Source organism: Electrophorus electricus, chromosome 17 (assembly GCF_013358815.1).
Source record: "Electrophorus electricus isolate fEleEle1 chromosome 17, fEleEle1.pri, whole genome shotgun sequence".
NCBI lineage: Eukaryota > Metazoa > Chordata > Actinopteri > Gymnotiformes > Gymnotidae > Electrophorus > Electrophorus electricus.
Genome location: NC_049551.1, coordinates 4,742,153 through 4,803,100, shown reverse-complemented (window position 1 = coordinate 4,803,100; position 60,948 = coordinate 4,742,153). Strand labels below are relative to the sequence as shown.

General features: G+C 42.9%; 5 protein-coding genes and 1 long non-coding RNA gene across 22 annotated transcripts in view; 2 read left to right on the top strand and 4 right to left on the bottom strand.

Annotated features, from left to right (window-relative positions):
* Nucleotides 1-1,010: 1,010 nt before the first annotated feature.
* Nucleotides 1,011-7,647, bottom strand: tmem135 (transmembrane protein 135). Of its 2 annotated transcripts, none has more exons than XM_027017002.2 (15): nt 7,464-7,647; nt 6,156-6,283; nt 5,469-5,561; nt 5,107-5,140; nt 4,845-4,910; nt 4,504-4,550; nt 4,284-4,325; nt 3,944-4,111; nt 3,698-3,767; nt 3,188-3,355; nt 2,995-3,058; nt 2,810-2,886; nt 2,484-2,582; nt 1,641-1,708; nt 1,011-1,518 (listed from the first exon to the last, which is right to left on the bottom strand). In XM_027017002.2, the coding sequence occupies exons 1-15, from the start codon at nt 7,602-7,604 to the stop codon at nt 1,386-1,388; spliced, it is 1,398 nt and encodes a 465-aa protein (XP_026872803.2). In that variant the 5' UTR covers nt 7,605-7,647; the 3' UTR covers nt 1,011-1,385. The 2 variants fall into 2 exon arrangements, 1 of the variants encoding a protein (XP_026872803.2); XR_003411094.2 differs by having other exon boundaries at nt 1,502-1,518; nt 1,641-1,704.
* A 276-nt stretch (nt 7,648-7,923) lies between these two features.
* cct8 (chaperonin containing TCP1, subunit 8 (theta)) lies at nt 7,924-16,610 on the bottom strand. 2 transcript variants are annotated; one of them, XM_027016976.2, is made up of 16 exons: nt 16,459-16,610; nt 15,673-15,763; nt 15,473-15,552; nt 15,187-15,336; nt 14,617-14,797; nt 14,444-14,505; nt 14,176-14,313; nt 11,329-11,507; nt 10,814-10,880; nt 10,597-10,684; nt 10,215-10,330; nt 10,067-10,138; nt 9,611-9,775; nt 9,367-9,486; nt 9,096-9,228; nt 7,924-8,171 (listed from the first exon to the last, which is right to left on the bottom strand). In XM_027016976.2, the coding sequence occupies exons 1-15, from the start codon at nt 16,516-16,518 to the stop codon at nt 9,121-9,123; spliced, it is 1,677 nt and encodes a 558-aa protein (XP_026872777.1). In that variant the 5' UTR covers nt 16,519-16,610; the 3' UTR covers nt 7,924-8,171; nt 9,096-9,120. The 2 variants fall into 2 exon arrangements, with proteins under 2 accessions (XP_026872777.1, XP_026872778.1); XM_027016977.2 differs by lacking the exon at nt 9,096-9,228.
* Nucleotides 16,611-16,693: 83 nt separating this feature from the next.
* Nucleotides 16,694-24,978, top strand: map3k7cl (map3k7 C-terminal like). 4 transcript variants are annotated; one of them, XM_027016979.2, is made up of 5 exons: nt 16,694-17,226; nt 17,955-18,036; nt 19,468-19,526; nt 21,431-21,546; nt 23,381-24,978. In XM_027016979.2, the coding sequence occupies exons 2-5, from the start codon at nt 17,961-17,963 to the stop codon at nt 23,559-23,561; spliced, it is 432 nt and encodes a 143-aa protein (XP_026872780.1). In that variant the 5' UTR covers nt 16,694-17,226; nt 17,955-17,960; the 3' UTR covers nt 23,562-24,978. The 4 variants fall into 4 exon arrangements, with proteins under 4 accessions (XP_026872780.1, XP_026872782.1, XP_026872781.1 ...); XM_027016981.2 differs by having other exon boundaries at nt 17,939-18,036; XM_027016980.2 differs by having other exon boundaries at nt 17,890-18,036.
* On the bottom strand, nt 21,264-26,677 carry LOC113581668. 3 transcript variants are annotated; one of them, XR_003411089.2, is made up of 3 exons: nt 26,618-26,677; nt 22,654-22,765; nt 21,264-21,529 (listed from the first exon to the last, which is right to left on the bottom strand). It is a non-coding gene; the product is annotated as an uncharacterized LOC113581668 (long non-coding RNA). The 3 variants fall into 3 exon arrangements; XR_003411088.2 differs by having other exon boundaries at nt 21,264-21,483; nt 26,618-26,674; XR_003411090.2 differs by having other exon boundaries at nt 21,264-21,483; nt 22,654-22,768; nt 26,618-26,661.
* bach1b (BTB and CNC homology 1, basic leucine zipper transcription factor 1 b) lies at nt 25,807-31,617 on the top strand. Of its 5 annotated transcripts, none has more exons than XM_027016973.2 (5): nt 25,807-26,225; nt 27,473-27,724; nt 27,907-29,073; nt 30,065-30,271; nt 30,647-31,617. In XM_027016973.2, the coding sequence occupies exons 2-5, from the start codon at nt 27,485-27,487 to the stop codon at nt 31,130-31,132; spliced, it is 2,100 nt and encodes a 699-aa protein (XP_026872774.2). In that variant the 5' UTR covers nt 25,807-26,225; nt 27,473-27,484; the 3' UTR covers nt 31,133-31,617. The 5 variants fall into 5 exon arrangements, with proteins under 5 accessions (XP_026872774.2, XP_026872776.2, XP_026872775.2 ...); XM_027016975.2 differs by having other exon boundaries at nt 27,470-27,724; nt 30,125-30,271; XM_027016974.2 differs by having other exon boundaries at nt 27,470-27,724; nt 30,071-30,271.
* Nucleotides 31,618-33,966: 2,349 nt separating this feature from the next.
* grik1a (glutamate receptor, ionotropic, kainate 1a) overlaps nt 33,967-60,948 on the bottom strand; it is a 49,548-nt gene continuing 22,566 nt past the window's right edge. The window contains exons 4-17 of one of the 6 annotated variants that reach the window (XM_035535447.1): nt 59,644-59,825; nt 59,294-59,347; nt 58,702-58,875; nt 57,676-57,819; nt 54,248-54,355; nt 48,338-48,448; nt 47,945-48,148; nt 46,970-47,193; nt 45,698-45,816; nt 41,208-41,425; nt 39,831-40,056; nt 39,436-39,686; nt 36,956-37,130; nt 33,967-34,125 (exon numbers count right to left, since the gene is read on the bottom strand). In XM_035535447.1, the coding sequence (XP_035391340.1) occupies nt 36,978-37,130; nt 39,436-39,686; nt 39,831-40,056; nt 41,208-41,425; nt 45,698-45,816; nt 46,970-47,193; nt 47,945-48,148; nt 48,338-48,448; nt 54,248-54,355; nt 57,676-57,819; nt 58,702-58,875; nt 59,294-59,347; nt 59,644-59,825 (2,168 nt within the window). In that variant the 3' untranslated portion in view covers nt 33,967-34,125; nt 36,956-36,977. Of the gene's footprint in view, nt 34,126-36,496; nt 37,131-38,959; nt 39,130-39,435; nt 39,687-39,830; nt 40,057-41,207; nt 41,426-45,697; nt 45,817-46,969; nt 47,194-47,944; nt 48,149-48,337; nt 48,449-54,247; nt 54,356-57,675; nt 57,820-58,701; nt 58,876-59,293; nt 59,348-59,643; nt 59,826-60,948 lie in introns of those variants that run through there. The other 5 variants (XM_035535446.1, XM_035535448.1, XM_035535449.1 and 2 more) reach the window with 5 other exon arrangements.

Here is a 60,948-nt window from a genome sequence, read left to right as displayed (position 1 = left end):
TTGCTAATCAAAACAAATCTGACCAGTGGGTGCCTAAGTACTCCCCCCATCCACTTTTGTTCCAAAGTGATATTGCACAGCTGAGAATCTTGTGTACTACACTACATTTTTAATTTATTTATTTTTACCACTGCATCTTTAACTACAGAAAACTGCAGGTGTTCCCTGGAATCATCTCATATATATAGACAAATATATCTTGACTGTTATTAAGATACCATTTTAGATTAAAAGCACCCATATCTTCAATTCTTATGGAACATTTTTTGTGCACTTCAGAAAATGCCAGTAAGCTCACCAACTCAAAAATAATACACTACAAAGGAAACTCATGTAAGACTGAAGGTTCTACCACAATGCAAGCTCAGCATAGCCACGCTCCATCACGAAAGCTAGCTTTACAAACGCAAATGGGATTTGGGGAAGGAAACTTGGACATTAGTGCTCGTTTCACTCATTTCACTGGCTGCATTTGTTGCTTCACCTAGGGTTTTAAACTATGCTGTTATATCATACAATAGATTTTCTTGTTGAAAAATGTCTTTTTACTGGGAAGATTCAGGAAGAATAACATCCTACGACACATTGTGTCGTATGTGTTTAAGCACATATTGATGTGCTTAAAAAAAACCATTGTGAATTCTATGTAGTGCATGCACAGGAGAGTTACCTCTACAAAAGACACCTCTGCAACTTGTCAGAACTGCTCCAGTTCAAGCTGTTACTCATTTAAGAAAATTCAAGTAGAACGCCCTGTTATTTATCGGAATTACCGGAAGATGACCATTGCTCTTCCATAGCTAACTAAAAAAAGAAATACACATTCTATTAAGTATTGTTTCTTTGAGCAAAGTGGACCAACCCAAGAACTCTGCTTTGTGGTACACACCTCAGGTTTTATCCAGCCAGATGTCTCACACAGGCATCCTATTTTTGCTCCTGTACTGGACTGAGCATATAAAAGCTCAAAATAGTTCCAAAGAACAGTCAATGGAATAACTCTTACACAATGATCATATATTCTTGTATTTGAATATGAAGAGATTTTTTTTTTTTAAATCTCTCAACAGCCTAGTTTTAAATTCATGCTCTCAGTCCCAATTAAGGAATCAAGTCAGTTTTCTTTATGACTCACTTAATGAATGACGAGAGGTCTCACCCTCCACTGTAAAAGTAAACAAACAAGGCCTTAATCGGTGGCAATGATTCAATCATGATCCACTTAACAAAAAACTCCTTCTGATTAACTTCCATTGATTGTAAGTGGATACAGATGTAATACTGCTTCCGTGCAACACCAGGATGACATGCTCAACCAAGGCGTTGCCATTCACATTAAAACCAGGCTCTCCGAGTGGTCATCACACCGGCGGGCGGCTGGCCCATTAACTCAGCGGCATGCCTGCATCCGGCGGGACCAGCATGTACTTGGGGTCCAGCTTGGGAGTGAAGTCGCGAAACTTTCTAGAAGCTTCGGTCCCAAACACATCAAGCACTTTCCTGTTCATCAGAGCGAACCTGAAGATTCAGAAACATAGCAAGTGGGTTAGCTGACACACCCACAGTGCCTGCTTCAGAGAGCTGTCGAAACTTTCTCTTTGGCAAAAAAACAGTGCGAATTGAATGCATGCCGTACACACCTGCCCTTGGTCAATCGTAGTAAAAACTTCCAATATGATGGCCGTAGATTCTGCACTTCCATCACTGCCTACAGAGAAGGAGCTTTCAGTCAAAATGAAGGTCAAAATGACAAGTATAAATTACAGAACATACAATAAAATATAGGTTGATGCCTCCTTTTCAAAATACTTGGATGCAGACTTAATATTTAAGTGAAGGTTAAAAAAAACACAAAAAAACCCCACTATCATCGTATATATGTACTAGAGTGTTTCAGCTTGTTAGCCATAGAAGAGGTGAAATTTCTGCCTGAGGATTACTGCGCAAATAGTTATACTTCAGTTCTCATCCACTATAAATATGAATCAACTGATGATTACATACATTTATATATGCATTATTAATATATACCATGTTAATAGAACCACCTTATTATAACGGTCTTTATTATAAATCATATTATAGCCTTGTACAAGTCTATAATAACCAAACTGCTGACATGCAGTGCACTTTAGCCATCTTCTATTCAAAACCTCAGCAATATGATGAGTTTGAAACAGCTCAACATCCCCAGCGGTACCATGGTTTTTGAGAACGGGCCACCACACAAATATCATATGATCAGCAGTGCTACTGTGGTCAGAAATTAACCAGCAATGAACTGGATTGAGGATGGTGACAGTCTAACATGAAACCTAAAGATGCTCCGGCTTTTTCTGGAGAACCTTCATGAAAGTAGGCAACCATACAACAGCAAGCAGTACTACAGTGTTGGCACCCATTTCTGTGGTGCTAAACTTGCGACTGAAATGTTTGCTTGTTTTACATCTGTGTCCCCCAATACTGCTGCTGTAAAGACTCACCGCCTGGAAGCAGATAGCAGTGGAGATGGCGTATATTACTGTGTCAGCTTCAGGGAAGTAGGGGAAGTGACCTGCTTCAATACCTTTGAAGTACATCGTCTAAGCAGGGAAGATGATAATAGAACATTGTGTTCAGACATGGAGATTAGCAAGACCAACAGCACTGCTAATCATCAAGCAAGAAATGACATCCTATATATGTAACATATCTGATTGCGAAAAAGCATTTGTGATGTTCGCACATCAAAGCTTAGTGACAGCAAGGCCGCTTTGAAAGCAACACATGCAAGACAAACAGGTGATATGTACGTGAAGTACTCCATTACCTCCACCAACTTGGAGAAGAGGTACATTGAGATGGTGGTGCTCTTATAGAAGAACATGGAGGTGCCTGCGAGAAACCCTGAAACAACCGAGACGTGGTAGAAAAGGAAATGGATGAAGTGTGCCCGACAGTGAGAAGGCCAGAGAGAACGTGAACGAACACTGATGGAACGCCAACAAGGTTTACCTGCTATGAGAGCGTGAAGCTCGTCGTCAATGTTTCGGACCCACCTCAGGAGACAGCTGGTCCCCTTTAAAAGGAACATGTATGACAAAATAAAACAGAAGTTTTTCACAAAAATTCCATTTTTAAGGTGAACAACATACTCAGAGTTTACAGAGTCGAGGGGATACAACCTTTTGGCCACTTTACACTTTACCTTGTATATACTGACAAAGGAGCCGAGAAAGGCTCCAAGTTGGAAATTCTCCTTGTTGTAGAGCAGCGACAGAAGGCGAGAGGGTTTGGTGAAAACCTGCCTAAATGTAGACGGTACCTTCAAACAGCACTGGATGAGATAGCCCACGCTGAACATGCGGATGAAGCCCTTCCGGACACACAAGAGAACAGTGTCACTTGGCAAACTTCAGTTAAATTAATTGATTTGGAAAGCCTAAATTAATGCAGTCTGGAACTGCTGACATAAGATCTTGAAAATAACTATGTAGTGTTCATGAGCAATTTATGCGTGTGCTGTGAATGTGTAATACAATTCTTAAGGGAGAATTGTTCATTTTAATCTCACAGTCAATGAGTGGAAAGAATAAGCAAATTATTACAATTTAGGATTCCAGCCAAGTACAAAATCTGCTGATCCAACATAAAATAAGGGTGGGTTTTCCTGACCACATATATAGACGCACACCCCGAGCAAAGGGCAGACTCTTACTTTGACACAGTAGGATATGCAGTTGTCTTGATGGTGTTTGCAGCACCTATGTCTAGGTCCATGCTTGCAGCTGAAAAGGGACATGGCAAAATACGCGGACACACGGTGTAGAGAGAGCAACCACATCACAGTCTTTACACTAGTTTTCCACCACTGATGTTCCAGAGCTCCACTGTTTACATAAGGCCAACAGTACCCAAGACCCCATTAGTCTACACATGGCACACATGCTTCTCTTGTACTCACAGCGAGTCCAGAAGCCTGCGGGTCAGGGCAGCGATGGCCCTGCCCCGGGACGAAGCACACACCCCCTCTGGTGTGTGGCTGGCTGGCGGTGCTGCCCTCTCAGAGCAGGAAGTGCTGCCTAGCTCCTGATAGGAGTGTGTGGGGATCTCCTCCTTGCCAACGATAAACCTGCCCAAGACAGACACATAATCCTCGTTAACGAGCAAAGGAGAGGTATCCTAGCGTCAGGCGGTTTCCTTCTGTTTGGGTGTTAACGCATATTCTTTGTCAACTTATTGTGGGAGAGAAAGAAACAGTACCGTGCAAAGTCATATGACAAATTAATAAGACAGACACTTACTTTAATGCTGAAAAAGCAAAGCCCTCAAGTCCGTCTTTACACCTGAAGAAAAAAAAAAATGTACATCTACATATTATTGCTGTACTACTATAAAAACTAAAACTAATATATTAATTCAGAAGTCATCAATAACAAAAACACAGAAGTTGGCTAGTACAGATTTATCAAAATATTTATGAAACTCTCAAATAATTCCAAATATTCTTTAGACCCCACTTACCTGAAGAAAAACATGTAAAGCGATGCAGTCAGGCAGAAGAGCAGAACCTGAAAAACAAGATGCTCTATGAGATACAGGCAATCTGAACAGGAAATAAACATTTCAGAGATTGTTTGATACTTCCTTTTCAGAGTAAGAAAACAGGGAACTTGATCAAAATCACATTTTTCATGCTAGCACTCCAAACCTCCCAATGTGTGGAATGTAATGTGTTAGTCATGTTAGCATGCATTTTCATTGCCTAGTTCCAATGTTCTGAAGTCCACTGAAGAGATGTGTAGCATCATTTCACTGTAAAGAGTCCATTCCTTGGAATGGTGCATTAATATCTAGGAGTGTACCTCTCCATGTTTTAAAGGTTTAACAATGCCTCGCGTGACAGCCATCCGGAATATTGTCTCAGTCGCCTTGAAAATAAACAGAACATGTATAAAATTTAATTTCCTCTCACTTTAAAACAAATTATTTCAACAATCTATTAATGTGAAATCATACATGATACAGTGACAGTCACCAAGAAATATATAGTGACATTCATCATGAAGATGTGCAAAAACCCAAATCAACTTTGACATTTCTGATACGGTGCTTAAGGGTTTTTACCAGGTTTGCCATATATATTGTTAGAAGTCCTCTCCTGCAGAAAGACAGATGCATTACATCTATGCATTAGTCATAGCAAAAAAGCTTAAAACCAAGGGCTAGTAGCCTTGGATAAGATCGGTAACGAAAACACCTTGGATTTTATTCTAGCCTGGTCTTAAACTTACTTAACCATACTACTTATGAGAACTGGCTTGGATGTCCCACATGTATTTCAGCTCTAAAACGTACTCATGCTTTTTTGGTTATGTGAATTTCTCTGGGTGTTATACATGTTATGCAGAGTCTCACTCAATACAGCTGATCACTTTCCTCTAGAGAACAGTCAGTTAACGTCTAGAAAACACTAAGTCAAAGCCAACCTGCTTTTACGTTCTATCAGAATAGCAATGTACGAGGCAGGCAGTGCGGCTCCAAAGCCTGCAGACCAGGAGTAGAAACGACCCAGCAGCCTCCTGCATGACACACAGAGGGAAGGGGGAAGCACCCAAGAGGACCCCAACCAGACAATTCAAGAAGAAAAAAATTAAAATTAAAAAATACAAACTAATCAAAAACTAATCATAAGATTGTGGGTTCAAACCCTGGACTGCCATGCAGCCACTGCTGACCCATTGATCAAGGCCATTAACACACTCGGCTCCAGGGGTGCCATATGATGGCTGATCCTACACTCTGACCACAGCTCAAAGCAGCTGGGATATGTGAAGGGAAACATTTCGTTGTACTGTACACAGGTGTGTATGTCTGTGTGTCCAGATAAAGGCATTCAATCTGGCCTAGATCTTAATCTTACCACAAACACATTAAAAGAAATGGCATAACCAAATCATATTCACTGAAAGACCTAGAAACGATACACAGTTTCATTTTTTTAACTTGCCACCATAAAATCAGAGCAAAGCATAGTAAACTGCATCATCATTTAAGACTTGGTATATGGTCCTTGAACTTTAGCCAGCTGATAGAATCATATTCCTCATAGATAGATGGGCCAAGTGGCTGTGCTTTCATTGACAAGAATGGAGGCTTGGTTTCTGTGTGCTTACCTAAGTATGCAGAAAAAGGCAATGTACAAGCCCCCATTTGCAGTCAAAAAGGACGTGGACTGCAGGATCTCAGGAATGAGTCTCTTCTTGTAATAGTCTTTTTTTCGCCTCCTTAAGAGGGCCGCAATCTAGAGGGAGTACAGCATACAGTTTGAACACCAAATGTTTCAGGCAGGCTTTCCATACCTGAAGAATTGCTTAATTTAGAGCAGACGTGCCTCGAACATTCTGCAGGCAAGCCCATCTGATAGTGGCAAAAATGTTGACAGTGGTTGTAAATTAACACTACATTTGACAACTACTTCGTTACAGACAGCAGCCCCAAAACCACAACCAATCAGAAAAGCAGGGATTAAAGGTTGAACTATATTGTCCAGAATCAATGGAGTGGTGTGACAGTGTGTTGCAACTACGTCTAGCCACCAAACCCCGCACGAAAACATGAACTGCCGCTTAGCTATTGAGAAACAGCAGATGTTAAAGAGGCTAAGGAGACTTTTAGCTCGCTAACTGCTTAGTTCCCTTTGCACCTAATCCTCTGCGGTTAACAAACTAGAACCGTTCAGATGGTTACCACAATACGAGGCAATTCTATCAGGCTAGTTTGATCAAAGCTGCAGGTTAAACACGACTGACCTTACTGAAGCCACCGGCAACTGAAAAGATCCTGATCATCGAAACTTCGACCCCTATGCTGTTTAAATCAGAAACGGCCTTAACAACATGGATTGTAGCTATTGGAAGGTCACAATGTAAACTTTGGCGAAACGCAATCGGACAAAAAAAAAAAAAAAAAAAAAGTTACAAAAACAAATTAAGCCAAGGGGATTCTAATGTCTCGGTTGGTTAACACGGCTATTTACTGGCAGCTAGCTTGTAAATGTAAATGATTTAGTGCATGAACTAGCTCTGCAAGTTGGCCAATGTTATGCGTTTGAGCAGTTCCATAAATTGGCTAATACCTTAAAAAGCAATGTTAGATTTACTTGGTAGACTGTGGTTATCGTGCTGAGTCGTCTTAACCTAGGTTAGGCTAGCTAGCTAGCTTCGTCCCCTAAGGTTATAAATGGGTTAGCTAATTGGCCAACGTTAACGCTTAAATCAAACTTCTAGCCGCAGATTAACTCGTACGAGGTATCCAGAGCAGACCTTAGTTCAAACTTCTCTTGTGATCGAACCCAGCTATGCCATGCTAGCTATCGGCTAAGATAGAGACCTACTTCAGGGTTAATAATAGCCAGTGAGCTAGCTCTTAAAATCCCAAGCATCCTTACAGTAACTTACACACCGAATGCTCAGCATACTCACTAGATACAACGGTGCATAGATCTTGAAAGAGGCCTCCAGAGCACCGGCTGTCACCTGTAACGTTGAAAGTATGCACGACGGACTCCAGGTGTGTCCTATTTCATAGCAACTGTGCGGTATGGACTTGCTGAAAGCGGCCATGTTCCCCGAACAACGAGGGTACGCGCGCACGAGGGCTCAAGGCGCGCGCCCAGGAAAGCTCCCCCAGGCCCCAAGCGACTTATCTGGCCACAGCCCAGCTCTCAGGGAAAAAACATGCAAAAATATTCAACATAACATGTGGATAAGTTACATTATCCTTTTACAATGATCGATTCCAATTTTCATTGAATATGCGACTTTTTAAAAATTCGATTTTCCACTAGATGAAGTGTACTCAACTTTGTGCATCTGTCAGTCAAGTGCAAGGGGACATCTGGCAATGAATTTGGTTAAAAAAAGAAAAGCGAAAGAAACTGACTTCACAGCTCAAGTGCCTTTTATTGGGACAAACTATTGAGCTATCCATTTCTATTCACATGAATGAACTTGAAGCTTGTTCTAAAAAGAAAAGAAAACAATACAAAACATGGTGCTGATATTAAATAAACAGTTGAATCGCAAAGGAGAATATGCCATTTTGCAAACAAGGGTGCCTCAATCATCCTGATCCCAGTCTTTTTTCTCTTGTGGAGCTTTGGGTCCTCCTGCTGGCTTGGCCATGATGATCTGTGAGGACAAGAGGAAAACAAAAAACAAAAAACACAGGCTTGTCAAACGATGGCAAAAGAACCTAAACTTCCAGTGCAGTTAGTTCAGGCGTGTGAACACATCAGAAACAGGAGCCAAGATCTCTGAACACTAACGGAAGGGAAAAAGTGCTCAGTGCATGCAACACACAATCTATTGGCCAGGCCTTAGTTTTCCATTTTAAAATGTGACTGCAACAATGCTATGATGCAAAGTGACAGTTGTTAGCATGATTCTATTCACGTGTCAACAAAGCACACTGGTTAGAAGGGTTTTGAAATGAACACCCGTCAAAAAGGCCTATCGAAAACAAAACCTACCCCGGGGGTCAAATAACAATCGAGGTACATCTACAAATCTAGCATGTCAGAAAACTACTGTGCTTATACCTGGCCCCAAATCAAGCATTCATGACATCTACATAGATATGGCATAGACCTACACAAATATATACTACATACCAAATGTTAGAAGAACAAATTGACAGTAAGGAAAAAAAAAAAACAAGCTGAAGCATTCTGGTAAAACGGAGTAACTTGTCTCAATCAGTAATTTCTGAGATATCTTCTACGATTCTGGGGAACCATCTTCAACAGGTTGCCTTAGTTTATTTAACATGTACTAGAGAAACATTTCTAACAAACTATTTAGGCAGTTTACTGAGTGAAGCAGAAAATGGTTCATTACTGGAACTTGTTTTGTAGATCACATCTATTTACTGCATCAAAAAATGCAGTGTGTTCGCTAGAAACAATATTCAGTTCCAAAAGGGAGTTCATGCACTCCTCCAACATTTTATTAATAACAATCTTTTTCTTGTGATTACTTCGTTATAGGGGTGAGCGTGTTCATGCATTCCCCTTCACCCCAGTGGTTAAGCACACATAGAAAGTAGTAGGGCACCTGTCCCATTTCAGGGAGTTTCTTATCAATGGTGTGTGTCAAATTTATCAGGCTCCTCCTCCCATCCATCCTTGTCCCAATGGCCTTGCTGTTTGGGAGCTTTAGGCCCCCCTGCTGGCTTCGCCATAATGATCTGACACATACGCACACCACGTTACAATCGGGGGAAAAAAAAAAAAAACTTGGCTGTAGGCTCTTGCCAAAGGAAAAGGATTAAGAATGGACTGATCCATTACTGTTTGTGACTAATCAGTGTTACGAAGCAGCTGACCTGATCGACCCTGAGGACAGTGATGGCTGCATTGGTGGCCAGTTTGATGCCCCAGTGTTTGACCAGGTAAGGGTCCAAAATGGCAGCCTCAAGCATGTCTTTCACAGCAGGCCCTTCACCCTACCAAAGAAAGCAGAAGGAAACCAGTGAACTAGAACCATGGTAACGAAATTAAATCCAACACGACCTGCCTTCGGGCACATGCCACACCTGGACAGTCTGGGTTAATGAATGGCAAGCTCACCTCAATATCAAAGCCCATGCTTTTGTTGCCCTCGTGGTGAACTGCATACAGCTTGGAGATCAGTTCGTTGCCCTTCACACCAGAGTTCTCGGCCAAGGCACGCGGCACAGCCTCAAAAGCCTCAGCAAACTTCTTGATGGAGTACTGCTCCAGACCTGGGCACGACTGGAAAACCATAACAAGGTCTTCAGGAAAAATCTCCAGTTCAGCCCTTCAAGTCAGTTTTGAGGTATGTTGATCTGATATGCACAGATAGTGTGAACCTTTTTAAGGGTGGATTGTTTCACCGTAAACTGTACATTTTAACATGTACAGACATCCTCTTTGATTACAGGATGACAATCTATTCTGCCAAAGCAATGACACTGAAAAATATTTTTTGTACATAAACTTTCAAAACATTATGTTATGAATTCCTTCTTCACTGCAGTAAAGTGCAGTTCAGAAATGTCTTACCTCTCCATAGGACATAATCTGCTTAGCCAGCTCAATTTCAGTAGCGCCAGCGCCTGGGCACAATCTCTTGTCCTAAGAATAAAACAACATGAACAACTGCAGTAATAACAGCAAAACTGGCACTGAAGGTACAAAGTAAAAACCTTACCCTGACAAGGACCTTAAAGGTGTTCACCCCATCGTCAATAGCTCGTTCAATATCATCCATCAGGTTGTCTGTGGAACCTCGAATTACCAGTGTAGAGATGGCACCATCCTCTTTGTCTATAAATCAGAGTCATCATGTGATGTATCTGGATCGGAAATTGCTCAATAAGCTCTCAATGAGATTCATGTACTACTAATTATTATTTATTTGAAATTCTAGGGGGAACTTGAGTTACACTTTACAACAACAGTGGACAACCAGATAAGGTAGGGGCTGCACCTTAGGACATAATGGACAAAAAACACAAACCCCATCCATGAAGAAGTGAAGCATATGTGTAACAATGTAATGAACCAGTGGGCTGGACAGAAAATATTATTACCATGTTTGAACACCACAACCTGGGTGTCTCCGACCTCCGTCAGGTACACGCTGTCACAGTGACCCATCTCATCGGGGGTGGGGATGGTCTGTAGACACCGAAACACACACAAGCCTGAAGCACATAGCATGAGGCCAATCAACTGCATCAATCCTTCACGGTTTAACCCAATAACAGGAGGAACTTAATTCTAGGTGGAAATCATTTTAAGGCTCACCATTCTGGGCAAAGCTACAGCACCGACAGTTTTACATAACCTTCTAAGGTCCCATTTGGAGTTGAGGCTGTATGAAGAACACACAGGAAACAATATATCATGTCAAATCACCCCCACCACTGAAGGACATTCTGGTAATATCTCCTGTGATTGTCTTTTTATACATTACAGCTTGCGGTTCACAATACATCTTGTATTAATATCATATTTGCCTTTGCAGCACTAAAATCAGAGAATGCTGTCATACGCAGTTAAGGTCCAACATCATTCATGGGGAGCATCCTGATCAGTGAGCATTCTCTGGCTGGGATAATGAACCATAGCATTCTCATGATCCAGCAGGTGTGAATAATTTCAGTAAAAATAATGCCAAAATGTAATAATCTTAAACCAAGTGGGCACCACTTTTAAACACATCGCAAATCATAACATGTAGCAATATACCAATTTTCTGCATACCACTTAGGTTAACTAGTTCTTGAGGCAAGGCATGTATCAGTACAGAGCACTCTCACCGGACTACCATGAGCTGGTACTTGTTGGCGTAGTGCAAGGCCATGTCTGCCACCTTGCCCCCGGTCACCACCACGTTGGCGCCAGCTTCAGCGATGGCCTTCACCTGGGCCTCCATCAGGTCCTCCTCTCCTTTGCTGAAGGTCATCAGCTCCTCCGCATTCTTTATCAACACCGTGCCCTAAGCAAGAGGCAGAGACCAACATGGTCATTTCACCACCGTGTCAATGTTATTCAAGTTCAAGTTCGGTTTATTCGTCACATACGTAGTCATACACAGTATAACTCGCAGTGAAATGGTATTCAAGTGTTAAATAAAACTCCTCAGGGCTACCTTCAATTTACATTTATGGCATTTAGCTGATGCTTTTATGCAAAGACTCTTACAATTATGAGTGAGTACAACTTGAGCAATTGAGGATTAAAGTCCTTGCTCAGGGGCCCAGCAGTGGCAACATGGTTTGAACCAGCAACCTTCCGATTACAAGTCAAGCACCTTAACCACTGAGCTACCACTGCCCTTAATCATGCAACCATTTTCCTTTGAAGATTATGCTAGGTAAGGTTTAATCAAACATTAAGAACGGTTTTAAGACAATACTCCCACACTTAGACCATACAGATCACTGACCAATACTCACAGCCCCAAAACAGAAACCACTCAGGAGAAAGATCAACCCACCACAAAGACTTAAGTTATGGCCTGAAGGAGCTTCCCTGCATATGCAGGACTGCTTCGAAAGGACTAACTGGGACATTTTGAGGACCAGAACTGGAGGAGTTCATAACTGTACTTGGTTACATACAGAACTGTCTTGAAAACGTAACCACTGAAACATCTCAGTAGCTTTCAATTACACAGGAGGTCAGAACTCTCCTCAATGTCCAAAACTCTGCCTTCAGTTCTGGCAACAGAGCCTTATACAGTGCTGCTAGAGCCAATATGAAGAGAAGCATCAGCAAGACTAATGAGGCTTACAAGGCAAAGCTTGAGGACAACTTCACCAAACAACAACCACCACCCATGGTGCGCGTGAGAGGGCATTCAACACACAACCCCTTTGCTCGCTATGAGTTGGAAGCATCAAAGACACACGACACCCCAACCAGTAACATCCTCATGAGGAGCACGACGTGAGGCAGGTGCTCAGAGCAGTGCACCTGAGGAAAGCTGCCAGCCCTGATGGTGTGACAGGAAGGATGCTGAAAGAAAGTGCAGACCAGCTTACGAGAGACTTCACAAAGACCTTCAACCTGTCCCTGTCTAGATACATCACCCCACTGAATCTGAAGTCTGCCACAATCATGCCACTGCCAAAAAACAAAACAAAAAAAAGAAACCTGATGTCAGCAGTCTCAATGATTACCATCCAGTGGTATTCACACGGATCATTATGAAGAAGTGTTTAAAGTGGCATGCCCTGCACCATATTAAAGCTAGCCTTCCATATACTTTCAACCAACACCAGTTTGCCTACAGAGCAACTGGGTCTACAGATGTCAGTGTTCTACACACAGCACTGACCCAAATTGGACACCAGGGGAGCCAAGTAAGGATGTTTACTATAGACTTCTGCTCTGCCTTGAATACGGTGATGCCTGACAAACTGGTCACTAAAATTACCGACTTAGCAGTTTCCCAACCAACCTGCTACTTAATCAAAGACTTTCTGACTAACTGCCCTCAAACTACTATACTAGGGCCCCACTACTTCACCCTCACAACCAGCACTGGTGCCCCACAGGGCTATGTACTGAGCCCCCTTAAACATCAAGTTTGCAGATGACAACTATGGTTGGACCCATCTGAGGAGAAGATTCAGTATTCAGGGATGAAGTCCAAAGACTGTTTTCAGAGCACCATGCTGCCAATCTCATCCTGAACTCCTTAAAAACGTAGATTTCTGGAACAACAAGACAGACCCCGATCCACTATATGTCAACATGGCCTCTGTGGAAAGGGTTCCTACTTTCAGTGTCCTGAGCACACAAAACATTGAAGACCTTTCCTGGGCCTCCAACAAGCTGCAGTCAAGTTGGTGCAGCAGCAACTACACTTCCTGAGGGTTCTTAGGAAAAATAACCTGCAGCACACATTGCTGGTATTGTCCTTCTACTACTGGTCCATCCAGAGTGGGCCGACACACCATCTTTCTGTGTGGTGGCAGACAGATGAGCCCTTCAGAAGATCACTGGCTGGCTGCTCACTTCCATCTGTGGAGGACTTATTGAGTTTTTGCTGCCTCAGTAGCGCAGGCAACATACTAAAGACACATCCCACCCTGGACATCACGTCACAAACAGACAGACTTAACAGCTTTTATCTCAGGGCCATACGAGAACTGAACACTGCCAAATACTAACTATGACAGTACCTGTATGATGATCTGCATAAGAATACTATAGTCATATTTAGGAACAGATTCTAGAAGACATATATATTTATTCATTCTTAAATGGCACTTTTTGTTCATAGCACCACTGCACCGCACTACACCACAGGTCGGCGTTCGAGGACCTGAGATAGAAGTAAAGACTGTCCAAAAGAGGGGGAATGGGGAAATTTTGTATTTACATACAACTCCCCACTCGCCCTGCCCTGGGCAGATTTTTTACTTCAAGCTCTGGTCTTCTACCAGAGGCCTGGGAGCTTGAGGGTCCTGTGCTGTATCTTAGCTGTTCCCAAGACTGCATTCTTCTGGATTGAGATCTAGGATGTTGACTTAGTTGATTGCTATAATGTGAGTGTACAATCAAGACTGCTATTTCATTGTACTCTGCCACATAACTGTATTCACAGTAGTATCATTTCCTCTCATCATGATGAGACTTTTGAATGATATGCTCACCTTGGTCTCAGTAACCATGCAGTCAAATGGACAGGAAAATACAACGATCTTAGCGTCTTTAACTGTTGTGATGTCTCCTTCTGCCTCTTTCTTGAAAACCATTCCATGCAGCATTGATGAAGCATTCAGACCACAACCCTTTGTGTTGAAATAATCAGCATGAGAATACAAAAAAAGCAAGCACATACATACACTAGATTTCTTGAAGTAAATACAGCATTATATTCTTATCTACAGCTGGAGAGTAAAGTTTTAGGTGGAGACTCACCAAAATCTTACATACACGGACATTATCAACATTGAAGTTGCCAGACTCGGGGAAGATGGAAACTGCACAATAAACAAAAAATCAAGGCCACATTGAAATCTATGAGTCATATTTTGACTGCTGAGAGCTCAAACAATGGCCCTGGATGATGGGAGATCCAAGGCAGCCCTTACCACAAGCTTGTGCAATGAGGTCGGCAAGGAAGTCCTCATTTCCATACTGTTTGCTCATCACAGCCGTCCGGATCAAGGCCGTGACCTCGGTCAGGTCGTGCAGGTTCTTAGCGGAGGAGCAGACGAGCTCCGGCAGAATCTCCAGAGCCTTCCTGCAAGCCATCTCATAGCCCTCAATGACCTAAGTGGAGTGTATTATAATACCAATAAACAAAAATAAAAAATGTCAAGGAGTCCCCTTGCCCATGAAAGCAAAGCAAGTGAGTCACACACATTAACAGAATCATCATGAAGCCAATTTAGTAATAGCCACACAATTGCTCCTCAGGTGAGGTAACAAAGCATGCTAGTATTAAGGATGTTCAAGTTCACTGCAAGCAGCATTATAAAATAGCCTGTTCATGCAAACCTTTACATTTGCAGAGTAAGGCACTTATTCAGAGCAACTTGCATATTTCAGTATGGCACTGCATGCACTTCCTGAGAATGGAACCTGTGACCTTGGTGTTGCTAGAACCTAACTCTACATGTTCAACCAGCTGAGCTGAAGGAGCAAACAAAAATACCCACCTCTGATACAGAGAGCCCCATTCGGAGCAGCTCCTCTGCCAGCTCCAGAAGGGCGCCAGCAAACACCAGGACAAAGTTAGTGCCATCCCCAACCTCCTGTTCCTGCATATGGGATGCCATCACAATCATCTTAGCAGCTGGGTGCTGCACCTAAAGAAGTAAAGAAAGAAGAAAGACATTAATGTGTAATATGTAATGCAATGTGTAATGTGTAATGCACAAGGCCAAGCACAATTAGAGGGTGAAGGGCCCCTTGGTACTAAAAATTCCCAGCATCTAAATTCACCTCAAGCTCTCGCAGAATGGTAGCAGCATCATTGGTAACAAAGAGCTTCTCCACATGGTTGATGACCATTTTGTTCATGCCTGTATATAATAATACATATAATACATGATCTATAATATTAACATATAGTAATTAAGAAATAAATCAGAGATGCTTCCAAATAAACCATCTTGATAGAATATAAGGACAAAGTAACTTACCATTTGGACCATACGCAGTTCTTGTGGTCTGTGCCAGTTCTTTGCATGCCTGGATATTTCTAAAAACTGCTTCTTCTAGACCGGAATAATGCTGAATGAGAAAGTCACAGTGGATCACTTAAAGGCATATTACAAAAAAAGGTTACCAGAAGAGATATAATTCATGAGACCCTTATAAGAATGTACATGTAAAAGCTTTAGTGGTCAAAGCCGTTAGCGAACTAGGGAGGGACCGAGACTAGTACACAACCGCGTTTCCTATTACTACACTGTTCACCCTCTACTGAGATTATCCAACAGGATAAATTACAGTAGCTACTTGACAGGAATTCTACAAGGGCATATTGTCTACGATTAATGCACAACACTGCCATGACTAAATCCTCCACAGAAACGTTTAGGGTCAGATACCTGACACTGAAGAATGAGAGCTCTAGCTAAGGCTCAGCTTCGCCAGTCTGCCGGTGGGCGCACATGTCTAGCCAGCCGCTAGCTAAATATCTAGCTAGCAACGTTGACAAAAAGACGATATATCATTATCATTATGCTCCGAAGACTCAATATTAATCGTGAATGTGTTTAATTAAACTATCTAATGTCTCGGAAGTATTTTGCTAACTGGTGAAATCGTTTAGGTTGTACGATACCGGGGCCCACGTTCTAGAAACCTCCACGCACACGAGCCAGGCTAAGCTGCTAGCTAGCTAACAAAGTAGCTAGCGTTAGCTAACATCATAACATACTGCGGACTACACTTCTCATACACACGCAAACATTAAGCCTCACCTTCGCGCCGTCCTTTAACATTTGGGCAAAGCCCGGGGCCTTGGGGACGTGAAGGGCCATTTTCGACGTTAAAGCGGCCCGGAGAAACAAGACGCTGGACAGATGCTGCAGAGTAGCTGAGCCAAAGACAGGCCAACCGTAGACGACCGAAAGATCGCTACTCACGCCCAGAGGCTATTTAGTAGCTCGTCGACTGAATCGATTCGTTTAGCCTAGGTGACCATTTACTGTGCTATGGGCTGTTTGAACTTACGTATGCGTCAACCAGTTATTCTTTTTAATAAATCTCTACCAATACTTATGTGGACTAATGTTAACATATAATAAATGATACCTTGTCAGCGTAGACCGAAATATCTTCTTGATGTGCAATTCTACTCCTAGGACACTTTTACAGTGAACCAAACTTACGCGTCCCTCCAATAACGAAGCTTACGCGGCAAAATAACCCGATTTCATAAAGAACTGAAGCACCTGGCTGCTGTCTGTTACTCGACGCTGATTAGAACAATGGGCATTTCTCTTGCCTAAAGTCATGCGTCTGAACACTGAGCTGGCATCTGGGTGAAGTGTAGTGGGCAGCACTCAGCCGTGCCAGACTGTGGTGGTGCTGAAGAGCTGCTGTTACGGTGATCCCGTCGCCCAGTGCCGGGCTCTTCATGCTGCAGTAGCGGCCACACATGACTCACTAAGGGTCGCGTTTCGGAAAGCTCATCCTTGAATCTGGCTAAACTTTTCTTTTGAAGGAAATAATTTTTTTTTTGCTAGGTGAGTTTGCTTTCATCTGAGAACACTAATACGTAGCTAACACTTCGGATTACAAAATGTTTTAAAAGGTTGTGATTTGTTTTAGGCTAGTTTCAGTAACGCAATATTCTGCATGCGATGTCCTTTTTATTTAAACACAGCTTTAGGATACATCACCCAACAATAGGTTTTTTCACTCTTTTAAGATACAATAGAAAAAAAAATTTGAAACGCCGTTTTATTCAAAAGTATCAATGTGGATTTAAATAATATTCGACTACACCAAAAGGTATTTAGATGTTTTGTCGTCTAGCAATCAGTTCATCCTTCTGGACACATCTAAAATGCTATTTTCTAAAAATATTTTTTTTGCACATTATTGAACTTGCACATACCTAAAATCATATTAATTAAATATATTTAAATATGTATCTGCAAAAATAGCTTTTTGCAAACATTCCAAATGTTCAGAGTGTTATGAACACTGATTAATGCACTCGGCTGAAATTAAGCTGGATAAAATGCTTTGGTCAGTGCAAAGACACTATCCGATCACTGTGAAGTGTGACCTCACTCACTGGCTTGACGAGGCTCTGCCTCTAATTGTTTAATCCCTGATGCAGCTTTGGGCACATGATGAAATCCAGTCATGGCCCCTGAGAGGTGAATGATCTCACATTACAGCTGTGTATTAAAGGAAACAAGCTTTATACCCTCCATCTTTTCATCCGAGTCCTCCCTACTTCAAGGAATAAATGATCACCTCAACAAGACGAGTCACTGCAGACAAACCTGAAGTCAGAATCTGCTTCAGCCTTGATGATTCCTCAGGTGAGTTGCTTATTAAAATCGGCAGGTTTTTAAACTACTGTCCTATAGGCCCTAAAAGGGGTTTTGCGTGCCCTGCCCCCACCCAAGTAATGGCATACATTGCATGCCTCCTACCAAAACAGCAACCAGCAAAACCCACCACAAGCCCTTCTCATGCCGGATCGATTTTAACTTTTGTCATTCTTTTCTGTTAAACAGGTGCTATCTCTATTTCAGTAGATCTCTGGCATCTTAAAAACAAAATATCTACCTAGACACGCAGTCAACAGTGCTGTCAAAGTGTTTTACAGCTATTCAGGCGAATGTTTGGATAGCAGCTGCAGTGCAGCCGACCCAGCGTCAGGTTTCCTCTTTAATACCTCACTGCGGCGTGATTCACTCATTTGCTTTTAGAACACTAGCCTATATTTAAAAACTGTTTGGCTTTACACGCCAAGTCAGCTTTGGCCTCTCCTCACTGCCTCGCGGCCCAAAAGGGAGATGTTCTAGCACAGCAAGCCCACAAATGCATTCGACTACCCAGTCGCTGAGGTGCAATTAGCCAATCAGGTCAAGTGAGTTCTCATTGGTGTTCATTAGTCACACTGAGTGAATGTCTTCTTCCTGGTGGTTTTACCTAGTTTTGTATTTAAAGACAATGTACTAATATTTCACCTTGTCTTTCTGTTTCTGTTTCTCACTCACCTGCACACATGCTCAAGAGTTTGCACTTTTTTTTCCCAAGTCTTAACTTTTTTCTTTAATGTTTGTCTCTAATTAACATTACAGTACACTGACTACAAGAAGAGCAAAAGGACCTGCTGCTTTGGGAATTACATCATCTCTCCTTTATCAAGTTGACGGTTTATATCAGGATGAAGTCCCATATGGGCAAATTCTGTTCATGTATGTCTCACTTATAATTGGCCCTCAGGCTGATGCATGACCACACCCGTTTTTAGCTGATTGCATCAGAGGATTCCCAACATGTGTACACCAGCTCCAGAGGGACATAGCTGGCATAGAGACAGCCAGTGTATACAACTTGTCTGTCAGAGCTCTCATTAAAGACAAGTTCTTGTGAGGGCTCTAGGAGACTGTTATTCCCTATCTGTCTTCTCAAGCTTTAGTGCATATGGGTCAGGCTAACAGGTTTTGGTAGACACTTCCTTCTGCTGTGGTACACAGTCTTGAGGTTCTTTGAAGGTGGCGAAGGTTACAGACCTGACCATTAGCAACAGCTTATTACTATGATTTATGTATGCACAATGGACAGTTTTAAGGCTCACTCCTCTTTCTGAGGCTGCTGCATTTGTGTCAAGGGGAAGGGTCAAATGAAGCCACAGCCTTTCAGTACTAAGAAATTAAATATGCCAACATGTCCAAGCAGAACCTCCCCTCCCCCACCTCATTATACCAGTGACGCTGAACTGACTCTCATTTCTTGTTTAGAGTTGAAAGATGCAGTAGATCATTTCCCATCATTCCCTGACCTGGAGCAACGGCTGCAGGTAACACCGATATGTAGCTACAGTGGAATGTTGATGCGAGCAACGTTTTCATGTTTTGAAGCCATGGGTTTGTTTGATGATGGATTTGGGCTCATACAGTAACAGGTGCATGGAAACGTAGAAGAAAGGATAAATACATGGGGCTAAGGATAGAACTGGACTCCAGGAATAGCAATTGTGAGTCGCTGGCTTGTGCAACAGGATGCAATAACTGCTTCCCGGATAAACCAGCTAGTAAAATCAGAATGGAAAGGGAGTAATAAATGAATGATAAAAATGTCCCAGGCATGCAGTCTCATGGGACGAGTTGTGCAAAAATGACTGTAGTTTTTTGGGCGATTGTCCTTCTGTGACGTATAAATTAGTAAACCAGTACATCAGAAAAAGACTCAAAGGAATTACAAAGATAAACACACTAATATTATACCACAGTTCAAACTCAAGAGGGCAGTAGTGTAATCTTGGTGTGTCTGGAAACAGCTGGTAGCTCATTGTTTCCATTTAATAATAGTTTTGTGTTTTCTTTTAAAATGCTAAAAATCATGATTTATTATTATTATTATTATTATTGTTTAATAAAGGCCAATAGCTTTATGTAAGTGTATAATCAAGACTATTGTTAATTTGGTGTAAATAGACAAACATCACTGGGCGCTAATAGCAATTTTTCAATTTATAATGACAAATATTATATGCACTGATCACAAAGACATAAACAGCTTTTTTTCCATTAAATGTTTCTGTACTGGGGTAGAATAAGGTTAAGAAGTTAATATGTTTACACTGTAGGAAGGGGGAGTCATCTTAAAAAGGTCAATATCAAAATTTTAGGAGGAAGTCAAGAGCAGTAGCTATATTTAATACATTAATAAACACACTAGTGCCTTCTCTAAGAACTTCCTTTGAAATATCTAATCCACTATACAATATGAAAAACATCATGTCTACAGCAACTTCAAAAAAGTGCCTCTCTTGGTCTGAAATGATGAATGGGTTTTCATATTGGACAGTGGATGGACAGAGGGAGATCGTTAAAGCCACACTACTATACTCCCAAATCAAACCATGCCTCACACCCTCTTAACAAAACAAAACAAACCCAATCATTCATCATTTCAGTTGTCTAAATTTTAACAGTATATAATTTATTTATTCTTAGCATTTGAATGATGATCCCTTTAGGATTTATTTATGTTTTGCTGTACATGTACAGTATTGATGCTGCTAATGAAGTTATGTGGTAATGCAAGGGGAACAATGGCTCTCTGAAAGAAAGATAAAAAAGCAATATTTGTACAGTTACTGCACTGGTCAGTAATAATCAGAAAATAATCATAATTGTCATTGTCATAAGATCTGCAGTGACTCACATTTATGAAGCATATAAGGAATTGGACTAAACAATGGGAATAAGCAGAAGTTGTTATTAAAGCAATATTTCGGAGCAGTTTGAGTCATTCTGAAAGCAGAACTTCTGCTTCAGATGAAGCCAACCATTTCGCCAACAGCTTCCTAAATGTAAGCTATTGGTTGTTCTGTGTGCAGTCACACTAGTAATGGATTTTATGGAAAGGGGATTTTCCTTTCATTGGGAAATCCAGACTTACTAGACATGGTTTCGGCCCACGTTCTGTGGATAACCATACAAACAAGTGTGAACAAGTAGAAGATACAAAACCAGGAGATACAGATACAGAACCGGGAGGTAGTCAGAGAGCAGGATGTGTGCCAGTTAGGTTGAGGTATACAGTATAATTTAATTTGACGTCTGCCTCAGGTTGATGGCATGATGCATTGATTTCCAGGTTGATGGGATAATGCACAATTGCGTCATGGCAGATGTGAACGTTTTTCCCAGTCTCATGTATAGTTCTTTCTGTCTTCTCTTCCTTTTATTGCCACAGCCGGTGTTACCATGCCAGTCCCTGAAGGAGTCTGTCCAAGTCTACAGAGACCACTGCAAAATGGCCAAAGAGTTTCACCAGGTTAAAACAGAAATTGATCTGCTGGAAGACAGAAAGTGAGTGTGAAAGTAGCCAGCAAGCAGGGGAAAACCCTGTCACAGTGCTAGAGCTTTTGTTTGTGCAGACACACACACATACATACACACACACACACACACACACACACAGACACACACACACAGACACACACACACACACACACACACACATATTCCACACATACACAAACATATACCCACTCACACATGCCGACACATGCATAACAGTATAAAGCAATGAATGCATAACCTTTATACATTTCTTGATATGGATGCATAAAAGAACAAGGACATAAATCATGATTCGGCTTTACTTAAAATTAATTTCAGACATTTTTGGATGTAATGCAATACAGACACCTTTGTCTGGTGCTCTTACTTAGGACACATTCTTCTTTGACTGGCAAAGGGAATTTCCTTACAAGTCATGCTCTTCTGGTTAAAAATAGGCCTGTGTAATCATGACAACCTCTTACATACTGTATTGTGGCATGCAATGCTTGTGTTTTTCATCATGATTCAAAAAAAGTGCACTTAGAAAGCTGTGTCTAGTGTGTGTACTGGTCAGACAGCATTTTGGTACATTTGTATTAGTATTTCAAGTTAACATTATAGTACTTTGTGAATTGTGTTTACAAAACATAAGGCAAAGAAATTTTAGTTAGGTAAATGGGGGAATAATTCCTTGTATCTTCTGGCCATTTGCTTGAATGGTAGATTGATTGTGTTGAAGGTTAGTTTACAGTGAAGTCTCTGTTTTGCATACACACTTAACATTGCTATTGGTGAGAATTCCCCAAGTCCCTTTTCCCCTGTTCGTTTTGTGTGGAGAAAATGGAGCATACGAGAGTCCCAAGTGCCCTCCCCCACGTGCCTACTATGGAATATCCCGTGAAGTAGACGTGTGAGCTTTCAATGTACATGCAAGGTGTTAAATTACCTCTCATTTATAACCGATATTCATAGCTTTGTTGGTAAACAAAGTTACACTCCGTTCACACACTGGAAAGGGAATTGTTTTACTTTCACTCATTAAGAGTTTCCTTCAAAAAGAATTAACTCTTGTTCTAAACTCGTCACAATAAACCAGTCACTTCACTGGAAAGCCCGGTCTATTGTACTCACCCTTTATGTACTGCTCAAACAGTTGGTCCAAAGGCCATGGAACAGGAGCTTCATATGCTGGCTGTGTGCCATGTGGGATCACAGCACAGTGCTTTGTTTACATGAGCTGGAGCTGCTGGAACAGCAGACAGCACAACCATTTACACTACAGGACAGTTGTGTTTACAGTCAGCACACATCTAGTATATTTTAACGGGTAATGATTAGCATTGACTTTCATCATTAATGATAAACTGCATTTCTACTCTTGAGATCATTGTATCAGATTGGGTTCCACACTGCTATGGTTTACATAAGTAAGCAGAACATCATGTTTCCAGTGAGGTGTCTTCTGCAAATGCCAAAAGACACCTAACTGGAAGAAACCACTGATTAATATGTGGTGTTAATCAAATACCCCCTTTTTGATCATATAATTATACATACAACTAAGAACTAAGGTTTAATTGTTATTAGGCAACTAGGCTTAGTTCTTCCAAAATGATGCTAAAATGATCATAGCAGAGGAAAATTGTTTTGGCAAATACCTCAGTGATTCATATGCTACAAGCGGCATTACAAGGCAGCATTATTCTGCATTTGGGAAGCTAATCGCTGATGATTTAAAAAAAAAAAAAACAAAAAAAAAAACAAGAAGAAGAATTTCTTCCCTCATGGTGACAGGACACCATGCTGTGTGTGCGCGTATGTGTGTGTATGTGTGCGCGCATGTGCGTGCCCATGCCAGGAGGGAACTGATAGCGGAACTAGCGGAAGATGAGCGGGTGATGCTGGAGATGGCTCGACTGGAGGAAGAGTTTCGCCTGCTGACAGAAGAGAACCGAACCCTTGTCACAGTGTACACGGAACGCACTCAACAGCTTGCCACTTTGCGCGTGGCTAATCAGAAAAGGCAGGGCTCCTCATGACCCGTGACCTTTTCCAGAAAGGCGAGTAGGGTCGTAAGGCCAAGGATGTCATGTTGGTAATAATAAACAGTTGAGCTAGTTGTATCAGGCTATGTATTGAAGTTCCACCAGCTGAACATAGGGGTACAAGATGGATCACTAGCACTTACAGTTTCTTTGGTTCATCTGAAAAGACCCAGGAATTCTTTTGGTATTGATATGTTGCCCTCTGCACCATTTATAAACAATGTTCCATTTTTATTTTAGATGTCACCTTTGTTTAGTCTTTGTTTGTACTTCAGATAAGATATAGTACAATGACCTTGTCATAGAGCTTAGCTTTGGTACAGTTACACAGGCAGAACAGAAGCTTTAGTGAATGCTACAGAACCAATTAGAAAACCAAATGGTTTGATTCTCAGTATACATGTAAAATATAAACTCTACGCATTATTGACCCCTTTTACAGACATTCTTGGCTGAATGATGTTGCATAACATATGTGAACAAATTGGCATGGCTAAGGACAGACTGGGTAAGCTGCATTTTTAGTCAGATGAGGGTCAGTGGTTAAGAGGTCCACACTGAAGACCAGAGGCTGTCCAATCTGATCCTCATTTGAACTCTGAGTCAGGGCTTCTCTATTGTGTACACAGTATATGCAGTTGTACTGAATGACTAAAAATATACCATATAACATAAAGTAACTGATTGCATATTGCTGTAACAGTACTATACTGCAATTATGAATTGCAGCAAAGCTACACACACACAAAACCTCCACTGGGATGGTAAGCAAGACAGTTCACTATAAAAGCCACAATTGAATTCAATAAACACATATAGAGAAGAGTCTTAGACTGCAGTGGAGGCATGTTGATGTTGTGTTACCTTATGGTCTTACGGCTCTCCATGCACACCTGCACTATTACAGCAAGCACTCTGAACCTCCAGCAGAACAGGATGTTTATTGGACAAGTCCAATTAGAGAATTCTGGCCTGTGATGGTCATTACGCTCAGTTCCTGTATTCACAAAGTTTGTCAGAGCAGGAATTGAGCTCTAAAATCAAAATTCACACTTCCTCCATGACTACTATAAGTTGTGTGACTGCTCAAGGGGCAATTCTCCTGGAATACATTTTTTGAAAATGGGTCCTTGGCAGTGGTGGGGGACTAGGAGGGTTTTAGTGTAGACCAGTGTCTTCACATGTGTGGACCCAAGTCATTCTCTTTAACTAATGTTATCTTTTTTGTTTGTTTGTTTACTGAGAGTGTCTGAAAAGTGTGACTGATGTATTTTCCTTTTTACTCAAGATGTGTTCTAAGTTGTGTTTTCTCATTATATGTCTGGAGTTTGATATTGGGCAGTGTTAAACTGCAGTGTCTATACAGTGTTCCTACCTTTTGGAGAATAAAGATAAATGTATGGTTGTGTTATGGTAGGATTTTCTTAATATGTCCTTAAAAATTAAGGCAACGTGTGAACACGTTAATACCCTCCATTGTGCTCAGTTGGTAATAAGGAACTTAAGTTTCAAAATGTGATCAACACAATTTAGGATTGTGAAACATTTTATAATGTAATGTTCCATACTCCCTTATCCCACTCACTTTTTGTAGGCCACTAAAGCAGCACAAAGACAATTCTGTAGCTCATGGCCTGGCTTTTAACTTGGCTGCTCTGGTGAAATCTACCTGCTCAAGGACATGTTTCTTATCCACAACTCCATCTATACCATTTTGCAGCCTGTGGGACCCTGGTCATATTATTTCTGGCACATCAATCTGAAATGTGTGTGTTGAATTGTAGCAGACACTTCACAGATGAGTGTGGATTGTGGTTTTAGATATGCATACCAGTAACACTGGTTAACATTTTGTCCCATGCAAAAAGTACCTGATTCTTTTTGTATTTTTACACAATAATTCCAAATATGTTTTCAGAGTTCCTTCATATATTTTGTTCCAGTATACTTGCATATCATTATGTATAGTAAAGAGGTAGCAATGAAAGTGGACTCGCTCTATATTGGCACTGTTGCTGGATACTGAAGAGGGATGTTCCTGACACCAAATATAGGCAAAAATCACACAGCTGTAGATTTTACAAGTAAGTTTGTACATATTTTAAATGTAATGGTAGCTTGATTTATAAATAAGCAATGTATAATCAAAAAAATCTAAAAACATCGATTTTAGAATTTAGAAAAATTCAGAATTCAGGAAAAACTATAAGGTCTATTTGTTTTAGTTTGTGTGACAAAAAAGTAAAAAGTTCAAATGATTTGACCCAGTGTGAGCACTACACCAAACCAGTATCAGAGATTCCACAGACCCACAGACATTGGCGAGCAAACAGATATGCAACAGACATGTTTTGTTATAAAAACAAGGTATGGGCACAAGTGTTACGTTCGTACTGACACAAAAATTCCAGTGAATTTAAACAACAGCAAAGCAGACAAACCGGAAATATCGGTTATTGTGACTGGCAGAGCGACTGAACTATTAGAGCAGTGACCGTGTTTAAGTGGGCTGGACAATAACAGTTCTGGCTCGGGTCACGTGATGGAAACACAAGCACCTCCTTGTTCTGATATTATTCTGCGCTTTAAAGGCTACGTGTAGCTACATTGTAATAAACATAACGCTTGGCGTTTGGTTTTACTCAAGTGATATGATAGGTAAGTATTAACATTTGTCTGTAATTCATATTTACGCAGGTGAACGCAGACGTCTACGCACGAAGAGAATTAATAACATGGAAATGTTCTGTCTAACATGCTATCAAAGTTATGAAAGATTGTTGTCTACCCACGCCTAGATTGTTAAATGTATTAAATCTCATATTTACCGAAAAATTACCTTCATTAGTAATCTACAACACGATCTTGCATTGTCTTCCAAATGTATACCTTTTCCGACATTTTAAAACATTAGCTATGTGTAGTAAGGTTTCGTTACGGAATTTTGTTTTGCGCCCAATACGTCTTATTTTAACTTAATGCATTTTAGGGAAGTTGGTTAGTGCGTCTGCTTAACAAAAGAGAAATAGGTTAGTCCCCCAGCGACGTACTGTGCAGTGTCGTGGAACTTCGGTGAAAGAGCAGCTCGCAGGAACGGAGGATAAAGGAAAAGGCAAGAAAACGCTTGCTCATCCTTTATCAGCAATACCTCGTGAGTCAGCAGTACGCGCGCTTGCGCCACAGCCCCGCTGAGTTCTTTGCACGCCTGAGATAAAGTGCTGTCATGAGCAAGCACTTAAAACAATTATGCTTGAACAGTTTAACGCACTCTGACATCTATTTAATATTAGAAGCAAACGTTTCCTTAGACCGTGGTGTTTCGCGCCATTTGTGACTTAACTGCAGTCCGAGTGTAGTTGAAACATTTAGGTGTTGGCGCATACGTTTACGATCTTTATAGACAGTCCTTCAGAAATGTGCTCGCATCGTGCTTTTTGGCTTTCTTGCCTAGACAGAAGGCCCAGAGGAACGAACAGTTTTTGGCAGTGTCCTTTTGAACATGCTGCATCACACAATGATTTAGAACTTTGTTTTATTATTTTAAAAATTATTATTTAATAATAGTCATAAAAAGTCACTAAAAACAAAGCGAGTTTGGTTGAAGATGATTACATCACACATTTACAAAGTGGTTATAAACATTTTTCTTTATTTCCCTACTTTTGTATTGGAGTAGATGCTGAATTTGTATTTTGTATATAACTCAGTAGTAAGTCATGACTCAGTATGTGCCAAAGTCTCTTTATCTATGTAACACATTGTAAATTCTGTCAGTTGGATAATGAAGTTATACTTCATTATCCAACTGACAGAATTTACAGTACAATAAGATATATTGTCTTTGGTTTGTCCCAACGCTGTGAGCTTTTGTAATGTGCTGAGTTTCCTCTTTCATTATGAAGCAGATGTAATCCAGAATGTCACAGGAGAGCCACAGGACATCTGTGTTCACCTTCCAGTCATCCGTGCACAGTTCCCACGTGCTGCGCTGTCTGGATGAGCAGAGACAGAAAGACCTCCTGTGTGACCTGACGGTGGTGGTGGAGAACCGGAGGTTCCGGGCACACCGCTCGGTTCTGGTCTCCTGCAGTGATTACTTTGGTGCCCGCATGACCAATCATGCCAACCAGGGTCTTGTTATCGCCCTGCCAGATGAGGTGAATATATATGCAGTGGCCAATTCAAGAGGTCAAGATCACATACTATGTCTGTCCTCCAAAACTTTATGACATATCTGGGTGTGCTCTGTGCAAAGATAAAGTTTGCCCTAGAAGTAAGTACTGCGATCTATTGGTGTGCTAATCGTGTTAGTAACTGAAAGTGGTCTTGTCTTTCCAAGGTTAGCGCAGAAGGATTCGAGCCCTTGTTGCAGTTTGCATACACCTCAAAACTGCTCTTTACCAAAGAAAATGTGCTGGAGATCCGCAACTGTGCGAACGTTCTGGGCTTTAAGAACCTGGACAAGGCATGCTTCGACTTCATCCTGCCCAAGTTTTTTGACAGTAACAGAAACTCCTCAAAAGGCCCTAGAAAGCAGTGCTGTAAGACTAAATGCTGGAGATCAACCAAAGCCAAGTCAAGCTCAAACGACGATGGTGTCGATGATGGTGTCCACACCACTGTCAACGATGGCGTCAAAGACGGTGTCGACTATGGCATTAATGACAATGTCAACGATGGTGTCAACGCCAGAGAAGCACCTTCAGGGCCTCCACCCTTCCCTGCTGAGTGTGAGGAGATGGAGCCACATTGCCCTTATAAACCGGACAGGACCACTGCGAGAGGCTGCAGTCCATGTGGCTTTGAGACGGAGGCAGAGGTGGCATCGGACTACTCCCTGTTGTGTCCGAAGTACCGCAAGTTCCTTTTGGCATGCGGAAGGAGCCAGTCCAACGTAGATGCCAATGGGTCGGAAGCTGAGATCACCGACGGTTCCTGCCCCCTCCGGTGCCTGCCTTGCTCCAGCGCGGTCCTGCCGTCAGATGAGACCTCTCCACAAGTCGAGGAAGCGCTGCCTTCCCCTTGCTGCCTGCTCACCAAGCAGTCCCTACCACTGGCTCCATCCTTGCAGGAAGTGGTAGAGGGTCCTGCTGCAAGAATCCTGGATAAGGAGTCCAGAGCCTCAGACTGCATCGTGGGGACCAACTGCCCGAGCCTGAGTGGTGCCCCCGGGCCAGAGCCAAGGACCTGTGAGGAGATCGAGGTGGCCAACCAGCTCACCTTGTGGCACAAAGTATGCAACCTCAGCACAGTGACATCAGCACCAGATGTACTGGAGAGAGGCCTGGAGCAGCAGTGTCTGAGGCAGTCAGAGTCGGGGCCCAGGACTACAGAGTGCCCCTTCCTCAGGGACATGGCTGCAGTGAGTGCTCGGGAGGAGGGTAACGACAGGCCGGTGCACTCGGCTGAGAGCCCCTATGCCTCCTCCATGCAGTCGGGCGAGGATTCGGACAGCTTCGACACGGAGGGCGACAGCGAGTCCTACACTAGCATGCGAGCGAGTGAGGTGAGCAGCCTTTGGTCAGTTTGACTGACCATGCCTCTAAAAATAACAAACTGACAGGCTATTCGATTAATCTGACTAATCCTTATACCTGTATATACTTACCTGAAGAAAGTATGGATGATCTATATTATTTCACATATTGCATAATTTTTATTTGTATAACTTAAATTTTAAATGAAGCCAGTGCTTATATATAGTGAAATAATTAAAAATGGACATTTAAATCATTTAAATAATCTTAAAAATTAGATTAAAATAATTTAAATAATTATTTGAATTTAAGGTTGAAAAAGTGTCAAGGTTAACTCTTCGTGTTATTTGTCCTTGTTTATTCACACGCCTGACTTTGGAAACCTAACTGCCGACTAAAAAAAAGTAACCCTATTTGGAGTTTGGCATTTTGTTGAGGGCCATAAAACTGCTGGCAGTGTGCTTATGTTGTGTAATTAGTGATCCTTAAACAGTCTTCTGGCAAAGACCAAGAGTCCTTGTGTTCTGTGAATAACAGCTTCATATCTGACAGATGCAGTGCCACACTAATTATAAACCAGTTTCAGTATTACCCACCCATCGATGTAAACAAACTTACAGCACTCACAATGGATGAGGGCCAGGTTAGAGGTTTTCCTCCTCCCCTTTGCCTCTCTCTTAAGCTTGTTGATGGTTTATGAATTAAAGTAGTAATTTTCTAACCCCTTCTGAGAAGAGAAAAGCATAATTGTTTATGAATTAGGTCTATCTCTGTTTATAAGAAATAGGAAGACTCAGAGGTATCTGCAGACAGAAAATTTCTTCATGCAGAACTACTATTCAACTATTCATATTTCCAGGTTCATTTAGAACAATTTTTACAGCGCTTTCTGCACTTATCATTAACTAGCCTCAGGTAAGATCTGTACACACGCTGGACGCTTTAGGTGGCCATGTAAAGGAAAACGCGTCCGCATCCTTTTATGCGACAAGCTGGTGCAGTCACGCTCCTCTCCTGTAGATGCAGCTGCCATTCTCCGTGGAACAAATCGCATCCCTCAGCCGCAACGATTTCCAGCAGATGCTGAAGGTGCACTGCCTGACGCGTGAGCAGCTCGAATTTGTGCACGACGTGCGGCGGCGCAGCAAGAACCGCATCGCCGCCCGCCGCTGTCGCAAGAGGAAGCTGGACTGCATCTACAACCTGCAGTGTGAGATCGAGAGGCTGGTGAGTGCTCTCTGCCCGCGCTGAAGTACGAGATTAAGAGGACGGTAGGCGCTCTCTGCTACACGCTTCTCTCTGCCCATGTGCTGAATGGAAGTGCGATTCCTCATGGTTTGCTCATCATGGGGCGGAAGGGCCGGCGTTTTTATGTTGCCTTGTGTATCCTTGACTTGTCTGAGAGTAGTATGTCAATACGCATATATTGTTGGGGAGTCAAAGTTAATCACTAATCTTCTGTATCTGCAATCTCAAGCATGTCTTACATGTAACATGCTGTAAAGTCCTTAAAACCTTAGTTTGAATTGTAATATTATTTTAATTCTAACTCCAAATCTAAGCACTTAACTGGGTGCACGTGTGTGTGCATGTGTTCTGCAGCGGAGTGAAAAGGAGAAGCTGACCAATGAGAAGCAGCAGCTGGACCAGCTGAAGCTGAAGACATGGCATAGCTACACAGGTCTGTACGACAGGCTGTGTGCTGAGGCCAGGCTCCAGCCAGAGCAGGTTCAAGTACTCGCCAAGTACACCTCCGTGGGGAACTGTCCGCTCTCTGCCCACCTGTCTGCCGAAGCATGCTTCCACCACTGTCCTGAGGCCGAACTCCAGGCCAGGGCTGTGGGATGTGCTGCAGGCCTCGCTGCTGCCGCCAATAGGTGTGAGCCTGGGCCGTCCACCAGCTCAGCACTGGAGCCCCCTGCTGGCAGGGCCAGAGCCGCATTGCAGAGTCTCACTACTCCAGCGCCTCTAATGGCCTTGCCTGACCCCCGACCTACTGACCCTCTACACACAGAGCCATGTGAGGTGGCGTCCATCAGAGAAATCTGTCCAGACCAAATAAGCAAACTCGAAACAGAAAAATACTAAGGTGCTTCGTCGTTTTATATTTTCTTTTCAAACAAAGTTTTTGATTTAATGAGGGCAATTGAAATGTCCTTATTAAATTTCTTTGCTTACTGTATGATGCAGATTTTTTATTGTCAGTAGTACAATCAGTGTATCATAATTGAAACCACCTCTGTTTTGTGTCTCTGTGGTTGTATAGCGATTCATTTATGAGTGTCTGTATGATCCTAGACCTTTTCACTCATCCAGAAGTTAGTTCAGTGTTCTCAGAGTTATACAAATGACTCAGTGACCCGAAGGATACTTTTTACAGTCTTAAAGCAGGTTTCTCCTGATCAGATTCCCCTGGGTTTGTTCGAATGTCAGATTCATTTTTTTATTTTTTTTATTAGCATTTGTCCTCCGTCATGTCCCCATTATCATTTAAGCCTTGTCTGTATCCTCCCCAAAGCGCCTGGTAAAGACCCATTCTCAGGAGATCTAATGTGGCAGGTACAGGAATATAAGCAACAGTATGGAATGGCAGAGGGACAAGCGAAACTAAGACATTCCAGTAATATGGAATGGAAACTGGTACAGTGGTATTCATTTCTAAGGTAGAGCATTCAACATCCTGCCTGTATAGTTTAGGTAAGCTGGGACCACACTGATCGCTTCATGGCAGCAACACAATGAACCAAACTTCCCCAAACCTAGACCAAATTGATCTTAACTGGTTGTTACAGGGTGAAACATGCACCATATTTTTACTTTTTTGATTAATTTCATACGTAATGGTTTGGTTACCCTGTTGCCTCACTGCTATTGATGTGAATGGGCCCAAATTAGTGCAGCTGTCTTTCAAGGCATAGAGGCAAAATAAATAAATTGTTTGATATTGCGAATTCACAGTACCCATGGATTTATCTCTTTTGTGGTATATAGCGTTTAGTTAATACATGCCCTTCAAAGTTCCATTCGCAATGCACAGTAGACCACCATCTAAGACCCAGAACATAAAGCCTGTTCAGGTTCAGGTTGTTATTATCAGTGTGGGCTGCATCAAAATTAGGTTAATATAACAGCGTTGCACCAGCAGGTGGCATTACAGTCCTTGGATGCTATTCACTGGACCACCAGAGGTGAATACCAAGTCTTAGTAACTCTTGCTTCCAGACCCATTCTAAAGTATTAAAAATGTTTGCATTATACTAAATTAGAGGGTTATATTAAACATTCAGCAAAGTTTCAATGATAAAAAAAAAAAGAAATAATATAAAACACTACTGAAAATGAATTAAATTGGCTTAGTCTGCTGTGAGTAGTCTGGGTGTGGTCCTAATATTCTAATAAGCACACTTGATTGATAGCCTGATATCACAGAATTGTAGTCTGCTATGGTATTCAAGTGAAGTAAAATAAAACTAAATTAGTAATTTAATGGACTTTGGAGCAGTAGTCATATGACACACTTCGAATATGAACATTATGTGCAAGATTAATCTAACTAGAAAGTAAACACAGATTTAAGTTTATTGAGGTCATTAAGGATGTGACTAAATGATTCCAGAAGTTGGCAGATCTAATCAGAGTCTCAGTCACTACATAAAATCATTCTCCTTTCTCTTTATATTTGCAATGTAATTTTGCTGGTTTTCAAATACACTTAGAACATTCAGTCTTAGAAAAAGAGAACTCTTTAACCTCAGGGAACCCATAAAATTTTTATGTTAAGAGAAGAACATTTAAACCTGTAAGGTTAAGTCTAATAATTTTACCTGTAGTATATTTATTGGGTTTAGAATAACAGAACCTCTTAAATCAAGCTGAATTAACAATGGTGTAGTACTCATAGGAATACATGCAACCATGCCATAATTAGTTAAATAGGTCTCTGTCAGTTTTGTCCCTGTATATCGCCTCTGATGGAGAATGCCTAAAGCTTCTTTAAATTGAACTGAAGATGGAGGATTTCCAATATAAAACTAAATATCATGTCAGCCATGTGAAGCTATTTCTGTGAGCAGCTTCATCTTCTTTCCCTGCATCTTGATATATGAGATATATTCAGGTGTAAGACAGCTAAAAGAAAGTGCAGAGAATTGTCTCTCTCTCATATGAGGAATGTGACAAAATATGAAACTCTACTGTATTTTTAAGCCAGGGATACAGGCACAAGCCACCAAGCACAAAGTAGAAGACAACTTTTATCAAAGTGTGAGGTAACAAGCCTAAATATCCTCCCTGGTTGAACTGTAATGTGGGGCAAATTCAACAGAATTGCTGTTGTCCATGTTGACATTTGAGGTCTGGTTGAAATGACAGCACACCAGACCCAGAATTGGATTCCTTGCATTGTGGCAGATTGTTCTAGAAGAGTCATTTAGGTGAGCTCAGCTGACAAGAAACAGAAGGACAGAGACGCATAATCCATGTTGTCATTCATTCAAGATTGAAAAAAAGCGTAAACCTGGAGGTTTTTGATCAAGAGTTATGAGGCTGTGAGATTAAAGTCCATGCAGTCGGGGGCAAACAGCATTTCAGGTCTAAATGCAATCCTGGAATTAATCAAAATGCCAAAAAGAGTTTAAGTGCACCAAACATGCTGGGATGAATGAAAAGCCTCCTTAAATTCCCATTTGATTCATGCCTGGCTGTTATGGACTTCTGTTTCCTCCATCAGCACATGTGTGCTTTATTTAATAAAATCATGCCAAAAAAATTGGATGGGTTCAGAGAAGCAAGTAATCACAATATCTCTGCCTGTGGATATAAATGATGTATTTTTGTATTTATTTTGTAAAACAGGAATGTTAAAAAACATCTAGAATCAACAGTTAACTTCTGTAATTAGCCCAATGTTGGTAGTGGCTTCATCTCTCAAGGTCTCTGTTTAAGGGCCATCTGTCCTCATCGTGATCCTCCTGTCTGGACTGACCTTGGCCAGAAAACTTTATTGTTTAAGCCGACTCCACTTACAATCACACGGGAGGTCAGTAGACCATCCACCAGTCAGTCTCATATCTTTCAAGAACCTACAACAGGGAAGCAAAGTTTAATTAAACAAGTAAAAATTTGGACAAATTTAGAGCATTACAGCAGTTTTAGATCAGGATGATTACATTCCAATTCAATTTAGACTTTAGAGAAATAAAGACATCTGAATAAGGGACTCTCCGTGGTGATCCGCATTATCCAGATCACCATTTCCGCTGCTAGTCAACGGTGAGCGCGAGCTGTGCTCGCTCATAGAGGCAGCTGCTGTTCGACACAAGAAGTCATTAGTACTAATGGTGTGCTTGGTTTTATGTGCATGACCTCCCGAAAGATTAGTGTGCACTGCGAGTCTTCTGAGAGTGATAGAAACAGAGCCCACACATACTCCCTCTCTCAGCCCCACTCAGCTATTTGCCGGCAGCCATATGCCTTTGTTGTGTGCAGGTGTGATGGACGTCATTAAACCTGAAGTAGCCTAAATTTATCATTTACTGAACAGATGAGTAAACAGACCAACAAGGTCATTAATGTCAATAACAGAATTCTGCCTGAGGAACAGAAGCTGAAACGTATGTTAATAACATTGCACAGCCCTTTTAACCCCTAATTAACATTTCAGTCCAGGAGTTACATAATTCATATTGTTTTAACCACAAAACTGAAATCCTATGAAGTAATATATCTTTGACCTTTTTCCTTGCAGCTCCTTTAGTTTTCTGGTAATTCTGGAATGACTAATCATGGGAATCATTTTCTCCAGAAAAGAGGCAACTAGCACCAAGCTAGTGTCACGGTGACAGGGGTCTCGTATTGAGCCGTACCAAATACAAAATGAACCTCTCAACATTTGAAGTCCTGGGACAGATGTTAAAAGCTGATATCTTTACTTGTCATTTTATTCCTCACCGCACCAATATGCACACACACGCACATGTGCGGGCACACACACACACACACACACACACACACACACACACACACACACACACACACACACACACACACACACACACACACACACACACACACACACACATCTCCCACACTTAACTCTTATTCTAGATGTTCAGACACTCTGGTGGTCTGAGAGCCTCATCATCTATTCTGTAAATGACTTGGCTGGACTGACTGTGGGAAGCCACATGACTTACTGATGGACATTCTTTTTTTATCACAGTAACTGAGCGCTTTTAGTCCAACTCTAGCTGATATTCATGTCAGTGTATGCTGGGGTACAGCATACATTTTTTGCACAGAATCAGAATTGCTTCCTTTAAGTTATTCCTTCCTTTAAGAATTGCTTCCTTTAAGTATATAAAAATATATTCTTTTCTTGAGTGCTTACTTCAAAATAGTCAAAGCAGGGAAATATCGTTAATTTGAAAATTATTAAGTTAATTGTAATCTTTGGACATATATCAGCTGCTTATCAATGCTTATCATATATGTTATCAGAGAATATCCATTGACAAGGTTGTTAACAAAGTGATTAGAGGAAAGGAGGTAACTGCTGCCTTAGAGTTTGGGGGTCACTTCATATTTTATTTCCGTTGTTCATTCTTCTGAAGCGATGCTTCAGATACATCAGTTATCTGCCACAGAGCGAGAAACACATTTAAATACATGTAATAATTGTGCTTGTTTTCAGAGTAGACTCTACGAAGACTTTTCTCTATCTGCATTCACTTAAATCCGAGGGCTTTGAACCAGAATGCTGGTTATGAACAGCCCTAAGCCTTTTTATATGCTTATGGTTAAATGGCTTTCTCAGACTCCCTGAGGTTCTAAGTTTTCTATAGCAGGTGTCGGAAGCCGCCGAAGAACTTATGCATATGTGCGTGCACGTGCACACACACGCAGACACACACACACACACACACACACACACACACACACACACACACACACACACACACACACACACACACACACACACACACACACACACACACACACACACACACACACACACACACACACACACCCATAAATGACTCATTAAAAACCCTTCATGCTTAAAGTTCCCTAAAGATCTTCCATATGCGCAAGCTGCTTTTCCCTAATGGATTAAAGGACATGTGCAAGTCTTTTTAACCTCGCTTATATAAGAATAATTATTCCTATTCTTGCAAGTATAGATGCATAATTTAGTGTTAGGGCAAAAGCTGACTGACTTGGACTAAAGCAACAAGAACTGGACCATTTTTGTTATTTTATCAACATGCTACAATTTCAGATTGCATTTACTAGGGCAGGTAAAATGTGAGGGCATTTTTGATCACTGACCTTTTTTTTGATAGCACCTGAGCTTTCTGAAAAGCATTAATGTGATCAGGACCTGGCAGCACATGCTTTGTGAACAGTAGAAAGGATGGTTTGAATTGTCAGAGTCAGAATGAAAGTGTGGAATTGTCTGTCCTTAAATACCCTTTGAGGCAGTAAGAATAGCCCAAATCTCTTCAATAGTCTTCAATAGAAATTTGCAAACAATTACCATTACCATCAACAGCTGTATGACACGGTAACATTACATATTACATAAGTGCATATAGACTGACAGAAACTATTTAAAATATGTAAAACCTTTTTATTTTGAAAATTGAGGACAGCACAAGAAATGCCACTGTACCACATACAATGGAATGCTTCAGTGAGGCAACTGATATATTCCCAGATATGATTCCTTTCCATTTTCACTCTGTAATGCCATTCACAACACACTATTTCAACATGTGTGTCACTACCACAAAGTATAATCAATGCACACTGCTTCCTGTTGAAATGCCATATCCTGTTAATTGAAGAAAAAATATCCTTGAAGAATGAATAGTGAGAACTTCTTAATGAATCATTTTAAGTCAGAAATACCTCTGGATATTAAAAGGTCTCTCTAGGCCACGGTTTCTTTCCTCAGGATGCGCTTGGAGCTGCATAAGACTCCAGTAAGTGCTGCTCGGCCTTGGGCCCTTCCTCTCTTCTTCACGCCCTTGTGGCACCTGAAGGATACGCCCAGCTCCTCCATCACCTCACTGAATGAGACGCACTGGCAAAAAGAAGACAAAGCCAACAGTGAGCTTTCATCCCAAAAGAGCAGTCCTGCTCCTGCCTCAAAACCCTTCACCAACAACCAGCATTGGGGTATACTAACCAGGAGCATGGTAGGTGTGAAGTAGATGCTCTACTGTAGTTTTGTTGATTTCTCAAACCATTTGTGCACACTGGATTAGCAGTTGCAGTGATATATCAATCCTTTTATAAGATGTTTATATCTGGTAGACATTCTTTTTCAGATCGACTTGCAATTTTAATCACATTGGCGACGTAGGTGGATATTGTGTTAGAGGTCTTGCCCAATCCCAAGGACTCTTACTGGCATGGCATGGTGCACTTGCCCGAATAATGGATTGAACCACAGATCTCAGACTCAACAGCGTCTGCTCAAACACCTACACCAGTTCCATCACATTGTTCTCACCCTCCACCTTCTAATTCCCACTTCAAACAGATGGTAGCCAAAGGAATACAAACATAGCGTATGTAAACAAGCCTGTTGTTGTTGTTTTTTTTATTGTTCTAAATAACTCTGATGGGTTAGGAAGCTGTAATGTGTTTATGTGTTTTGGGCCTAATGAGGTGAAAACGCTCTGGAGAACCTGCCTGCCATGGAACATCAAACAAGGACTGCCAGTGCCGAGCTGCGGGAGAAAGACGCAATGAGAAACAGGTGCTTTTTCTGGATTAGCGTTTATGAAGCTCTTTGGGATGTCTGAGAGATAAATACATTTCAGGCAAGACAGGAGCTTGATGAAGCTTGATGACATGACCTTCTTAAAACTGGAACCAGGAACTTTTTTTCATAGACCCAAGTACTCTGCATCAAGTGAATATAAACTACCATGTATTATTTACCCAAAAGCAACATAAGATGAAAGTACTTAAACTCCGTACTTAACCTCCAACAGATGACTTCATGTTTAATTTGCATGCTGTCATAAGGCTATATGGGAGAGAAGGAGACGCTGAAAATGCAACACAAAGGGGACAGCTTTTGCCATTGGACCATCCTCAACACCACACCCTCTTTTTTTTGTTTAATGGCTTGGAACTTCCTGAATGGTACACTTGTGATTTTGTTCAATAAATGATTTATGTTATTGTCTCTGGGTATTCATAAAGCTCATGTGCTCATCTGTGCAATGGCCCAGTTCAACAGAAGAGGAAGAAGAAGAAAAACAGGAGGATTACTCTCCATGATTGACAGCCTAAGATGTGGCAGCACTTGGGCTGTGAGAGCCAGCGCACCTTCCGTGAGCCAAGCCATCACGATAAGGTTATTTAATACAGCTTAGGGCACAAAGGCCACAGCTGGAGAGCCTCAGCTGGGCTGCAGGTGTTGCAGACCAGCCTTTCTTAAGACCACATCACTTTCCTTTGGCCGTGAATTAGCTTTCTGGGCCTACCTTGGATTATCTTCAGTGCGATCTGGCCAAGTGAAGAATCATGGCCTTTTAGACTAAAAATGGCTGGAGCATGAAAATGGTGTGGGTAGAAGTCTGCTGCCAAACCATCATACTCGAGCCAAGAACACAGCCTTGGTCCCCAACAAAGCATGTCACACACATCAGAGCTCCAGAGTAAAAAGCATGCCATATTTGAAGCATTATAAGCACAGCCAGAAATCAATCAATATTTCATTTAGTACACCGTTTCTTATTTGGCAAGGGACAAGCCAAAGAATAAGACCTTAAACCTACTGTTTACTCTGTAGAAATTTTTGAAGGCACGTGTATGCTACACTGCAGCTGAGAATTATGCAGAGTGGTGATGTACGCATGGCAACAAGAAGGCGGTGATTAATGAGGTCACACGCACCCCTTCCAAAGCTAGTGGGGCGAGCATGAGGGCGTTTAACGTGAGGAGAATATGCCGTCCCTGAGAAGGCGTCCGCGCTCTAAATCTTTGGATAAGGAGGTGCTGACGGAAGAGGTGGAGTCACGTCGCTGCAGCTGCTGTGCCTGAGCGCCATAAAACAAACAGAAGGCCTGCGGCATGTGCACGAAAGACAAGGAACATAAAAAGGAAATGACAAATCAGCAGAGTAGATGTGGTCATGCGCGTGAAAAAAGTGCACACGGAGCAATATAATGAGACAGGTGTGTAACAGAGGGTCAAAACAAATATAATGCGAAAACACACACCAAAAAAAAAGCCAAGTTTTGACTCTAAGCAACCGTACATAATTCATGAGAATGAACTGAAAACCTGCACTAAATAATGAATGCCAACCAATTCCTGCCTCGTCCTGTTCTGCCTTACACCTGTAAGACACACGCCCAGCTTGGCGTTACCTCCTCGATGTCGCTGTTCTTGCGGGCCTTGTAGACGAACTCCCCTACGGCCACGAACACAGACAGGACGAGGCCGGCGGCGAGCACGATGAAGATGCCGCCGATGTTCTCCACGCCCAGCGCACTCGCCTCCCTGCCGTCCTCCTCGGGGCAGCCGTTGCCCCTCCACCACTTCTCCTTCATCATGTGCAGCTTGCCCTCCTCCTGCAGCTGCAGGATGGCGATGGTCACCTTGTCCCGGTAGGGCGAACCTGGGGACAGAGACAGCATGGAGGCTAGGGGACTCGCATGGATACAGGATGCATTCACAAAATAGGAAGCAGATGCAGGCAGCGTTACATATACATGGAAAATGTGTTTTGGTTCCAAAAATGGTATAAGTGGATCAGTGTTACCTATGGGGGTTCCCACTCCATAGCCTTTGGAGTCTATGAGTCCCCCAACCTGTGTGAGGTTGCAGTTTCTCTGGCTGATGTACTCGATGCTTGTGGACTCCATGAGGAGGGCGTAGTCAGTAGTGAGGACACGCGTGATGCCTTCCCGGTTGTTCTTCACCATTGCCGTGTTCTTCCTGCTGCTCATGAATGCCCACATCTTCTCATAGGTGGAGATCTTCGACTTCTAGCAACATACACAAGGAGGGAACATGAAAGGTCATGGCCAACCTTGAGCTTTCACAGATGTGGAGCCTTGATCCCTTTTTTTCAACCTGCAGACTTGATTCCATCTCTTTCACAGCCATCAGAAGCAGATTACTGAGGACTCCTAGCTGGGCAGGTTCCATACAGCTATGCTGTGTAATAATTTTGCCTCAGCCACCTCTCAGAATGAGTCAAAATGAGGCAAGTTGGCACAGATTTGCTGTTTGTGTATAGCGTGCTCAGCCAGGGAAAATTGAACAGCTGGGTACTAAATCTCTCTTGGCTGATTCAATTTGTATTGGCTGTCTACAAGTCCCTGTTTCACCAGCTACAGGAAGTAGTAATCATCTGCTGCAATCTTTGTGGATAAAACCCATCCCGGTCACTGTGTACGATCTCTTGCCCTCTCCATGTCTCTTCCATCTCTCTATCTATCTCTCACTCTCACTTTTTTTCCTTTCTGTGACTGGGCCTCTTTCTCCCTAACCCTTTTCAAGGCAGACAGGCTCTTGCTGGGCATATATAACCCATATATGTATAGCTTAGACACATAAATGGATTTGCAGAGTTAGATTACTGGTATTACTAAAATAGATTATTGGTAATACTGACACATAAAACAGGAGGATTGTAGGAAGTAAATTCTGCAATGATTTCTGGGTGATTGGAGCACACAGGGGCATTAGTGCAGATACTGAGATGAATCTATGCCAGAACAAAGCCACAAATGGACATGCAGCCATGGCCTGATGAGACATTTTCTTGTTTCATATGAGTGTGGGGTGATGAATTAACTGCACTAAAAACACCTACTGGCTTTGTTTGCATCCATCACTCAGTTTGCATTGTATTGAGAGGCAACTGTGAGCAATCGATAAGCTTTCCAAAAAACCCATCAATATACTGTTAGCAACTGCAGCCCCTTCTGGGCAGACAGGACTGGTCTAAGATTTATAGTGCTCTCAAGCACATCGTGATCATTCTGAATCTATATAGCTTTAACTCTGATATTAATAACTCATGGCTTTAATGAGTTTTTAATAAATCTTGCATGGTAGCACACATACTTCTGGGGCGTACGCATACATGTATGCCCATGTATGTGTGCATTTGTGTGTGTGTTTGCTTTACCTTAAAGAAAGTCGTGGTGGATCCGTCTCTCACCGCCCCGTATTCGATTCTAGTCTGCTTGGCCAGGTCGTCGGCTGATTCGATCGCCGTGTCCATCCTCTCCACAGTGAGGAAGGCAGCCAGGTTCGCGGTGTAGGATGAGATGATGATTAGTGTGAAGAACCACCAAATCCCTCCAATGATTCTTGTGGACAGAGCCTTGGGCATGAGGTCTGAGCCTTTGGAACAGCAGGGGACATGTTCAAAGCAAATGATAGGACAGCAGTAACAATCTCAGACACATGCACACAATCACCCAAACACCCCCAACCCACCCCTTTAATGTTTTATCCTTGCAAGCCACACAAGCTTGCAAAGATGACACATTAAAGGAACACTTAGAATAAAATGCTAGCATGGCTGGTGTTCACTGAAAGCTAATAGCCTCGAGTTTCATTTGCCACCATTATTTACAGATTGCTAATTGGTGGTTACTGCTGTTATCCATTATTAATAGCGCTACCATTTCCAGTCAAACTATTCCTTTAAGAAAAGAACTGTTATTAGGAAAGTGCAGTGACTATAAGTGCTGCCTTACAGTGTGGAGATGTTTTGTGCATCTGGGATTCAAGCTGGAGTAGACACACGGGCCTGGCTGCAGTCACTGTGTAAGACAAGCGCTACTCTGGCATCTGAATGGTTCAATGGCTGATTCGAGAACTTGCTTTCTCTTCCTATGACAGCAGGTTGGCTAACAATGCTGCGGAGCACCTTGCATATGTATCTAAAGAAGACTGCAGGTCTTGCTTCTGCCACTGCTGTATGATTAGGGGAGACAGCAACTACTCCACTTGAAACGGGCTAAAAGTGTGATGAGAAATTATGGAGAATATGTCAAATGGGGAATATTCAAAAATGGCGAGAGGAACAAAGAACGAGGGCACCATATATGGCAAACTGCATCGGTAATGTGCAGAGAATAGAGATATCTTTATCTTCTCATGCATGAGTGGACTCATAGCTTCTGTTCTCACAGCACTGAGTCAGGATTTTCATCCGGGAATCAATGATAAATCTGATGTGTATGTCCTCTAACTGGAATGATTCTGAACAGAAGGCCTTCAGATGTGTCATGGGATTGGGAGGACTATGAAGCTGTCAGAGAGTCTGCACTCTGGTGTTTACTAAGGTCTAAAATGGGTCTTCCTACATCAATATGACAAACGTCCTACAACACAGAGACTAATAACTCTCTCAGAGACCAGCAGCATGTCAAACAAGTGCATAAGTTTAGTAACACACCAAAGTGCATTCTTAGAGTATGAATCAGCACTGAGTATCCCTTTTTAATGTAGCATTGATCTTAAATCTTTGTCTGGGACTATGGTAAATGTGTTGGAGAGTGTTTTTGGCTAGCCGAGACTTAAGTAATGTCTTTCACGTGCAACTGCTCATGTGATTGACAATTCTGACTCATCTCATCTCATAAATGTTAAAGTAAATCTCATGGCCTTCATTTTGCACAGCAGCTTTGACTTCTTTGACTCGTCAGGTGTGTATATTGGCTTTGATCTGCAAAGTACATCAAATTGTCAAGCATACACATGCCCTGTGGCAGGTAAATACCACCTCTCGTACAGCAGCCTCACTGGCACTGTGGCCAGCATCGCACTGTGGCTGCCCTCACACTGCGGCCTCCCTGGCACTGTGGCCAGCATCGCACTGTGGCTGCCCTCACACTGCGGCCTCCCTGGCACTGTGGCCAGCATCGCACTGTGGCTGCCCTCACACTGCGGCCTCCCTGGCACTGTGGCCAGCATCGCACTGTGGCTGCCCTCACACTGCGGCCTCCCTGGCACTGTGGCCAGCATCGCACTGTGGCTGCCCTCACACTGCGGGCCTCCCTGGCACTGTGGCCAGCATCGCACTGTGGCTGCCCTCACACTGCGGCCTCCCTGGCACTGTGGCCAGCATCGCACTGTGGCTGCCCTCACACTGCGGCCTCCCTGGCACTGTGGCCAGCATCGCACTGTGGCTGCCCTCACACTGCGGCCTCCCTGGCACTGTGGCCAGCATCGCACTGTGGCTGCCCTCACACTGCGGCCTCCCTGGCACTGTGGCCAGCATCGCACTGTGGCTGCCCTCACACTGCGGCCTCCCTGGCACTGTGGCCAGCATCGCACTGTGGCTGCCCTCACACTGCGGCCTCCCTGGCACTGTGGCCAGCATCGCACTGTGGCTGCCCTCACACTGCGGCCTCCCTGGCACTGTGGCCAGCATCGCACTGTGGCTGCCCTCACACTGCGGCCTCCCTGGCACTGTGGCCAGCATCGCACTGTGGCTGCCCTCACACTGCGGCCTCCCTGGCACTGTGGCCAGCATCGCACTGTGGCTGCCCTCACACTGCGGCCTCCCTGGCACTGTGGCCAGCATCGCACTGTGGCTTGCCCTCACACTGCGGCCCTCCCTGGCACTGTGGCCAGCATCGCACTGTGGCGTGCCCTCACACTGCGGCCTCCCTGGCACTGTGGCCAGCATCGCACTGTGGCTGCCCTCACACTGCGGCCTCCCTGGCACTGTGGCCAGCATCGCACTGTGGCTGCCCTCACACTGCGGCCCTCCCTGGCACTGTGGCCAGCATCGCACTGTGGCTGCCCTCACACTGCGGCCTCCCTGGCACTGTGGCCAGCATCGCACTGTGGCTGCCCTCACACTGCGGCCTCCCTGGCACTGTGGCCAGCATCGCACTGTGGCTGCCCTCACACTGCGGCCCTCCCTGGCACTGTGGCCAGCATCGCACTGTGGCTGCCCTCACACTGCGGCCTCCCTGGCACTGTGGCCAGCATCGCACTGTGGCTGCCCTCACACTGCGGCCTCCCTGGCACTGTGGCCAGCATCGCACTGTGACTGCCCTCACACTGAGGCTGTTCTGGGGCGATAGTGAGTTGAGTGGAGCGCTACTCTAGAGCTAAGCAGGTCTGCATCAGGCCATGGCCAGAGTTGGGAAAGAGGTATTGCTGGCTTCACTATCTTGACTTTCCCCTTTTGGAAAGCAGAAGGAGAAACAGTTTCCTCTCAGACAGCTATCAGTGAATGTTCAAGTAGGATGTGTGTCCAGTGGGTGCCCTGAAGTCAGGTAGGAAATGTTCTGCCTCTCCATTCATGTCATTCTGTCTGTAACGGGCGAACTGAGAATGACACCTACTCAACATAAATCCCTGAGAGCATTTGTCACTTTTAACATCCCTCACATTAAAAGCACATCACTAAGACGAAAAGCACAGCTCCTTTGGCTAATTCCTCTAAATGCCTTTTCAGCCATTTACAGAAATAAGGAAAGGAAAAAGGAAAGAGACAAACAAATGTACAAAACGTAATAGTACGGGTGGCAGGGCATTTGCCTTCTGCCGATTCAGTGGTAAGAAGCATGTTGAAATTTGAATTTGGCAAAACTGAGTTAAAAAGCATGGCTTTTTGTTTGAGGTTTCCTGTTAGTTGTTAATTACAAATACACACACACACACGCACACATAGGCACATGCATACAAACATGCAGACATGCACACACATGTACACAAACATGTATGCACACATGTACATGCAGACATGTACGCATGCACACACACAGATTTGGACATGCTGAATGCTGACCAGCCTTGTTTGAGTTATGATGTATTGGTCCTGTGTGTCAATGCTCAATGGAGCTCATAAAACACAATGTAAGGTTAAATTACTGGCTCAAATGTTTAACCCCCCCCCCCAAACGAACTATTAGATCACTTTAAAAACTTTCTATAGCACATCAGCTTCCACAACAAACCCATTCTCTCTAATATTTGAGCCAAAAAGTCTGCAGAATATGCTGCTCAATGATTTTTTCACATCTCCTGCTCTCATTAAAGCCAAACTTTCTGCTTTACACTCTCCTGCACACTTGAGACACCATCCATTTATTTGCATGCCCTGCGTTGTGGAACCAGCAAGCTTGTCTGTCAGGCCAGAACTGCCTCATTACAGAGCAAGCAGACTGAGACCAGAAAGGCTGGGATAAAAGCTACACTATCATAATTAGAGTGTCACTTTAAATCAAGTATTTCTAATAACGATGAACCTTCCCTGGGGCTGCTCTGGGAAAGAGAACAGCTTGGATTCGGTAACCTCTCTGTTCCATTCATGGCCGTGTCATGCTACCATGTTGTTATCATGAATCTTAGTAAAATATGTACTGGCACGGATTTTGCAATTCAAAAGTGCCTGAAGAACTGAAAAAAGTCTGAAATACAAAAAGTACTTATTATCTTACTCAACAGAGCCTGGCTTAAAACATGTGTGTACAACTGTGAACAAACTAAAATAACTTATTTATTTATTTGACAATGTATACATTATATCGAGAAGAATGAAACTGCTTAAAATGGAGAAAAAACCCTGCAACTTTCTAAGTTGGATATAAACTGAAAAAGAAGATATCAGCGTTGAAAGTGAGACGCCGAACATCTTTACATCCTTACCTTGCCTCATAAGTGCCGCAACTCCAAACCATAAGCTGTTCAATAATGTGAAGTTGTTTTCCATCACATCTGATGCAGGGTTGCAGGGGTGAGGGTTGTACCATTCATATGGTGTAAATCTGGGGTTTAAAAAAAGAGAATCAGGTACAAGTAATCCAAAACCCCAAGATGCCTCTAGACAGAGTGCTCACTGTTTTCAACAACAACATCCCCAAATATCAAATTCATTGCTTTTTTGTTTCTAAATGGACAAGCCACCCACTTTATCATTATTGAATCTAATTTTTGCTTCTGCCAAGTGCTAATTGAGGGTCATGAAGAAGTCAAGGTTAGAGTGAATTTCACAGAATGATTCATTCACAAGTCTTATGATGAAATGAAGCATTGATTTAGTGAAACAAAGACACTACAATTATAAACGCTTTTCAAATTCACAAGTCCTGTAATTTGACCTTACAAAACAGGTCATTTTAAAAAATCCTATAATAATTAATAAATAATTTGTTTTGCATGTACACAGCAAAGAGATTCCCAAATAAAACATACACTCAAAATGCATATTTCTTCATAATTTTATGCAAACAAAGAACCAAACTTGCAATATAACCACACTGACTGATGACCACACCAGAGTTTCAGAGAGATTTAAAAAGATTCGATAGGACAGTGTTTGGGTCTGGATTTGCATTTTAATAGACTCGAACAATCTTGCTGTTTCTATGTTCCCAGGCATGTGATGACCTGGGCCTTTGAAACTGGACTTGTGCTAGAACATGGACTCCCTAGTGACATAAGTGAAAATATGTTTTATTATGAAGTAGTTATGTTTCATTTTTTAGTAGTTGAAGATTATTGCGAGCATTTCATCTTATAAATATATGAAAGTTGTACATCTCAGAAAAATTATTACAAATGTGCAATTATAAAATCAGTCAAAGAGGACACTGATATCCAGCAAAACTGCATGCACTGTGAAATCTGTTTGCTTTGCACAGCTCATCTGTCTACCAGATCTTTATACATTAGGGTGAACTCAACTCGCAACAACATTAGCCTTAAAACAATACAAAAACATATCAAATCAAACCTCTCTCTTAATATGAAAGACGTGGCTCATACGGAATGTCTATAATATTGTAACACGCTTAGACGAATGTTTAGAATTGGTTTCTCAGATCATGCCTGCAAAACCAGTTAAAAGATGATTGCTTATTCTAAATCCCCACAGTTAAATGGCAAAGCCTGGGAAAGAGTGAAGGTCTCTGACTGTACCTCGCAATAACAAAGAGCACACAGCTGACCCCCAGGCAGGCCAGCAGCATAAACAGCCAGATGTCTGGCGTGAGGGGGTTGAGGAAGGAGAACACCCCTGGGTTGGTACCATTGGGCTTGCGGTACAGGATACTGATTCCCAAGGTCATGAAAGGCTTCGAGAAGTCGATGACTTTCTCCCGCACGTAGGTAATGGTCAGAGGGGCCACTGCCAGATCAGCTATCTGGAGAAGCAGAAGACGATGCGCACTGATGAAGAAGATTTAAGGAGCACTCAACTTGAAAGTTCAGTCCAGTAAACATGTCATAGTGGGTGAGTAAACAGGGCTACCTGGACTACTGTGCATATGCCTTACCTCTCAACTCAGAGGTAAACCTAGGTCTTATTTAAACTGATGAGAAATACTCTGGACCTTTATGTTTCTACACTAAACTGATGCCTTCACAGTTCACTAATATTTATTCCAGAGAACTTTTGTGAAGTTTTGTGAAGCATAACTGAATAGTTTGGTATTATAGACTTTCTTCGTATTGCCAAAAATACCTTTCTATTTGAACTCTACTTCAATCAAATCAAACAAATGGAACCATACGGCATTAATCAATACCAAGCAAATCAGCAGGTGAACTGCACACTGATACTGAAATCAAGGTTTAAAACTATATGACATAGTCTGTTCTACACAACAGCATTCTAAATGATAGCATATAATAGCGAAAAAGTAGTAGGAGTTGTAGTAGTAACTGAAAAATAATAATGTTGGGAATGTTTATTTAAACTAGTTATCACTGTTTTAGTTGTTTGCTTATTCAACTTCTGACATACAGCGATTAAATGACAAGTGTCCTAAGCAAGCATAGGTTTGCTGAGTCATTTTGCAATAACCAAAAAAATCACTGGATCAGTAAAAAAATCCTTTGATTAAACGATTTTTTAAAGCTGTCCATGTGTGTGTGTATGTGTATGTGACTCACATGGTCAATAAGCTCCCTGACCATTCCGTTCCATTCTCCCTTGTCGTTCTGGGCACCATACTTCCCATCTGACACCAGCTTGACCTCGTAGCTAAAGCCAAGAATGTTGGAGAGCTCCTTCAGCAGGTCCAGACAGTAGCCTTCAAAGCGATCATTTCCATACAGCACCTTATCAGACTTCTTATACATTACATACGGGTTCTCCTGTGAACACGCACCAAATTCACTTTAGGCACTTTATAAAAATTTCAATTATTAGCTCAGCACAGTGTTAAAAGTTAAAATGAATCAATAATTAATTACATACTTGACTGCATAAATTAGACAAAACCTAATGGGAGGAAAGTTGTGTGTTCTGATGAAAAATCATGATTAATGCAACAGCTTTCTTACCAGGATTGTGGTAACAATTAGTGTTTTGTTGGCCAGTGAATCGGTCACATTTTTGGAGGTGTCCTGTTTTTCAATCAGGTTCAGACCCGTGTATGTGTTCCAGACCCCAATCTAGGATCAATGCAAAATAAATCCACCACAGAACACAGCTACCACAGCTAACACAGAAATAATATAAGGGTGGCAGAAATGATGGGAATCTGCTTCCAAATATATTGCAAAGATAATAACACTATCTTTGTGAGATCACAGGGTAAATAACATCATGGCAACAGAGGAATGTAAATTTTATAAACACCAATAAGGACTGTGCAGTGAGGTTCAAGGACAGTCCCAGAAGATCTGCTTTGTTTCTCTCTCTCTCTCTCTCTCTCTCTCTCTCTCTCTCTCTCTCTCTCTCTCTCTCTCTCTCTCTCTCTCTCTCTCTCTATATATATATATATATATGTATGTATGAGTACAAGCACTTTTGTCTTTAAATGAGATGCAGTGTGGCAGTACCTGAAAGCCATCAAGTCGCTTCTCACCTTAAGCATCTTATTTCAACCCTATAAAAACCTCTTAGAATCAGTAAGAGCACTCTTGGCTTTTTGAAGTCATTAAACAGAATAAGAGAGTGAATTACTCCAGACAGCAGTATGCTATCAAACAACAGGCGTGTGAATCATAAGCCTTCGATTACGATTTTGTTTACCAAACACGTGATGACTGCATACAGTGATTATACTATAGACGTTGGTTGTTTAAAATCATGCCAGTGGGTTTAGCTGGTTCAAACTGCTAAAGAGTTCAGTACCGCCATGGAGGCTTGGTGGATCCACAACTCGGTCTTTCATCAACCACTCTAGCTCTGGACATCATGCCCTACTGCATGTCTGACGATGCCATTTCAGCCTCCCCAGGTAATACGTGCAAGTGTTTACAGCGCGAGGGAGCAGTCAACATCTGTTATGTCAGCATTGACCATGTGGATGTAGATCAAAATAAGAGAGGCTGGCCCGATTTAAGAGAGAGAGCCCCCCGCCCCCGGTCCTGCCTGCCCCATACAAGGGCATTCTGCACTGAGAGGAAACACAGCCTGGAGACTAAAGCTGTAAGAAGTGAAGCAGAAGAACACAGCTCATTTCTGCATCTATGGGGATTACAGAGGACTAATCTGAATCAAAGATTTTTTTTTTTCTGATAAAGAATGAGTCATAACATGGTAACTACATTATCTGAGATTCAGGGATACTTAGAAATACTTTAAAATGTCTCATCTCTTTCTCCAATGATATCTTTCTGCCTCTCATCAAAAAACACAACCCACTGCAGTGATTGTTTAAGCCCTCAAAACCCCAATAAATTACTGTCAAAAACCCCAAGTAACGCTATAAATCCTAGTGAAAACGCAACTCATGCCTTCTTTGAGCTTTTATGGACTTTACTTGTGCAGACATTTACAAATAGTTTAGGTGTATTATTCAAAATGCAAGTTTCAAAAATCCAAAATGTGATATTAAGGCTTACCATTATACAGAACATGCTCAGAATTAAAAATAGCATTCATATATTGAACGTCCTGTTTCTGAAGGCTTAGGAAAGTGAGTGGTGGGATTCTCAGCACAATGGGAAGGTAATGTTATGCCCAGTTAGAAATGATGGGCAGCATTTATTTTAATCAGGTAAGAGGTGGAAAAGAGCGAATGCGTTTTATGGTTTCATCTAAGGGACTATAAATGAACAAATGTATTCCACTAACGCAAACTGCAAAGTTGAACAGAACCACGTCACTGCTGTACCAACCAGCAAAAAAAACAAAAACAAAACAAAACTGAGGAACAACGCAGATCGTTCTCCGAGACCCTCTCTCGTGGTTTAACAAGCACCGTCAGCGGAAAGAGAATAAGAAGCATCGTTGCCTGAAGACTGCACGCCTGCCTGTGATAATGCTTTCATTAACAGCGCTATAACCCACACGCTCTTTCTGCGCGGTGCCTGGCACACAGCATGCTACCTTCCAGAAGCTTCTGAAAGCAGCGGCATGCTTAAATGAATTAACTCCAGAAAATAAATTAGTGTCGCTCCCCGAACATGTGCAGCTGGATTAACGTGTTTGTGTAAGAAAGCACTCGATGAGACACTTTCAGATATGTTCCTGATTCAGAAGTCAAAGAAACTACAGGGGAACATGAAAGCTTTTCCCTGTGTTTAATATTAAGTGCAGTACACTAAATTTAACCAGTGCTATTATTCTTAATATATGCATGGCAAGAATTGAGGGCTGGTCAGGGGAAGGGAACTATAAAGGACGTGTTGTATACGGAGGTGACCTAAAAGGAGGACGTGTTGGCTGAGCACAAGTCCACAAGGTAGTAACTACACGCTTTTCAAAATAATTTAGAGTGGAATAGTTAGTCATTTCCTTTTTGTATTCAGTTAATTTCAGATTATTTAATCAAGTAGAATATATCATATACAAAAATATCACAATATATAAGTTACAACAGCTGACTTGTCACAACATGTTAGCACAACATTTAAAAACAAATAGCATTGTTGTTTCATCATTTAAAAAGCAAGAAAATAATTGGTGGATTTAACAAGTGGTCTTAAAGCACATAGGCAAGCTCTTCTGCCAGCAGCACCTTCATGAGACCTACTTAGGCTACATTGCCTTTATGAGCCCTACTTAGGCTACAATGCCTTCATGAGCCCTACTTAGGCTGCCTTGCCTTCATGAGCCCTACTTAGGCTACACTGCCTTCATGAGCCCTACTTAGGCTGCCTTGCTTTCATGATCCCCTACTTAGGCTGCCTTGCCTTCATGAGCCCTACTTAGGCTGCCTTGCCTTCATGAGCCCTACTTAGGCTACAATGCCTTCATGAGCCCTACTTAGGCTACAATGCCTTCATGAGCCCTACTTAGGCTGCCTTGCCTTCATGAGCCCTACTTAGGCTACACTGCCTTAATGAGCCCTACTTAGGCTACACTGCCTTCATGAGCCCTACTTAGGCTGCCTTGCCTTCATGAGCCCTACTTAGGCTGCCTTGCCTTCATGAGCCCTACTTAGGCTACACTGCCTTCATGAGCCCTACTTAGGCTACACTGCCTTCATGAGCCCTACTTAGGCTACATTGCCTTCATGATCCCTACTTAGGCTACATTGCCTTCATGATCCCTACTTAGGCTACATTGCCTTCATGATCCCTACTTAGGCTACATTGCCTTCATGAGCCCTACTTAGGCTACACTGCCTTCATGAGCCCTACTTAGGCTACATTGCCTTCATGATCCCTACTTAGGCTACAATGCCTTCATGAGCCCTACTTAGGCTACAATGCCTTCATGAGCCCTACTTAGGCTACATTGCCTTCATGATCCCTACTTAGGCTGCCTTGCCTTCATGATCCCTACTTAGGCTGCCTTGCCTTCATGAGCCCTACTTAGGCTACACTGCCTTAATGAGCCCTACTTTGGCTGCCTTGCCTTCATGAGCCCTACTTAGGCTGCCTTGCCTTCATGAGCCCTACTTAGGCTGCCTTGCCTTCATGAGCCCTACTTAGGCTACACTGCCTTCATGAGCCCTACTTAGGCTACACTGCCTTAATGAGCCCTACTTTGGCTACACTGCCTTAATGAGCCCTACTTTGGCTGCCTTGCCTTCATGAGCCCTACTTAGGCTGCCTTGCCTTCATGAGCCCTACTTAGGCTACACTGCCTTCATGAGCCCTACTTAGGCTGCCTTGCCTTCATGAGCCCTACTTAGGCTACAATGCCTTCATGAGCCCTACTTAGGCTACAATGCCTTCATGAGCCCTACTTAGGCTGCCTTGCCTTCATGAGCCCTACTTAGGCTACACTGCCTTAATGAGCCCTACTTAGGCTACACTGCCTTCAAGAGCCCTACTTAGGCTACACTGCCTTCATGAGCCCTACTTAGGCTACACTGCCTTCATGAGCCCTACTTAGGCTACATTGCCTTCATGATCCCTACTTAGGCTACATTGCCTTCATGATCCCTACTTAGGCTACATTGCCTTCATGAGCCCTACTTAGGCTACACTGCCTTCATGAGCCCTACTTAGGCTACATTGCCTTCATGATCCCTACTTAGGCTACAATGCCTTCATGAGCCCTACTTAGGCTACAATGCCTTCATGAGCCCTACTTAGGCTACATTGCCTTCATGAGCCCTACTTAGGCTGCCTTGCCTTCATGATCCCTACTTTGGCTGCCTTGCCTTCATGAGCCCTACTTAGGCTGCCTTGCCTTCATGAGCCCTACTTAGGCTGCCTTGCCTTCATGAGCCCTACTTAGGCTACACTGCCTTCATGAGCCCTACTTAGGCTACACTGCCTTAATGAGCCCTACTTTGGCTACACTGCCTTAATGAGCCCTACTTTGGCTGCCTTGCCTTCATGAGCCCTACTTAGGCTGCCTTGCCTTCATGAGCCCTACTTAGGCTGCCTTGCCTTCATGATCCCTACTTAGGCTACATTGCCTTCATGAGCCCTACTTAGGCTACACTGCCTTCATGAGCCCTACTTAGGCTACATTGCCTTCATGATCCCTACTTAGGCTACAATGCCTTCATGAGCCCTACTTAGGCTACAATGCCTTCATGAGCCCTACTTAGGCTACATTGCCTTCATGAGCCCTACTTAGGCTGCCTTGCCTTCATGAGCCCTACTTAGGCTGCCTTGCCTTCATGAGCCCTACTTAGGCTACACTGCCTTCATGAGCCCTACTTAGGCTACACTGCCTTAATGAGCCCTACTTTGGCTACACTGCCTTAATGAGCCTACTTTGGCTGCCTTGCCTTCATGAGCCCTACTTAGGCTGCCTTGCCTTCATGAGCCCTACTTAGGCTACACTGCCTTCATGAGCCCTACTTAGGCTGCCTTGCCTTCATGAGCCCTACTTAGGCTACAATGCCTTCATGAGCCCTACTTAGGCTACAATGCCTTCATGAGCCCTACTTAGGCTGCCTTGCCTTCATGAGCCCTACTTAGGCTGCCTTGCCTTCATGAGCCCTACTTAGGCTGCCTTGCCTTCATGAGCCCTACTTAGGCTACACTGCCTTCATGAGCCCTACTTAGGCTACACTGCCTTCATGAGCCCTACTTAGGCTACACTGCCTTCATGAGCCCTACTTAGGCTACATTGCCTTCATGATCCCTACTTAGGCTACATTGCCTTCATGATCCCTACTTAGGCTACATTGCCTTCATGAGCCCTACTTAGGCTACATTGCCTTCATGAGCCCTACTTAGGCTACACTGCCTTCATGAGCCCTACTTAGGCTACACTGCCTTCATGAGCCCTACTTAGGCTACATTGCCTTCATGAGCCCTTACTTACGGCTACAATGCCTTCATGAGCCCTACTTAGGCTACAATGCCTTCATGAGCCCTACTTAGGCTACAATGCCTTCATGAGCCCTACTTAGGCTACATTGCCTTCATGAGCCCTACTTAGGCTGCCTTGCCTTCATGATCCCTACTTAGGCTGCCTTGCCTTCATGAGCCCTACTTAGGCTACACTGCCTTAATGAGCCCTACTTAGGCTACACTGCCTTAATGAGCCCTACTTTGGCTGCCTTGCCTTCATGAGCCCTACTTAGGCTGCCTTGCCTTCATGAGCCCTACTTAGGCTACACTGCCTTCATGAAGCCCTACTTAGGCTACACTGCCTTAATGAGCCCTACTTTGGCTACACTGCCTTAATGAGCCCTACTTTGGCTACACTGCCTTAATGAGCCCTACTTTGGCTGCCTTGCCTTCATGAGCCCTACTTAGGCTGCCTTGCCTTCATGAGCCCTACTTAGGCTACACTGCCTTCAATGAGCCCTACTTAGGCTACACTGCCTTCATGAGCCCTACTTAGGCTAGCCCTTGCCTTCATGAGCCTACTTAGGGCTGCCTCACCTTTGCTGTCCCATCCTCTTTCAGGCTGATGAGGTCTAAGTCAAAGTCCTTCCTTAGTCGTCTGTCCTTGTTAAGAACGATGCGTCCTGTCAGGCCATCCCACTGGGCCTAGAGTATCGGGTGTGGAGAGGAGGACACAGACACAGGAGAGAAACCCAGCTAGTCATTAGGCCACATTCCAGGTAGCTCTGTAGGGTAACAGGAAGAGGCAGGATTTCTTAGCAGGATCAAAAGAAAACCACTTCCCTCTCTGTAGTTGGTAACTGACCAGGTCATTCAACTTTTCAGGTGAAAAAAAAAACCCAGGTTTTTGAAACAACATAAGGACTCCCCATTGGCAAAGCCAATGTAAGAGACTTCCATGAATAATTCAATATTATTCAAAAACTTAATCTTTCTTTTAGTGCTCTCTGAAAACGGACCATTTTAGTCAATTTAGAATATTCACCTGTCCCCCATGGCAAGAGCAACAAGTTAAAGTGAGGTCATTTCCTCGATTATATTTCTCCATTCACTTTGTTAATTTTCATTCACTTGATTCAGCTCATTAATTTTGACAAAGGAAGACCGCTCGCACAGATATAGTCACTGTAAGCCTCTCTCCACATGGTGAAGGCAGGGTCGTTGCAAAGCTCCCTCACATGTCATAGGTAAAGAGAGGTGCACACCGACATGGCTATGGGGAGACCACAGAGCAGAAACCTGGGGCTGGCCTTCACGGGAGCAGGGTCCACAGCTGTCCAACCACTCGGGCTTGTGTTCCAACACCACTACTCCACCACCACTACTCCAGCACTACTCCCCATCCCACAATCCCACAATCATTCAGAGCCATGGCCAAATAGGGGGCCTAAATTCTTTCCTGAAGGGCCCAAAGACTCAGATTGAGTCCCCTCTGCTTGTGCTTAGAGACCTCAGATTTAGTTTATGAAGGGTTTGGTAATTAGCTGTAGAGTCACTTGGGTTAAAAATGCTAAAACAATCAACTGGGAAGTGCTCTGGACATCCAGGGTGGGACTCAAGCACCCCCACTCGGGACAGTAATGAGGCAAGCAATGATGCTGTGATCCAGCCACGGATGATTGGACAAAATGTGTCACAGCTCGGTAGTGTAACAGAAAGTGATCGAGAGGGCCAGGATGCATCTGGCAAACACTTGACAGCTACTGTTGACATGTGGTCGAGAATCGCAATTACACAGGGTAGTGAATCACAGTATCTTTGGCAACTCATGTGCAAGACTGCCTGGCATAATATAGAAACTCCAAATGACCTGTGAAATGAATTTCTTCAGAAACGCATTGCTGGTATATTTGCAGTAGACATATGGAGGGTGCTGAGTGATGCCGAGTGCAATTCATGCCTTTACTCTTTGCAGGATATTTTCCATGAGAAATAGACGCCCTGGCAGAAGCAGGTACATTCAGTATCTCCTGACCTGGAACCAAGCTGATGTAAGCTCCACTTCAGTGGAATATAGCAGCGTTCCAAGGCAAAGTGGACGCCCTTCATCTGCACGTCATCTGCACAGTGGTGGGCGCACTCTGCAGTCCTCAGTGCCAGAAGTCCAGTACAGTACATCAATCAGTATTAGAACTTAGCGGGAGGGTCCCATCAGAGCTCATGACCTTTCAATGTCCTTAATGGTGCCGTAATTGAGCCTTCATGGGCCATTTATATGCGCCACCTGGAGTCAGTCGAGTCTCAGCTGAGCTGAAGCTGTCTCTCACTCTGTGCCTATCTCCCGTTCTTATTCCGTATGTTACTGCCCAGAGCGCTGTTGCAATCTGCCTGTCAGCACTCTGCTCCTCCTGTTCTAACAACCTCCACTGAAGTGGAGTGATAAGACCAATTAGGCTCTAATTCTCCTCTACTGTTGTCTCCAATTCATTTTTAATTGCGTTTAAGATCGGTACATAGTTTTGGCAGCCTGGGGTCCCAGAGAGAGGCACGATCAGCACCATTAAGTTCAATTAATAAAGTGAAGTGCCCTCTGCACTCCCAGAGCTGTGCCTCTCCCGTTCTGATGTGCCATATTACTGCTTCTACACACACTGTGTCGCATGGACAAAACGTATTGGCATTATACTGCTCCATGTTGTAATTGTAGCTACATTAAAAACACACGAGTGAAAACACACCGATGAGGAAAAAGGATAAAGACCTGCTGGCATTATTTAAAGCAATCATTTGTTAAATCACAGGAAATGCAACCCCCCCCCCCCAAAAAAAAAGAAAAACAGGGGGACCTAAGGAAGATGGTCACAGCACACACTCAAACACAATAAACAATGGGATTCAACACAGAGCACAAACACATGCTGTGGTCTGTGCGGTGTCCGCGCTGCGAAGGCCTGTATTGAAGTGACAGTTAAACGCTGACCCAGTACCGACCAGGCCAGGGCCTAAAGCATGCAGTCCATAAGCCGGCGGTTGTGTTGCACTCCTGCACGAGCCACAGATGTGGGCCTCAGCAGCAGCACTGATACGGACCCGGGAAGGAGTTCACGCCAGTGCACAATGAACAGTCTAAGCCTGAAATGCCCCGAAGAGCCACTCTGTCTGGAGGGTGCCAGGGCCCGATGCAAAAGAAAAGCCAGCTTTGAGTCGTTGTTCATGTGACGAATTCCCTGAACGGAGAGAAAGCAGACGGGGCTCAAACGAACACAAGGACAGTGAGTTTTGCTGCTCCTGCTGCAGTCTGGAGACTCCCAAGCACATGGGGCTTATAAAGATGAAACCACATGTGTATCAAGGCTCATTTCCTGCTCAATACACTCCTTAAATATAGCCCTGGCCTTATAAATATTTACCTGTAGCAGCTTCCTCGCAAAGGAAATAACACAACGTATAATTTATCACATGAACAAGGTTAGTGACAAAAAGTACTACTGACAAGATATGAAAAGTGATATAATGGAACTAAAATGCAACTCTTTGTGGAAATATGATAATATTTTATCATTTGAAGTCTCTACATTTCACTTGCTAAGCAGAATGAGGAATAAACATGACAGGCTAAATTTATACCATCCATTTAATGAAAGGAAGTCAAAGTATTGTCAAACCTTGAAAGAGGAGTGTTTATTTGGACCTAGTGACATGATGTGAACTGTTGCCTTTTGATTCATTACAAACAGTGCCAGGGAGAAGGAGAGCATGTGTGTGTGCATATGTGTGTGTGTGTGTGTGTGTGTGTGTGTGTGTGCGCGTGTATGTGAAACATGACCTTGCCACATCAAAGACCACCTTTTACAGTTTTTTTGCCTTTTTTCCTTTATTAATTTACTCTATTAAGAGATTACAATTTATTAAAGTTTATTTGAAATAGTAGTTAACTGTGTGCACATGTGTGTTTGATAATGTTGAGCTAGTGTGCGTGTGTGTGTGTGTGCGTGCGTGTGTGTGTGTGTGTGTGGCCAGCTCACCTCTTTGAACAGGTTCATGAATCGGTGTCCGTACCTCCACGGCTTGTGGCGATGGCACTGCAGAGAGCTCACCGTCATCTGGCTGGCCCGCTGGGACGCCAAGGCGACCAGAAACACAGCGTCGTACATAAGAGCGGCAGCCGTCTGCAGAGAGCGGAAAGGAATGTGCATCCAAATTAGATACAGGGCTTCAAAAATTACACATCTACCATAAATGTCCTCACAACACCTCAGTATCTCAGCAATCCAATGATATGGTCCTCCTCGTTGCAGTAGGTAGGAGTTTTGAAGTCTTTAAGTTTAATGTGTAAGCACTCCATTTTTGCAGCCTATTACAGGGATTGGATTGGGAAGCGCAATATCCACAGGGCCTTTGGGCTTGGCAAAAAAAGCGCAATGTGACTTAATCCTACAGACTCATTTAAAATTTGAGGAAAAGAGCCCAAGGGAAGGGCTGAGGGTATGGGTTTGGATTGACCAAAATGGAACCATGGATCAAGCCAATATTTCTTTGATATTTGGGATGGACTTTGGATTTGGCTGTGTGGTTTTTTGATGATGATTTACAATTTGGGCAACAATGGATTCCAATTTGACCAAGGTTGATGGGTTTTTAATATACTGCATGTAAATCTATTGACAGGAGTTCGATTCATTTATAAATCAAGCACTCAAATAACTGGAATGCAATTCAGAATCCTTACAGAGATTTAATCCAATTTAAAATTCAAACATCTGTGATATTTCTGAGCTTTTTGTATGTGCATATCAACATGTGTTATCTAAACAATGTCCCTTGAAAACCCAATTAGCCATATGACATCCTGCCTATCGTACACCATTCATCTTTCTCAAATTAAAATTTTATTCTCATCTTTGACCTTGGAACGATTAAAATGAATGATTAAACATCACTGCCCGCGAGGACTGAAAGAAATAAATTCTAAACGAAACAATGAACTGCTACATCCCTAACACTTTAATGACCTAATAAATGACTGACAGGGTTAATGAACCAATCCTTACTGTCATAATGCCGCTCATCATGCCGCTCTCAAATCTGGGCGGGGCTAGCTGCCGATCGGCGGTCCATTTCTGGGTGACAGACACCACGTAGGGGTTGTCCAAGTTCAGCAGACGGAAGGCAGTCATGTTCACGCCGCTGTAACGGTACGGCTCCAGATCCAGGGCGAAGAGATCCTGAAAGGTGAGGAAGGGCTCCAGTTAAGGCAACTAAGGCTTCCTCTAAAAACAGGCGCTATTGATCTGGTCATCTCAAAAGTGTCATCAAAATATAGGACATAAAGCCTTGAAGAACAAATGCCGAGCCTACAGAGCACAAAAAAGTCAAATACAGAGTATAACGAAAGGCAGAAACACAAAACAGAAAATATAATAAAAATACATTTTATATATATATATCTCATTTAAAGCACCATGATGGTACAGCTTAACAGAGTAGTTCTGTAGTGGAAAAGAGAAACCAAAATGAAACCAAAATTATATTCATCTGTAGTTCATCTATATTCATCTGCAGTTATTGATTTTCTATCCCTATCTATGTAACACCATCATGGAAAACATATACCATATCAGCATGGAGGTTTTGGGGACTCACCAAGGTAGTGAAGAAGAAATGGTAATACTCAGTCATCATCCCCACTGACATCAGCTATAAAAAACCATTTAAACACTATACATCAGAACATTATAGAGACAGCTACATTTTTAACAGTGACTTTTAAGCACCAGTCACTCACCACTCCATCGTGATGCATCACACTATAGCTACTATCCCTAGTGAGCAATAGTCAATCTTGAACTTTTATTGCACTTTAAAAAGAACTAAGCTCGAGAGGATAGAGATAGACAGACTTAACTTCTGATGCTGCAGGAGGTCATATGCCTTTACCCAGGTGTCAGAGTTCAAAGTTCAAGAGTGAGAGTGACTTTGTGGGCACCTGGCACCTGTTTGAGCAGCTCGGAGGCTGTGCGGTGGCAGCAGTCGAAGATGGCGTAGAACTCTTGCTCCCTCTTCATCTCCTTGAGCAGCGGGCGGGCGTCGCCGGAGCCTGGAGGCAGCTGGCGGATCCGCACCTTCATGCCACTCCTGGACGGGGCTTTGATCAGCTCCTGCATACGCATCAGGCCTGCGAAGGGGCAAACGGAAAAGGAGCCGCACACCGTCGGGGAGGAAACAAATCCATTACTGGCTGGAGAGTTTTGATTTCCCCTGTGTAAGCATGGTGCCAGCTAGTGCCATCAGAACTGAGAACCTAATCTTTATCTGCTCTGTCAACGAGTCCCAATCAATACCCCCCCCCCCCCCACACACACACCTCCTGCTGCAAACCACACACTTTAATCAAAGAACAAGGGCACCTCACTTTCCAAAGCCAAAACATGGGTGGGTTGGAAAACTTGTAGGCTAAAATCATATCTGAAGAGCAGTCTATGGAAGCAATCCAATCAAACAGCTGCAAGAAACAGAAGAGTCTATACACTTAAAGGGAACAGGTGACGTGGGCAGAGAATGAGAAAATATCGGCCGCTCAGCTGGCACTTTGGTCGTGCTGTGCAGCAGTCTGGCAGTACATTTAAAGTCTCTGCCGGACACAGTGAAGCATGGCAGAACACAGCATCATTAGGGAAGGAATATCACCTACACACTCCACTAGAACTCTGTCTCTGTTCATCTCTCCTGCTAATGAACCTCACTGCCACGTCCAGACAGATAGGAGCTTGCTCACGGGGGGGGCCTCCCTTAATGTCTGGACATTTGAAGAGAGATGTCCTCTACATCAGTGCATGCTCCTCTTGCAGGGCCGGGTGTTAGAACAAGCTTAGTGAATAGTTCAGACGTTTTGTGCGAAATAACAGAAATGCATGAAACTGGACACATGAAAAGTACATGGGGGTCTGGTAGCTGGGTTACTTCCTCAAACCCATATGGTTAAATGCCCATGTTAAATCAAGCACAAAATGCTCAAAAAAATTATTTATAATAATTATCTAGGCTGCTTGGCTGGTCATTGGAATAATGAAATGTGACTCTTTCTAAGCAAGCAGCGTGATCTGAAAATCATAGATCAAAGCAGTTTTCCCCATACTGGGGGTTCACATTCCCCATAAGGGGTTATTCAATTGAATTAAACAACAATAACAAAAAAATGGTATATTTAAAAAAACATTCCAAATGTAACCAAACTGTGACCATGTATATAAATAAAAGATATAATCAGGTGAATTAAATCATGGTTGGATGTAAATGTA

What these genes read in the sequence shown, in the direction of transcription:
- tmem135 (XM_027017002.2), bottom strand. Translation starts at nt 7,604, where the DNA reads ATGGCCGCTTTCAGCAAGTCCATACCGCACAGTTGCTATGAAATAGGA. An exon ending in TCTTCTCCAAGTTGGTGGAG is followed by an intron (nt 2,583 to 2,809) that starts GTAATGGAGTAC and finishes TTCCCTGCTTAG; the next exon opens with ACGATGTACTTCAAAGGTAT. An exon ending in CTACGATTGACCAAGGGCAG is followed by an intron (nt 1,519 to 1,640) that starts GTGTGTACGGCA and finishes CTGAATCTTCAG; the next exon opens with GTTCGCTCTGATGAACAGGA.
- cct8 (XM_027016976.2), bottom strand. Translation starts at nt 16,518, where the DNA reads ATGGCCCTTCACGTCCCCAAGGCCCCGGGCTTTGCCCAAATGTTAAAG. An exon ending in CCATTCTGCGAGAGCTTGAG is followed by an intron (nt 15,337 to 15,472) that starts GTGAATTTAGAT and finishes TTACTTCTTTAG; the next exon opens with GTGCAGCACCCAGCTGCTAA. An exon ending in TACCAGCTCATGGTAGTCCG is followed by an intron (nt 10,881 to 11,328) that starts GTGAGAGTGCTC and finishes TTCTTCATACAG; the next exon opens with CCTCAACTCCAAATGGGACC.
- map3k7cl (XM_027016979.2), top strand. Translation starts at nt 17,961, where the DNA reads ATGATCACCTCAACAAGACGAGTCACTGCAGACAAACCTGAAGTCAGA. An exon ending in CAGCCTTGATGATTCCTCAG is followed by an intron (nt 18,037 to 19,467) that starts GTGAGTTGCTTA and finishes TTTCTTGTTTAG; the next exon opens with AGTTGAAAGATGCAGTAGAT. An exon ending in GATCTGCTGGAAGACAGAAA is followed by an intron (nt 21,547 to 23,380) that starts GTGAGTGTGAAA and finishes TGCCCATGCCAG; the next exon opens with GAGGGAACTGATAGCGGAAC.
- bach1b (XM_027016973.2), top strand. Translation starts at nt 27,485, where the DNA reads ATGTCACAGGAGAGCCACAGGACATCTGTGTTCACCTTCCAGTCATCC. An exon ending in TTATCGCCCTGCCAGATGAG is followed by an intron (nt 27,725 to 27,906) that starts GTGAATATATAT and finishes TGTCTTTCCAAG; the next exon opens with GTTAGCGCAGAAGGATTCGA. An exon ending in AGTGTGAGATCGAGAGGCTG is followed by an intron (nt 30,272 to 30,646) that starts GTGAGTGCTCTC and finishes TGTGTTCTGCAG; the next exon opens with CGGAGTGAAAAGGAGAAGCT.